The 58799-nt window shown below is 44.6% G+C and overlaps 4 protein-coding genes across 4 annotated transcripts in view; 2 read left to right on the plus strand and 2 right to left on the minus strand.

Annotated features, from left to right (window-relative positions):
* Window positions 1–739: 739 nt before the first annotated feature.
* On the plus strand, window positions 740–9804 carry prkaa1 (protein kinase, AMP-activated, alpha 1 catalytic subunit). The gene is made up of 9 exons (XM_062477449.1): window positions 740–924; window positions 2317–2458; window positions 3501–3594; window positions 3718–3862; window positions 4298–4385; window positions 4686–4910; window positions 5075–5594; window positions 6820–6946; window positions 7195–9804. Exons 1-9 carry the CDS (start codon window positions 828–830, stop codon window positions 7488–7490), a joined length of 1734 nt encoding a protein of 577 aa, XP_062333433.1. The 5' UTR covers window positions 740–827; the 3' UTR covers window positions 7491–9804.
* Window positions 9805–10543: 739 nt separating this feature from the next.
* Window positions 10544–29465, plus strand: ttc33 (tetratricopeptide repeat domain 33). The gene is made up of 5 exons (XM_062477486.1): window positions 10544–10850; window positions 11089–11323; window positions 15895–15976; window positions 19180–19311; window positions 27290–29465. Exons 2-5 carry the CDS (start codon window positions 11100–11102, stop codon window positions 27665–27667), a joined length of 816 nt encoding a protein of 271 aa, XP_062333470.1. The 5' UTR covers window positions 10544–10850; window positions 11089–11099; the 3' UTR covers window positions 27668–29465.
* An 876-nt stretch (window positions 29466–30341) lies between these two features.
* On the minus strand, window positions 30342–33970 carry ptger4b (prostaglandin E receptor 4 (subtype EP4) b). Its single transcript, XM_062477459.1, has 2 exons — window positions 32826–33970; window positions 30342–31596 (listed from the first exon to the last, which is right to left on the minus strand). The coding sequence occupies exons 1-2, from the start codon at window positions 33609–33611 to the stop codon at window positions 31009–31011; spliced, it is 1374 nt and encodes a 457-aa protein (XP_062333443.1). The 5' UTR covers window positions 33612–33970; the 3' UTR covers window positions 30342–31008.
* A 24381-nt stretch (window positions 33971–58351) lies between these two features.
* The window catches only part of LOC134033374 (allograft inflammatory factor 1-like), an 11490-nt gene continuing 11042 nt past the window's right edge, over window positions 58352–58799 (minus strand). Inside the window, exon 6 of the mRNA XM_062477498.1 lies at window positions 58352–58799. This exon is cut by the window's right edge and continues 1661 nt beyond it. The gene's annotated coding sequence lies outside the window, so the exon portion shown is untranslated.

Raw genomic sequence — 58799 nt, forward strand, 5'->3', positions numbered from 1 at the left:
GAACCCCAGGAGTTGTCAGCTCTGATTTAACGTGGTCGAGCTGAACCCCTGAGCTTGTGACTGCTTTCTCATGCATGATAATCATACTGTACACGACCTTATATGACTCTCTCATGACACACAATTAACTATAATAATCAATGACAGTTGCAAATTAACTTTGCGAGGTTTGGATTGGAGGATGGATGTTGATAAATGATATTGAGATCAGTTTGATGCTATATAGACAAAAGAAATGTGTTAAGATGGAAAGTATTTACCAATAATCAGGATGCTAGCGCCATCTTGTGGTAAGTAGACAAGTTTGGCACTTTGCTCCGGAGACAGGTTAAAAAAAATTATATTTAGCCTTTCCTGCATGTGTACAATGTAGACAAGTTTATTGTCAAAGGGCTGTTCACAGTACACTTTTTTCAAGCTAGCATGGAAGAATTGTAGAATTGGAGCAGGGTGTGAAGTGTATGTTTTATTAATGACCGTAGACTATTTTATTAGTGGGTCCGTATGTTATTCCCATACTGTTGCAGCTAACATTTTGGTTTGTGGTGCATTAGTAGGCTATAGCTAATTGACTGTACGCCACATAATAGAGACATGCCATATACAAGCATGCAACAAATATATAACTTGTATTTTTGACCTTAAAATAGAATGTAGAAAATAATTGAATAATAACTGAATGTAATTTAATTTGTAATAACAAAACAAGTTGTGCCACCCGGAACTGCTTATTTCGTTTTGCGTCCCTCCCAGTTTCTCTCGCAGCCAAGTCAGACCCGTCTGCCCGCAGCAGCCAGCTAGCTCCTCAGCAAGGCCACTGCGGGAAGATGGCGACGGATAAACAGAAACATGAAGGTAGAGTGAAGATTGGACATTATATTCTTGGAGACACACTTGGAGTGGGGACGTTCGGAAAAGTTAAAGGTACGTGTGATGGTCTGCTATCGTGTTCACTGGCGAAGGAGGGTGTGTGGAAATGATAAGCAAGCTAGCCTACCCGTGCAACACTTGTTGGCCAGTTTGCTAGAACGGCCCCGTCTATTTACTGGAAATGATGTAGATTTATGTTGAAAATGTATGTATGTACATAACTTACTCTCCCACTCTCTCCTTTACACTCAGACAGTCATTTATGTTGCATACTTTCTTGTTGATAAGCTGCAACCTATCTAGGGATTTCTCAAACTAAAGCTAGTAATTCAGTGGCATGGCAAGTTTCCCTTCCAGTGAATAGTCTGGCTCGTGGAAGCTTGATGTCGAGCTATCTAGCTAAGGGCTAGATAGTTAAGACGGGTGGTCAGCAACATCCACTGATTGTTATACTGTCATCACGGAAGAGATTAGCTTGTTAGCTAGCACTAGCCACTAAGTTAGTTCTCAGTCATATATACTCAAGTAGTTGCAGCATATTTCCGTTGAAGGCAGATATGTTTCTGTATGAGAAAAGAACGCAGTTCAGGTGTGTGTGTGGCCTGTAAATGTATGGTGTTTGTTAACCTGTCTTAGTGTGGTACCTAGAGCTAGCTGTGCTTGGTTGTTTTACGTTTCCCTGGGTTGCAATGTGATTATTACTTAACTAGTTTATTGCCTAGTACTTAGCTAGTACTAAAGTTTGGTTACAAACTAATGCAAGGCCAGTTTAACTTAACATGCCGTTCAGTGTTAGAGATTTCTCTTAAACCACCAATGAATAACTCCCTAATGCTTATTTCATCAGGCCCATTTCCGGCCAAGTTGTTCAAAAAATGCAGAGCCGGTTGGGCAATTTACTCAATGACTCACTACGTGCTAGTTGACTGGTTGCTGGGTTAATACTCCACCGGGTCAGCACAACCGCTCGATCAATATGAGCTGTTTGCCTTGCTGTGTCAGTCCATCTCATCTACCTGCTTGTCACTGTCCTTGTCTATTCGGCCAGTGTTGTTGTTTAGGTTGCAGCTAAGGGTCAGGAGGGGTAAGAGGTGGGCTGGGCCTCATGTCTGGCCAGGCATGTTTTGCTTAGTGTATCTTAAGGGCCGTAGCAGAGAGTTGGTATGAAACACAGCCCTCCAGACAGATCAAGTTGTAGACTATTGGAAATAGCTGGGTGGGGTTGGAGTTTCTTTTGAACTGATACATTTCAAATATTTGACCCTAGACTGTTTCCTAATTCCTGCCCCCAAAGGCTATTTCTAACTCCTCCCCCCCACAGGCAATGTTTTCCAACTACCTCCCCTCCCCCAACCCCCCATACACACGCACAGACACACACACATGCACAAACATCCTTACCTCACCCCCTCGTCTCACTCTCTGTCTCTCCCTCTCTCTCTGTAGTGGGCCAGCATGAGCTGACCAAGCACCAAGTGGCAGTGAAGATCCTGAACAGGCAGAAGATCCGCAGTTTGGACGTGGTGGGCAAGATCCGCCGGGAGATCCAGAACCTGAAGCTTTTCAGGCATCCCCACATCATTAAGCTGTAAGTCCCAGATTACACGCCTGTCTCACAGTAGACTAATCTCCCCCCCCCCCCCCGCAGTGCCACCCACCCATCTTTTTCTAGGTTTCCATGTGCTGTTTTAGAGTGCACAGAGTACATTTTTATTTTTATCTCTCCACTCCCTCCATGGCCGTTTCCCTTTGTCTCTATCCATCTCTCTCTTTTTTCTCTGTTTTATGTCTGTCTGTTTGACAACCCCTCTCTTGGTCAGACATGTGCTTTGTATTCGGCTCATGTTTTAGCTAGAGCTAGACTGTTGTTATTTTGTTGTCACAGTACATGATATGATGGGAACTCTGAAAAAAATCTGTTATCGTCAGATAACTTTCCCCATGTAGGAAAGCCTTCCCCGATTGGCTGCTGCGGTTACCCAAATAGTCCCTGATTGGTTATGAGCTCTTTGGGGGGGGGGGGGCACTTCCTGGGGTGTGGTCTCCTGGGACCTAACCAGAATGTTTCCATTTGATGTTCCCTGTTAAGCTCATCCTCTCGAGCTACAAGAAACATATCTAAAGAAATCTATGTCGTTCCTCTCCCCAAACCCTAACCCAATGGCATCCTTCCCTGTGTGTGAAGTCCTGTTCCCTGTGGCCAATAAAAATAGTTTCACTACTGCAACTCTGCCAAGTGGTTGTGCTCTCTGGGATCCCATTTGTGCGCACACGCTATACTCGTTCATCTGTTGACATATACACAGCATGTTCAAGCAAGTAATGCAATGTCAGTGGGCTGCTGTTGTTGTTGTTTTTGAGGCGGTTTGTGTCGCAGTCGTGTTGTTGCTAATGTGTTCCAGGCCTGACCCTTTTGCAAAGTGTTCAATGCCGTTCGTTACAGCTCAGTTAGTGTTGACTGTCAATGCGACTGTCGTTTGAACTGTTGATCATTTCCAAAGCCGTCACTGTCTCAACACTGGACCTTGACCATTCTAGTCTGGTCCTAACACAGACACCTGTGTTTTCATAGGAACTAATGTGTCTGCGACTTGACTGACTGACTTAGTAATGTTTGTGTGTTGCCTCAGGTACCAGGTGATAAGCACCCCCACAGACATCTTCATGGTGATGGAGTATGTCTCCGGAGGAGAGCTCTTTGACTACATCTGCAAAAACGGAAAGGTAATCCAAACCCCAACTGGATCTCCTGAAGCCTCCAGTGTTTCTACAGACACTCACACGTTCCGTATGGGTGTGTGTGTTTGTTTGTGAACGCTGCTGTGTGTGTGTTTTCGTGGGGGACAGCTGGATGAGAAGGAGAGCCGCCGTCTGTTCCAGCAGATCATCTCGGCGGTGGACTACTGCCACAGACACATGGTGGTCCACAGAGACCTCAAGCCTGAGAACGTGCTGCTGGACGCTCAGATGAACGCCAAAATCGCAGACTTCGGTGAGTCCCACACACGCATTCCTACCAGGCTCAGCCGAAACACGCTCAAGCCCTGATCAGGCACACAGAATCCCCTACTTGGCTTGACCCAGCCATGTTCACCCCGATGTCACACAGCTGAACACCACCATAGGGAGAGCAAGAGGTCAGTCTGTCAAGGAGCGGAGGCCCTGAGGGGAGGTGATGAGGGGGGGAGAGAACCAGAGAGAGAGAGAGAGAGAGAGAGAATTGGGATAGAGAGAATTGGGGAGAGACAGAGAGAGAGAGAGAGAGAGAAGGGGGGGGGGGGTGGCAGCAACCAGAGCACAGGCTTCTAGCATACAGGAAGTCAGTCCAGTCAGCTGAGAAGGGAAATCTCCATATCTAATTCACTTACCCCACTAACAAGCACAGAGCCCACGGCTCCAGTCTAACTGTCTGCGCTCCTGGCTTTAGGGCTGTCCAACATGATGTCAGACGGAGAGTTTTTGCGGACGAGTTGTGGTTCGCCAAACTACGCTGCCCCTGAGGTCATCTCCGGAAGGTACTGAGTAACCACATCCACATTTGAACTAGAACATTTGGAACGGCTGATGTCGTTAATTTGAGTGTATTTCTGTCCATTACGTGGCTTATTCGCTGTCCTAGAAAGCGCCATTAAATAAAGTCATCCTGTGTTCCTGTCATTTGGCAGATACTCTTATCTAAACCTGACGTACATGGTGGGATTTGAACCATTTGACCTCTTAATCTGCAGTCAAATGCTACACCTGTTATGCGCTGGAGTCGGTGCTATGTGAGCTATGTACACATCCAAAGAGTGTGTGTGTGTCCCGCCCCCAAGGCTCTACGCCGGCCCCGAGGTGGACATCTGGAGCAGCGGGGTGATCCTGTACGCTCTGCTGTGCGGCACGCTGCCCTTCGACGACGACCACGTGCCCACGCTCTTCAAGAAGATCTGCGACGGGATCTTCTTCACGCCGCAGTACCTGAACCCCGCCGTGATCAGCCTGCTCAAGCACATGCTGCAGGTGGATCCCATGAAGAGAGCCACGATCAAAGAGATCCGGTAAGTTCTTTGAAAACCTGATGCTGTTGATAGGTTGTCTTGTATCTGAATGTGCCTCGGTTTGGACAACTTCCAGGGTCCAAGCAAATAAGACGGCACACCAACAATCGTTGACACCTGACTGACTATCAGCTGACTGTCCTGTCTTCACACCCCCCCCCCAGGGAGGACCAGTGGTTCAAAGAGGACCTTCCCAAGTACCTCTTCCCAGAGGACCCCTCCTACAGCAACAACATGATCGACGACGAGGCCCTGAAGGAGGTGTGCGAGAAGTTCGAGTGCTCCGAGGAGGAGGTGCTGACCTGCCTCTACAGCCGCAACCACCAGGACCCGCTGGCGGTGGCCTACCACCTCATCATCGACAACCGCCGCATCATGAGCGAGGCTAAGGACTTCTACCTGGCCTCCAGCCCGCCGGACGCCTTCCTGGACGACCAGCACCTCACCGCGTCCTCCGCCTCCGCCGCCGGCATCAAGCCCCACCCCGAGCGGGTGGCGCCCTTCTTGGTGGCGGAGACCCAGCCCAGGCCCCGGCACACGCTGGACGAGCTGAACCCCCAGAAGTCGAAGCACCAGGGGGTGAGGAGGGCCAAGTGGCACCTGGGGATCCGGAGCCAGAGCAGACCCAATGACATCATGTCGGAGGTGTGCCGCGCCATGAAGCAGCTGGACTACGAGTGGAAGGTGAGGGGGAGAGGGAGGGGTGGACGGGTACGTAGAGAAGGAGAGGGCTGGGGGCAAGTGAGTAGAGGAAAAGAAACTACAGATGAAAGCTACAGGGGGGTTTTCAGGCTGTAACCCTTAGCTTCTGACAGTGGATGAGTCACGAGACAGAGAGTTCATGCGTTGGAGGGGCCCGTGCCCCTTCACCCTGCCCCTTCACCCTGCCCCTTCACCCTGCCCCTTCACCCTGCCCCTTCACCCTGCCCCTTCACCCTGCCCCTTCACCCTGCCCCTTCCCTTCCAGCTATCAGAACCTGGGTCTCCTGATTAACACTGAAGAGACCCTGCTGACTAAGCACAGTTTCCCCACTGAATTATTTTAGGTAACCCCTCAGCGGTGCCCGCAGGTTGGATTTTCTTTCTTTCATTCTTTTTTTTTTTTTTTTTTTCTCTGTTGTTTTTTCACCCGACCGCTTCTTAAGGAATGTTGTTTCTTACTCAGGAGCTATTTTCAGTACTGTGAGTATACAGCTTCTTATCAGCTGCAGTGGCATTGAACTTGTGTGAGAATGATAAAAGCAGTTCCTGTTTAGACGTTTGCTGATAAATGGCAACTGTTGGTGGTTCTATCTCACAATGGGCACCGGGTAGTAAAACTGATACCGTGCGTCAGTTCAGATTAAGTTCTCAAATAGAGTTCTTTCCTGTAAAATGACTTTTTGACCTAAACTTCAGAGCGGTCACTTGACAGTCTGTTGTGTGCTAAATAGTGAACAGCTGGAAAATTGCCTTCTCACCATTTTTTAAGCGTTGATCAACACAGCATGGTTCATGGGGCAAGAGGCCAACTTCTGTTTACATTAAATGAGGCAGCGCTCATAGCCAGGCACTGGGCTATAGAATATAATTCCTTTATTGTCATGACAACATCATTGATAGATTAATAAATTCAGTTTAAAACCAGAGTATATGAATATAATTTGCACGAGTGGGAGGGAAAGGGTTTGCTCAAAAGTGTTGGTTTTCTAAAAGTTAAGTATCAAAATGGCTTCCTAGCATTTAGTATTAAGGGGCTGGTGGCCTTGTTATGCAAGGTAGAATACTTTTCAGTAATTTGCTGAAAGTATTCTGCCTTGCAACACTTCCACATTCCAACACTTTTGAGCAAACCCTTTCCCTCCCAAATCAGGGCAGTCAACTGATGTTTTAAGAGAACGTGCCCTAAATCTTCTGTGATGCTTGGCAGGTCGCAAACCCATATTACCTGCGCGTGCGGAGGAAGAACCCAGTCACGGGGATGCAAACCAAGATGAGCCTGCAGCTCTACCAGGTGGACAGCAGGACATACCTTCTCGACTTCCGTAGCATCGACGGTGGGTCGCTAGCTAGCTTCATTGCAACCAGCACATGTCACTGCTACACCAAATTCCTCCGTAAAGGGGTTTATATGCAAGGCATTTTTGTTTCTGGACTTCCATATATATCTTAAATATGTCATCCAACTGAATGTTCAGTCTCTCTCTCTTGTTCTGTCATTCACTCTGTCATTCCGTCTCACTCTCTCTCTGCCATTCACTCCGTCACTAACTGATGTCAACACTCTTCCTCTTGTGTCCTCCAGATGACATGTTCGAGACTAAATCAGGCACGGCCACCCCCCATCGCTCAGGCTCCGTGGGGAACTACCGCGCAACCCTTAAGAACGATGCAGAGGTGGCCGAGGCCAAGGGAGACGGTGCCTCCGCCCCCGTGCCTGCCGCCACCCCGGCCAAACCCTCCGAGGGCTCGCTAGCGTCCTCGCTCACCTCGTCTGTGGACTCCGCTGGGGGCGACGGCGCCGCGTACCCCCGCCCGGGCAGCCACACCATAGAGTTCTTTGAGATGTGCGCCAATCTCATCAAGCTACTTGCACGATAGCTACTAGCAGCAGCAATCAATCCGCTGGCCTTTTTTTCTTCTTTTTTTTTTCTTTTTTTTTATTCCTCCTCCTGTCTGAGTGTCTTTATAAGCAATAAGCATGCAACCAATTCATGGCTCAAGTCATCCTTCTCTAGGTGAGGATGTGCTGGTGGTTCCATGGCACTGATGCAAGTTTGCATCAGCAAACAGGATGGGGAAGTCTGAGGTGAGGGTTGGGTATGAACCCAGGTGAGCAACTATTACCAAGCCACTTTATTGCCATAACAGGATATCATTCTAAGAGATGGTTACGTTTCCCATTATTAACATTATTAGACATCACCATACTCCTCCAACCCCAGCTGGTCAGGACCCATAAATATATAGTATGTCTTGAGTGATACACTGAAATAGCTGTACTGTAGTCAGTGCACATTGCTGTATTTTTGTCCAGTACAGGGGGGGGCTAAAGCAAGTTTTCACCTGCAAGGAGAGGAAGGGAGCCAGGGGGAGAGGAAGGGGGCCACAGAGATAGGCTAGGTGGGCTTATGAGGGCCAGCGAGGTGGTTGAGGGGGAAGCAGGAAGCACTTTTGCACCGTTTTTCTTTTCCGCTGCCCTCTTGTTCTCTCTGAGACGGAGGAACCTGTGCAGATCTCACCGGGGGGAACTGCGCCGGCTGGAACGAGGGCTGCCATGCCAGCTGTGCCCTCTGGACTCTGAGGAAGTGCAATGACCCAGTGTCTTTCTCTTTTGTCAGGCAGCAAAAAAAAAAGAGTACTTCATCAGAATTATGTTTTGCTGTTGGTTATTTTGTGAATTTCATTGAGTTTTGAAAGTCTAGATTTTCATGATTTTGTCATTGTTGTAAAAAAAAAATGTCTGTTTGGATTTGTCTGTCCCCTACATTTTATATATAAAGAATTAAAAAAAAATGCATTTGGATATATTTATCAGTGCTTTAAGTGGGGAGCATAATCATATTGAAATAGGATTTTTGACTGAAAGATGCGTTTGTCTTGGATCAGTATATTGCTCGGTGGCATTTTATTCATTTCGCTTTCTAAGAATCAATATCACAGCTTTTTTATTTTTCATTTTAATCACTGTTATTTAGGTACCCTTCAATGCCTGTCTTCAAAACCCCAATGCAATTCAAAACAACAGGAGTGAGATCAACAAACAGTTGGCACATTCACAGCACCATGTACCAAGCTATAAAAGGTTGACAATGTTTTTGTTTTGATGTTTCTTGGCCGTTTTGAAGACTTCACTGATCAAGTTTCTGTGGAACATGTAAACAAGGAATTTTACTAAGTGGCAGGCCTTTGTCCTAAATTCAAACAAGGTCTATCATGAGGGAAGTCCCTGATCAAATCTCATACACATTGGCCCATGACAGCAGACTGGAAGCCCCTTATACTGAAATCCAGCTCAATTTTGTCTCCCAGTAGGTTAAAAGCTTTAATCCAAGGGTAAAATTATGACATCTCTGACTCCTCTTCTATGTACTGCTTGGTATTGGTCAACAATCCATATGAAGACACATCAGGGTTTAGGGCCGATTTGAAAAAGATGATTTGTTGCAGGGACATGCAGTGCATGGACTATGTGTTTTGATAAATCAAAAGATAGTATTAATATTATTACGTTTCCGGTTACCTTCACTTCTGTTTGACCATATCCCCTGACTTTGATATTCGCTTGAACCTTAAAGTAAAGGCCTGTGGGCCCTTGAAGGAAGTGTATTTTTCTATTGATGAAAGGATGGGTTTTGTTTTGCTTCACTGTCAATAAACCCATCGGGACAAATCTGTCTTTTTGAGTCTTAATGTCTCTTGTCATTTGGTTGGCTGCCTTATCATAAACAGTACTGTTGATCAGTTTTATATTGGAGAAATTAGATCATTGTCTGCCCTCAGTAGGCTTTTGTTTTTGCCCTGGTTTCTTTGTTTGGACCTTATGTTGTTGGACCATCAACCGTTTTTGTGTTTTGAAAGGATAGGTGCACGATATGATTCCAAATTGTCCTTATGACAACACGCAAGAATTGTTTGGAAAATGTGTGTGTGTTTGTGTGAAACTTGTACCCTCTTTTAATGGCTTATTTTGTGAATCATTTTTCCATATGAGTGGGAGTGTGCAGAGTGGGGACTTTTAAGGAGAATTATGTAATTGTATATTGTCTTAACTGCTTTAAAGAAACGTTTTATTTTTATTTCTTTTGTTAAGGGACCCTTCTAGAATTACCAATATAACTTTCAATGGACAGTGTTTGAAATAAATCATTTATATACACAACTGCCTAATAAACCGCTAAATTGCACAAATGTTCATGTTGCTCTGTCTTGTTACGATGTATTTGTGAGTCTAGTTTCCAGGTTTCGGGAAAGCAGAATGTTTTGACGTCAGCACTTGGTGCTTTGATATTAGTGGGTCCCTTGATGTAGACTTTCAGATTTAGCAAATTGGCTTTGCTATCCCTTAAGACATTCTTTATGGGTTGTGTTAGTACAATGAATTACTGACAATATAATAATACCTTTTATTTATAGATTCCTTATAAGGCACTGAAGGACACCTTGCTTACAGCTTAAAAACATGAATAAAATACAAAACAATACAAAATACAATACAAATCAAACATACAGATCAAGGAATAAGATCAATAAAAGCTATGCTAAACAAATACATTTTAATTTGAGTTTTAAACTGGGAAATAAAATCAAATTTGCGGATAGGCTATACAATGGTAAAGACTAAGAATTTTGGCGCTGCACAACTAAAAGACCTAAATAATTTAATTTGAAATTTGGAGCAGACAGTAAGTGCTCAGAGGATCTTGAAGAGAATATGAAATTGATCAAACGTTTAAACCATAAACAAGAGCTGTAACACACTTACATATTCTATAAGACCATATTTGTCACATAGCCTACTAGTTAACGCTAGTGATGGTCTCGTTTGGCCCAAAGATTAAAACGTAGAACTGTTACTTTAAATGTCAGTGTTTACATTTTAAAAAGCTTCCGGGTTAGATAGAGTGGTCATGTTATAAATCCAATGGATATAGAGGATGGTGAACTGTAAAAAAATATATTTTTTTTTGTTCAATACCAAAATCTATATAATTGGTAGGAATTATGGTTAAGTGGTCAAATAGTTTCATTGACTGTCATATGTGAGAAATTAATCTGTTAGTGAGGGCGAGCGCAGTTGCTGTCCTCTGGAAACATTAGATCTAGACGAAATCAACAGCATTACCACTTCATGCCTTCATTACCACTGAGTCGGAATAGGTTACATAGTAAACATTTTCATTTTGTCAGGGTACAAGTTTGCTGTCGCTGTAAATTGGTTGGGCTAGGAGAACGATCTAGGTAAGCTCAATTAGCTAGTCTGTGTGGTTGCACTCTGCTGGAAGCGCTAGCTCGTCAAGTTGGTCACATAGGCTACTAGTGCTAGCTCTGCACATATCTAGCTAATGTTATGCCAGTCAAATAAGAATAGGTTACATATTTCATACTCCACACAAAACAATATCCTATCCTTGTTGTTTCTGCTAGATACAGACGTATTATGTTTTGTTATCGTGTTAATAAATATGACTTTCTGCAGTTGTCTTCAGCATGGCTTCGTTTGGCTGGAAAAGGAAAGTAGGTGAGCGGGTGTCGAAGGCGGCGGCCCAGCAGTTCGAGGCCGAGGCTGAGAAGGTGGACGACGGAGCGGACAAGGATGACGATGTGGACTGGCTGCACGCGATCAAGAAGAGGCGCGAGGTGCTGTTGGAAGATTGCGCCGCCAAGAGCAAGAGGCTAAAGGATGAGGGCGCGACACTGGCGGAGCAGGCCAGGTGAGCGGGGACAATATTTTGCAGGGTACTTTGCTTTGCAAGGTCAGATGTTAAAGGTCTGTGTAGCAAGCGAGGAAAGTAGGAAGGGGAGGTGATAGTTAGATCTGGGCGACGCAGGGCAGATTACGTAGGTAGGCAGGTCAGTAGGGGTGGGTCATTTGAGAGCAATCCAGGTGAGCAGGACCGGTATGCATTTTAGGTTACTGTGAGTAGGTCGTGTAGGCAGACCAGGTGTTTTGATAAATGAGAGGCAATGTAAGGGCCTTTAATTCTTCTCATTTAACGACGTTCACTCTGTAACCAGTGAGTGAGTGTGTATGCCAGAACCCGCATTATTACTCTGTACAGCTCTGAGATGTTATCACAGCTGGAGCCGCTGGAGCAGTGGTTCTTAACCCTGTCCTCAGGGAACCCCTGTCCTGCATGTTTTAGATCAGGGGTGTTCAATCCTGGTCCTCGAGAGCCCCTGTCCTGCATGTTTTAGATGTTTCCCTGCTCCAGCACACCTGATTCAAATGAAGGGTCATTACCCGGCTTCCACAGAGCTTGATAACAGCACACCTGATTCAAATGAATGGGTCGTTATCTAGCTCTGTAGAAGCCTGGTAATGAACATGCATTTGAATCAGGTGTGTTGGAGCAGGGAAACATCTAAAACATGCTGGACAGGGGTTCCCTGAGGACAGGGTTAAGAACCACTGCGCTGGAGCCTTTGTTACTGTAGAACAGGGGTGGCTAACCCTGCTGTAGAAGGACCTGGAAGTTCGGTTCCCCCCTCTTTTCAGATGTTTAGTTCTGCAGAATCAGTTCTGTATGGCATCTCTCAGTGGCAACTGACGGAAAAAGCCCGCTGGAGTCTGTCAATTCAAATGCAGCCTCGCAAACTGATAGATTTATCTGTCAAGACTAGCTGCCAGCAGGCCACAGTGAAGCCAACCGTAGTACACCACCAGAGAGAGCTGTTGGCCAGAGTACTGCATTACCACAAACAAATTCATTTCTGGGGATTAAAAGCACACAACTAATGAGGGATTGCCATGACCTTGGGTACATTGCCTGTAAGAGCGATCTCATTTATCGGTTGTCCAGTCTCCATTTGATCGTCATCGTAATAAGTAGGACATCTCATATTTCAATTTGTTTACCTGAATATGAGGTCCCTTCCAGGCTAGAGTTTTGTGTCGGTAATCTTCTGATCCACCTGGCCTTTAAAACAGGTGCACCTACTATTAGATGAGCTGTGTTAACAGGAGGGATTCATAAGGCATTTACTTATTTCCCGATACCCGTTTGGTCAGTATTAAACATATGCAGTTTGACCATGGTCAAGATAAAGAAAAATATTTGACCAATAATTTTAACAATAAAGCCACAATTGTTTCCACTTGTTTTTGTGGAGCTAGGCTAATCATTTTCTTATCATACATACCCATAGCCTTAGAGCTCTATATTCTTCTTCATTAGCTTGTTTCACTGGCCGGTTTGGATTGGCTACATCGCAATACCCTCATTCACAGAGTTTGACCAACTAACCAGAGGCGTTGGTGTGAAGTGCTGAGTTCTTGCACATTTTCCCACACTCACAGGCACATTTTTCTCATCTATAAGGACTGTTTGGAAACAATTTGCCTTAGATAAGCACATGATAGAGTAACCAAGAAAAAGTAGAGAAACCAAGCCAAAAGCTTTCCAGCGATCTCCAACCCTGGCCTGTGCCACTCAAGCCCTGGCCTGTGCCACTCCAACCCTGGCCTGTGCCACTCCAACCCTGGCCTGTGCCACTCCAACCCTGGCCTGTGCCACTCCAACCCTGGCCTGTGCCACTCCAACCCTGGCCTGTGCCACTCCAACCCTGGCCTGTGCCACTCCATCCCTGGCCTGTGCCACTCCAACCCTGGCCTGTGCCACTCCATCCCTGGCCTGTGCCACTCCATCCCTGGCCTGTGCCACTCCAACCCTGGCCTGTGCCACTCCAACCCTGGCCTGTGCCACCAGGAGTTTCTTGAGCACAGACATGCATGAGTTCACTTTTATTAGTCAGCACATCTGAACAGGGACAAGAATCCAACAATCAACTGAAGTTGTAGGAGTCAACCAGGCACGACTGAAACCCAATCCGCAGGCCTACGTCAGTACTTGGCTTCCCGGCTCTCAGTATACGATGACGTGAGCATTCTGGGACACGGTGTTTTAATGTAGAATCCTGATGTCTCGTCCACCGCTGTGGTGCCTGTGACTAAACTAACTGTGGGATGAATGAAATTGTCATTGTTTTTTTGTCTACCCCATGCGCGCACACACACACACACACACACACACACACACACACACACACACACACACACATGCAATTACACACATCAGAATTGAAGTGTATAATAAAAAGTGACATATTCTGCCTTTTGTGAATTTCCTTTCAGTCTCCTGTTTCCTCCTACTGCAGCCAATCCAGTGTGCATGTTGCCCGCAGTGACTATGTTTAATTGGCTTTGTTAGGAGTTAACTGGATTCGGATTCTGCAGAGGAAATGATGTTCTTCTGGCCTAGTATGGTCAACCCTGAGTGTGCGTGTGTGTGTGTGTGTGTGTGTGTGTGTGTGTGTGTGTGTGTGTGTGTGTGAGAGAGAGAGAGATATCCAGAAATTTCCTCCACTCCAACCGTCCAGCGTCAATTGGACTAACAAATACTTAATACTAACAAATACAAGAGTGCTTCATATAATTATCCCATGCAGTTAAATCAAGAAATTGGTCCCTTGCGAGTCATAGATGAAACAAATCAAACGCATCTCAGTTTGGCTATTTTTTGATACTCTTGTCAGCCTGATTACTAACACACCACCATTACCTAACACAGCATGCTTATGGCTCATGGTGACTAAGTGTCATCGAGTTTTTCAAGAACTGGATTTCAACAGTAAAATCTTTCTAAACTTATTGACCACAGAGGTCTAAGTTGACGTGCGAGTTGTTTGGTCTTGTTCCTGTGAGGTCTTTGTGTGACTACAGTTTTCATTTCTTTTTTTCCCTCACCTGTGATTGAGATGTTCTTTCAGGCCCGAGTACTTCAGAGTCTGCACAATCAGAAGCCTCAATCTCACAAAGGGGAACCAAACAGTTGTTTTGGCCCAGTTTGATGATAGACTGTTTGTCCAGGTTTGTGATGCCTGTTACACCACATCATCCAGTTTGGACATATTTATTTATGATCATGCGGCAGGAGGATGTCTGTCTTCATCACGTGAATGACTCAAGGCACACACAGGAGGGTGATACGGACCAGATGAGGTGATTGGCTGGTGCGTTGGCTGAGAGACAGCAAGCTAAACTCTCTCAGCCAATATTGACCGACAGCACAGTGTTTTGACAAGAGGACCATTTACATGTAACTGATCACTTTGACCTCCGACTTAAAGACCTTTAGTTTGTCATTGCCGGACAAACTTTTTTCCCCCCCGAATCAGTGTCCTTCACATTCCAACATGACACATTTGGTAGATGTATTGATGAATGGTTTAGATTATTATGTGTTATGAAAATGTGTTACTGTAACACCCAACTGTGTGACTCAAATTTATAGACTGACTGGCTTACTTGACTGGATGACTGACTGACTGGCTTGCAGACTGACTCGCTTACTTACTGACTGACTGGTTTACTGGCTGACTGGCTTGTTAACTTATTAATTAACTGACGGCTGAATAACACGAATGCAGCTCTTGGCTGCGTCATAAACGACGTATTCATCGCGGTCAAGGTACAACGACATAACGAGGAGTGTCCTCCACTCATCTGACTTTATTTCATTATTAACCCTAAGCTGTTTATACACGCTAGTGTTTGCTTTTCATAACAAGGCCATAATAAGAAAATGAAAAAAAGAACAGGTGAAACCAGAAGGCTATCTTTGGGTGGTGGTGTCGTGTTGCCAGCTGGCGTCCAGCTCCAGACGGGCATACAGGGTTTAGTACTGGACCGCCAGACATGCATCTAGTCTCTGTCAGTGGAGGTGGGAGGGTGCGAGGAGATCAACTAAATCTAGACTCGAAACACTAAAATAACTTGGTTGATATTTAACGTGAGTTCAAAACTGTTCACTGGACTGATTGAATTGGAAAGGAACAGATTGTAATTATTCCATTCTTGCATCTGGAGTTGACTAAAGAGCTTAACATTGCCCCAGAAGTTGCAACCTATAAGGGAACTGACACACTCTAACCCAGGAACAAGTGTGATCTATCGCTTTTTGATACCCCTCAAAACAAGGCCCTTTTAAACACAGGTGGTACAGTAACAAAGAGGGGAGGCCAAAGATGGAGAAAGAATCAGAACTGGTGGGAATGTTCTGTGTTCTGTCACCATTGTAGGGGTGTCAGTTCCCAGCCAGGTTTGGACCAGGGAAAGTACAGCTACACTAGGCACTGTCCTTTGCACACACACGCCAGGAGCCAACTGACTTTCCACAGTGTGTGAAACCCTGATTCAGAAAATTGATGCTGTGTGTCTGTCTTTCTGTGTTACTGTGTGTGTCTGTCAATATATGTGTGTGTGTGTGTGTGTGTGTCTCAACAGGCACTGGGAGGCCATTAAAAAATGGGACGAGGCCATTCAGCTGACTCCAGAGAACCCCCTGCTGTATGAGATGAAGTCACAGGTACACTACTTACACCTCTCTCTCGCTCTCTCCCTCTTACCCCTCTCTCTCCCTCTTACCCCTCTCTCTCTCTCCCTCTCCTCTTTCTCTCCTATTGCACCTCCATATTTACCACCTCTCATCATACCTGGCACTCTCCCTTGCTTCCTCACCCTCTCACACTGCAGTGCCATGCTATCTGTCCGTCTCCCTTCTCTCTCCCCCTCTCTTTCACTAACTCTCTCCATTGTCTCGTCCCTTTTCCCCATACCCCCACTGGCACTTTACCTCTCAATACCTGTCCTCCCCCTCTCTCAGTACCCCCCCCCCCCCCCATGCATAGCCAGATAGGACCAGATATAACCAGATAAAACGACCTTTCAATCTGCCTGCTTCTTTCAGAATATCTTGTCAGGTTTTTTTTTTTACCCTTACACTCTCTTTAATTCTCTCTCTGGCTGCCTCTTACTCTGTGTTTGTGCTGGGACAGTACAGACATCTTGTATCAGGTGTGTTCACCCACTTAGGATCTGAGCTGAAAGCAGGGCTTCACTTGGAAGCTTCCCTATTACAGATTAGTATGGAATGATCTGGCCTGGTTCTGGGGAGATTGGTGTGTGTGTGTGTGTGTGTGTGTGTGTGTGTGTGTGTGTGTGTGTGTGTGTGTGTGTGTGTGTGTGTGTGTGTGTGTGTGTGTGTGTGTGTGTGTGTGTGTGTGTGTGTGTGTGTGTGTGTGTGTGTGTGAGAGAGAGAGGAAATTGCTACCTGTAGTCCAGTTGCTCTTACATGAGGCACTTTGCAGCTGGAGTTTAAAAGTTTTATACCGTGTGTGTGTGTGCATAAGCGCACGTGCCACTGCAACGTTCTTGTCATTCACCACTTTTTCTTCAGCGGCCACAGCGGTATGCTTTTGAAGACTTTGGAGGAAGTTGTCGACATGGCGATGACACAGTGCGACAAACCGTGCAGCCTGTTTCTTTGTCCCTGGTCTGTTTCATCTCTGTCTTCCTCTCTGCTTCACTCCTGTCTCCCTGTTTGTTCTGTTTTCACACCTTCATGCAGGATCAGTGAAATAATTACCTTCATTCTGGCGGCTTTAACCTTTCAGCTTGTCTTACATTTTCTCAGGCCGTTGTGTCGACTGCTCTGACATTCTGTAGGAGTCAAAAACCATGAGATTTACATTTACATTTATTCATTTAGCAGACGCTTTTATCCAAAGCGACTTACAAGAAAGAGCTTTACAAAAGGTTTAGTGTCTTTACATGATGTCCCAAAGTTTGGATCCTTCCTGGCAGCTTAGGATTTTAATTACTCACTCTCTTTCCTATTACCTTCCACCGTGGTGCAGTTGTACAGACAGACCCATAAACATGTAAATAAACACACCTGACTCAGCTGCTTGGCTGGATGTGAGTTTTCTCTGCTCGTAAATGAAGATTTTGATTTGTTTCGTTGCGTACGAATAGCCTCGCCTAAACACGGTCTGCTGAAATAAAAATATATTTCTATTTGTCTGGGTTGGTACGAGTGCAGTAGGCACCCAGAGACTGCCAGGGCCTGGGGACTGAAGACATTCTGAGGGCCAGGGAAGGGGCCATGCCAACAGACCTAGGTAGAAACCCCATTGGAGATCATTGCAAAATACAGATCTAGGCTCAATAAATCTTGCCCTACACAATGGAGTCAATGAGCTTATTCCCAAAGTAATCAAAGGTCTAATCCACTCACCGGATCGACCATTCCGAAACTAGGAAGTTCAGATGCGATGGAGATGCAGGTGAGGTCAGCAGAGACACATCAGAGAGACCGGCTGGGAGATGCGTGGAGAGACTGTCCACAAATGCTCGCCACCTCCGTCACCCCCTTCCTCTCTTGAGCTTCCTCCAGACTCCATGACACTCTCTCTACATGTCCATCTGCCTGTCTGTCTGTCTCTCGGTCTCATCTAATCAACCAAGACCCATCAACAAATAAGATTTACGCAGAGACAGATTCTTGTATGTCTCTCTACTGTGGAAGAAATCCGAGATTTCCACCCAACTCATCCCCCATGACGCAGTCCTGCCATCTTGCCTGTTCGGTCTGCCTGTCCATCCATCTCTCTGTTTGTCCACCTGTGTGTCGCCGTGACTTCCCTTCTGTCGTCCCCTTGTCAGCGTGACAGAGGGCCTGCATCCTGCCCTCCTGGCCCCTGAACACAGACCTGTCGGCGCCCATCCCAGTCCACGCCAGACCGGTCTGCCTCCTTCTTGCCTGCCATGACGAGCAGCCCACCCCTCACTTCCTCCACAGCCCCGCGCAAATTCTTCCGCTTCTCTCCCTGTGAGGATGCCCAGTTCTCCCCGAGCATGACGTCACGTTCCAAAATAGGGGCTTTTAACATTCCCTGCAGATAGAACGGTATCTTCGACTGACATTCTCTGCTCTCCTAATGAGAGTGAGAGCTTTAACCTAATGTAAGGAGTGAGTGTGTGTGTGTGTGTCTGGTCTGCAAGACTACAGTCTCCACGGCTAGCTAATTCCTCACATATCTTCTCCCCCCCCCCCCCCCCCCCCTCTGTCTTTCCCTGTTTTATCCCTCTCTTCCTCCTCACTCCCGCTCCATCCACAACTCCTCTCTGTCTCTCCCTCCTCCTCCCTTCGCTCCCCCTTTTTGCCTGTTCGTAATCAAATAAAGTCTTGACGGTAGCTGGCCTGCTAGGGCTGTTATGAATCCCGAACCTAGACATTTAGACTGCATTGTGACGTCACATACCCCCTTATTACACCACCCACCGTGGAAGGACTATCCATCAAAAGACAGCTCCTCTATCTCAGACCCACACACACTCATATGCACACAACCATATTGAGTAACACACTGCGATCAGTGGTCCAATACTGTCTGATTAGATTTTCAGACGACTGAAATGGTTCACATTCCTCAGCGGTTGATGTCATCGGTGCTGTGTGACAGAAAGAGCATATCTGACTTTGACTTTGGTAGGGCCAATCATTTCCCTGCTAACCTAAAGCGAACCCTTCTTGTCAGTTAACAATGATGTATGTGTCTTTTTCTTACTGTTTACGATCGATCATGAAAAATTGCACCCACGCACACTTAGACTAATAGCCTCCCATCGTGGTCCATTTCCTACATTTTGCGTCAGCTCTCATACACAAGACCATCGCGCACGAAAAACTTGACCCCTGAGCCCTGTGTGACCCCCCCCCCCCCCCAGGTGCTGACGATGCTCCAGGAGGTGTTTCCGGCGGTGCAGGCTGCGGAGATGGTGGTGAAGCTCCGCCCCCTGTGGTGGGAGGGCTGGCAGACGCTCGGCCGCGCCCAGCTCAGCCTGGGAGAGCTCGACCTGGTGAGGATGGCGTCCAGTAAGCCTACAAAAGTGCAGGTCCCAAATGAACCACTAGCTTACCACCATATCCATTCTGCGTCCGGACCGGACAGATTTAAAGTCGGTGGCAATTCCACCCGATTGGGGTGTCAGTTTAAGTGACCTGTTCCTTTATTTCCCAAATGGTTCTGCTTTTCCATCAGGGAGAGTTCTGCTTTTTCTCATCGCAAAAGAGAAAGACTGTTTTGACTGTGTCTTATCTCTATGTAACGACCCCACCAGCCTAATGTGTGTCAGGGAGGCCTGCCAGGTCGTACTTGTAACCCCAGCCAGATCCCTGCCCCTCAGATAAAGTGCTTCTGTCAAAGCACACCCTTGAGCCCTGGGCATGGAAGATTACCGCGGTGCCCCAGAATGCATGCCCAAACGTGCCCCTGGTGTGAAACCTGCCCCGCCTCTACCGGGGCATTTCCCTCGAGGAGGGAAAACGGGCTGTCTGAACTCCAAAAACCCTGGCGGCCAGTGGCACTGTTTGTGCGTGTCTCCCCCAGTACCTCCCCAGTCACATGGCTGTCAGGAGAGGCACCCGGGATGACAATGGGAAGTGTTGAAAGTTACCCAAGCTGTGATGATGTTGGCCAAACACACACACGCAGAATGGAGGCATTATTCACTCACAACACAAACATACGTGTACGAACCAATATAGAAAGAAGGTATGAGGTTGACTGAAAAAAATGCCTTGTCTATTTATAGAAGGACTTGTCAAGTCAAGTCGCAGGATGATCGAGTAGTACCGGTTTTGTACAGAGGAGAGGAGAGCAGAGATTCTGCTCATTCACACACATACACAGAAATACACTAGTCTCTGTCAGCCTTTCGTTTGACCCATCTCGCTCTTGGTCCACCGCTCACCGTTGCTTTAGGTTCAGGTCGAACATGGCAGTACAGCCAATGAACAGCCTGTAAAAAAAATGCAGTTCTCATCATTAGAATTCCTCATTTAGATTGAGGTTAAAAAAGAAAACAGGCCATCAGGCCGTAGGGACAGTTCTGTCATCAGGGAATCATTGCTGAATGATGATGGGGGGAGGGAGAGCGAGAGAGAGAGCGAGAGAGAGAGAGAGAGCGAGAGAGAGAGCGAGAGAGCGAGAGAGAGCGAGAGAGAGCGAGAGAGAGCGAGACTTTAGGCAGGGATGGGATCTGGGGGCTTGCATTTGTTTTAAAAGAAACTATGTTTTGCTCATTTTCATAAACACAAACCGTTCATCATAAGACAAGTCCAGACCAGTTGTCAGTTAATTGATCAAAATCCTCACTTTGAGAGTTACATTTGAAATAGCAATTCCTGTTTTTCTTTTTTACAATTGTATAACAGAGCGAGTCCCAGAAAGCACACGCTCCAGGAATGCTTCCCATGAAAGACATCCATTAGGACTGGTATGACAAGAGATTATAGACTGGCATATAATAGGTTGGGCTGGTTAGGCTGGTTGTTTAAACATTTAGTCATTTAGCAGAGAGGGTGAAGTGCCTTGCCCAAGGACACAACATCAGTTGGCATGACCGGGAATCGAACTGGCGACCTTCGGATTACTAGCCCGATTCCCTCACCGCTCAGCCACCTGACTCCCTAAACAATAAGATCCACTTTTTTTCTTGGGTGTAGTGGAGGAGTTCTGCAGTGATCTACTGCAGAACTCCTCTGCAGCTACCCCTGGCTCTGAAGAGCATGGGGGTAGCTGAAGGCTGGAACCTGGAGGACAGGCAGAGGAGAAGCAATCAGTATCCATGTTTACCCCTAGACTTTTAATCAAAACAAATGGAAGGATGACCTGTGTGTCCTTGGCTGGGCTGGCTCTTTGTCTCCACGCCTGGTCCTTTCCAGGTGCTTTCTCCACAGGCTAGTAGCAAAGCCGGGGTCCTTTTTCAAGGCCAGGCTCTGATAAGAGTAGTGGTAGACACTCTTGTTAAGGTTAGGTCAGGGACCCGTGTAGGCCAGTCAAGTTTTTTTCACACCAAACTCAACTAAAAGTTTCTGTATGGACTTCGCTTGGGGAATAGGAGCATAATCAAGCCGAAACATGAAAGGGCCTTTCCCAAATTGTTGCCACCAAGTTTGAAGCACAGAATTGTCTTTTTAACAGTAATATTTTATGCTTCGGCATGAATAAATCCATCAGTAGAACTAAAGTCTCTTGCCCGAAACCACAAAAGACCGTCTCCATTGTTAATGTGGCTTAATTTAAATAAAGAGGGGGGGGGGGGGGGGGGGAGTGGTAGTGTATCTGCAAGACAGGTGTGTGACTCCTGTCCAGAGACTATGATGGAGACTGGGTACATATTTGATGTGGTGAAGAGAGCAACTCTTTTGGCCACTTTCACAATGACACACTGGTCCACACATACTGGCTGTTACTTAGTTAAACACTGATCTCTCACACTCAGCAGAATAGTAGCCTACTCTTTGTCCTTAATGATTGATAACCCAACACCGCCACCCCCCAGCACAAGATGTTGTTTTCCTCTGAAATAATGGACTTAAGAATGCACTGCTGAGTGTCCTTTTCTCAGAAGTGACAGAGCTACGCCTCGGTGAAAACATCACATTGTAATCCCAGGACTTCGACACAGGCTGCTACTCCTCCCATATGATCATGATCCAAGATACTTTGAAGTTGTCACAGTATTTTACTCTTTCAGACATTTCACTTATGGACACTGCAAGTGGGTGCGTATGTTTCATGATGAAATATGCCAATCGCATTTTCAAGCATCCCTCTCTCTCTTTTCATTTTGAATGAATCTTCATAACTGCCACCCACCACCACCAAAAATAATTCCCTGACAGTTATCGGGCGTGGGCATTAGGTATGCTGCAGTGAGACATTGTTGGTGAAAGCAGGGCGATGCATCTTGAAAGGCGGGCCAATCGTTTAAATTACGATCGGTCGTAAATTGGAAATTCATCAATCACCAACGAACAAGGAACAAGGGGTGTATTATGCTAGTAGCAATGGTTATCATAAAGGGCAGAGGTACCCTCTTGTTTTCATTCTGTTTTATACCAGTATGACTTGTTTAACGTTACTGTAGGCCTACCCCCGAATCAGTCCTGGTGTTGTGCCGTAAGATGCGGGAGCGCGCGCAAACCACTCCGAATCAAAAAGTGACGGATTTCGTCATGATTTTGCAACGAAACGGAGGGGAGACCGATGTCTCACATCATACTTTATTTGTTATAGAATTCAAGAGAAGAATGTCGGTTATCTGTGTAAATCACATATGTTATTCTCAACACAAAATCCTTCAAACTCATCATTCAAACCGTATAGTAACGAACGCGAACCAACATTCTTGCTCCACGACATCGCATTCTGAGGAAATATACCCCAGCTATGATTACCAAAAGAAATGTATTTTGTTTAGCAGGTTCAAAGTATTTCGCATGGCTCTTCATACAAATGTATAGGTTCAAAGGCATGCGATTTGAATGCAGTAGGGGGGGCTACTCTCATACAGGTCGAAAACGACAGCCTTCTGATCCAGAATATCAGCAGTCCTGAAAACGGACCAAAGGTTCACATGCCTACAGACAAGTACTATAAAACCTCTATGTATCAACTTCAAAAGAAATGTTCTCACCATCAAATCCTATTTTTAAGATAGGAAATATTACTCTTATTGTTTAAGTCAATGAAATACATGAAAAAAGAAAACATAATCCCCCACCTACCATTGACTATTTTGTTTTCAGACCTGTGCAACCTATACATACACATGTTTTGGTATTAAATGCATGCTATTAAATGTACTTGATGCTGGGGAAGAAGTGAAGAAACGTATGCGGGGGGAGAGCTCTTTAAAGAGCAGGCTCGCTGTGTCTACTGTATATATGTCTATGGATTGACTCCAAGAAAGGCCCCATTTTCAAAATGGCGGCCGTCAGGTCCTTAAAATTACCATTATTCCTCCTAGACCAGGAATACTGGTGCCTGGTACATGTTTTGACCATATAATATTCTAATTAGTGTAGCGGTTGTGTACTCCTCGTGCGTTGTGTATTGATGGCACCAGTTTGTATGTAACAGACGTGGTCTTGCTCTGCCAGAGGTACACTTGGCCAATGTTCGCCCATCGCTGGAATCGAACCTGCCACCTCTGGCATCCCAAGCACGACCACTACCAGCTACGCCAACGAAATGCTAGCTATTCATTGACGCGGTGGCCTATTACATACTTGAGGAGTGAGTTTAACCTGCTACATTCACCCCTCTAAACTCACTCCACACTAATGATCTGGGTCACGGCACCATTGTAGCGGTTGTGTACTCCTTGTGAGTTGTGTATTGATGAAACAGAGTTCTATTCTTTGGCTCCAACCAACCGTTTATTTCCCTGGTGACGAACACGGTATAACAGTTAGTCATTTAGCACCATTCAGCCAGTCACCCGAATGCATAGAAAACACCACATGCAGAGTGTAAATAGATTTATCTCAACACCAAATGTACCTGGTGATGAACACGATATAACATTTAGTCATTTAGCACCGATCAGCCAGTCACCCGAATGCTAAAACAAATGAAAATGTTGTAGGCCTACATTTAAGCATGTTGACAATGAATAAAAAGGACAATACCATGTAAAACATTGAAATAAACTATATTAACATACAGATAAATGAAGCTAGCAAAACGTTATGGAATAGCCATAGGAATGCGATTAAAATATAAGATATAACGGAGCTAGTGTTAGGGCAGCTTACCATAGAAAACACCACATGCAGACTGTAAATAGTTTCGGGGTTCGCCGCTCAAGTCTGCAGGGGCGCAGCAGAGCCTGCCCCCTATACACACACCCAGGTCTCCATGGCAACCACACCTCTACAATAAGTCTCCGGAAAATAAACAAATGTAAATAAGATTAAAAGCATTATAAAAATAAGTTGGTGACTGATAATAATTTGTATAAAATAAATATTGAAATCATTAAACAGTGACAGTGATGGCAAGCGAAATAATTAACTCCACTACATTAGCATATTTGCATGATATATAAGTGATTACAAGTACAATTATATATTAAAGCAATTGGTTACAAGCATGTGTATGCGAAAAATAAGTAATGGATCATCTGCAGGAGGCTTTCTGGGGCAACAGTCTTACTGGTCATAGCTGGCAGGAACCGGTTGTCCACCAGTTTCCATCCCCAATCCACTGTTCATGTCACCTTCCTTTCCGATCCACACCATGATCTGGAAGTAAACTCTTTGGCAGTGGTATTTGGTTGAGGACTCAGTTGGAGGCAGACGTTCTGGGGTAACAAATGATTTGGCGGTAACGACTGTGAATCGGTACTCTTTCCGCCAAACAACACTGCTGCCTTGGTCCCATGGTCCTCTATGACATTCCTTGCTTGATGTGGGAGCAGAAACACATTTGCACAGGACTGGATGGTTGATCCACCATTCACAAGTTTCTGGAATGCTGTCTGTTTGCCAACACTAACCATGCGTTAAAGTTGTATCACATCCTGTAACGGCATGAATAAACGGCAACTGGGAACACAAGTCACTACCCAGGACTTGTTTCATCTTACTGATGTTGTACACTTAAGTAATAAGGAAGATTTCCTTGCCCTGTTCGAAGGAACAGGGCTGCAGTAAATGAGCTCATAGCTCATTACATCTTCCAGGGAAAACAGTTCAGTTTTTGACATGATCAGGAACCGTTGGAACAGCAAAGCAGGATCAATGGTTCGGTCTTGTGCAACTTTGATGGTGGAGTCATCTGCAAAGGTTTTTGCCCGGTCTTTCTGTTTGAAGGATATTCCAAAAACATCTGTTCAATGATCTCATTGCCAAATTCACCTCCGTTTTGGGAACAACCCCAGTTACAATGTTTCTCAGAGATGGGTCTGGAGAGAGTGGTGTGCAAATGCTAAGCTTTTCCTTGATCTTTTCTAGATTAGAGTGTCTTCTGAATTGCTGAAAATTGATTTGTGAATTTAGTTTTGTTGGGTTTAGTATAATGCCACCTTTATACTCAAAAACATCTATAGAGGATGCATTACATATGTATTACCTTATTTAGTGACGGTTAGGGGGAGTCAGGTGGCTGAGCGGTTAGGGATCGGGCTAGTAATCTGAAGGTTGCCAGTTCGATTCCCGGCCGTGCAAAAATGACGTTGTGTCCTTGGGCAAGGCACTTCACCCTACTTGCCTCGGGGGAATGTCCCTGTACTTACTGTAAGTCGCTCTGGATAAGAGCGTCTGATAAATGACTAAATGTAATGTAAATGTAATTTAAATGGAAATGAGTGACAATTTTAGAGGGTTCACACACAGGCCTCTGTTTGGGCTAATTCAGAGTTAACTTTTACATTGAATGTCAAGTCTGGGTTAAAAAAAAAAAGCGTATGTGTCCAAAAACACGTACTGAGTAGGAGTTACATGACAGGTTAAATCGATTACATATCTGGTTCACCCCAAACAAAGATAAAACCTTACTGTAATCTCACAAAATCATGTATTCCATAAGTATGTAATCATGTCAATGCAATTTAGACAAGTCCAATGGATTCATAGACCCAGAAAACATGGGGTTAGACACCAAGATTACTTGGCTAGGTCAAATAATGGAGTTAGAATATTTTAAGGGCTTCCTGCCCATCTTCGACGCCATCTTAAAAATTACACCTTTCTAATGGTCAAACTTTGGTAAACTTTTAGTATGTTATTAAGGACACCTAATACTACAAACTGCTGAGAAACCTTTTGTTTAAATTTTATTAGGGTTAGGTGTTTGTGTATAGGCGGCTGCATATATGAAAAAACAGACTCAAACATGCACTAGTGATGAATTGTTTGTGAACGATTAGTTAATTTTGAACGAATCAAGTCTGACTCTGCCTCGGGAGAAACGAGCAGTTGCAGAGAGTGATTCTGTCATTTTCTCGTGGCAGCGCATCGGGACTGTTGCATATAGGCTCAATAGAGGAAACAGAAATGATACGTTCATGTCCCGACTGTGTCTTCGGGTACGAGTCTTTGGATCATTTTTCAAGTGACCTGCATAGGCTCAGTATAGGAAGCACTGCCCACAATAAACTACTCGTTGAGTTATTTTCTGACACTCTTCAGCGTTGTTTTGAGTGTACAGATTCTCAGGTGGGAGAATTTAATTGTAGACAGCAAAATAAAATGAGAAGAGATTATTTAGGCTTAGTATTAATATTTCTAACAAGGTTTGTGTCAAAGAAGATTCTAGCGGCACTGTGTAGATTTGAATATAGTCAAGAATGGCGCTTTCAATACAATTTAAGTCCTAAAATTCCACAACAGTTTGAAAAACATCCGTCACAGGCATTGTTACTGATCACGGGTGAAACTGTTCTCCATAATCTCCCAAAACTGTATTCCTGACAGAATAATGTTTCCTGTCACTTTTAACATTTAAACAGTCAAGTGATTTGAGAGGAATATAGGACTATGGCATTGGGTTTCTTCTGCCACTGACTGATTTATTACCACAGCGATCGATAGCACAGAGCCTTCGGTTTGCTCTAACAGATCTTAAACCACCTGATTTAAGAGTTTCAATAAATATGTCCGTGGCTCTCTGAAGCATGGCCCCCGAACCTTCTCTATCCTCAAGCTCCCTGACCTACGCAGAGCACAATTAGATTGTGGTCATCCCAGAGGTTCATAATGCCTAGCAACCTGTGTTGAGTGACGCCACCAGAACAGCTCAGAGTCATTAACAACCTTAATGGCATTAGTGTCATCATGCCCCTGATGATACAACATCAAAAATTCCTGTTCACCCAGTCACCACCAGGCACGCATCGAAATTCCTCGGACACGCAGCAGTGGCTATGTGTCCTTGAGCAACATGGAACAAATGAAAAACGGCATAAATCGCAGAAGGTAGAATGTCCAACTGGGATGTTTCTGACCCTTTTTTCCTCCACACCATCCTTGCATGCCCACCCTCAGGCTGTGAGGTCCTTCCAGATGGCCGTGCACCTGTGTCCGTCAGAGCGCCCCCTGTGGTCGGAGGACCTCGCTTGGGCTCGCCAACTGCAGCAGCGACGGCAGGCGGCCCAGGAGAGGAAGCACAGGGAGGAGGAGGCGCGCCAGGAGGCGCTCCACGTCCCGGAGCTGCAGGAGGACTACGACTTTGAGTCGGACGAGGTGCTGGCGGCGTGCACGGCGGTGGCGGAGAGACAGAGGCGCTACGAGGAGCTGAGGGAGACGGCGGTGGTGGTGGACGCAGAAGGGAACGCAAGGGAGGTCCCCGCGGAGGAGGCGGAGGGGGACACCCCGACGTCTTCCCCATCCAAGGAGCAGTTTGTCAAGGCGCGGGGGCCGTGAGCTTGGGTCTTGAAGGCCTTGGTCGATCACGTAGATCGAGTCATTAAGGTCTGTTCAATTCCTCTCACGGTTTGCCCTTAAGGGGCTGATCCATAGACTCCTTGGTGTTGGATGTGATCAGTCGAGCCCACCCACCAGTCATTGATCGTGGACTGCCAAGCTCTATAGACCTACGGACTTTTCTGAGAAACCTTTGTTTGGGTTAAGATTTATTTGTGTGCTTTGTGTTGTGCACGTTGTTGTTTTCTTTGTTGTGGTATAGGATCGTGTGAGACAAATTAGACATATGTACTCTGTTGTTAATGGGCTTTTTGGTGTATGTTTTTAAGTTTTACGTTTTGACAAAACCCTTATTTTGTCAATTCTCCCTATGCAGAGACTGGAGCATAGCAGCAGAGCATAAACACATACTTTCTGTTATCATTTATCCCCGAGAGGTCAACAACCACTGGCCAGTGTCAGATTTGTCTTAAGTTGAGTTGCTTTTCTCTTTGGAAAATGTCTGTCTTTCTTGTCACAAACATACCGTATGTTGTCTTTTAAATTGTCACAGCTTGAAACTGACAAGTATTAAAACGAATGACTGGAAAACTCCTTGACAATTCCCCATGATAGTCACTTGTACCAGTCAAATGTTGTGTCCCATGCCTTTAGGAACCTTAATTGCAGTTTAATGCAAGATAAGGCTGCTGTTGGAATTATAGCTTCAGAATTAGCAACAAATAAGACAATCTTATCTTGATCTCCATGACAAAGTGATTAAAGGAGGATCTTTGAAAAATAATATTGCACGATGATTCCCAGAATTCGACTTAAGCTTCGGAACGTGGTGTGTCATAAGAGACCCCATTGGGGAGATGGGGTGGGTGCTGCTGAAACAATAATCTCCAGGAAGGTCTGGAGCGACTCCACAGAAAGCTTTGCACTGATTGAATAGCCATGCTTAAAGGGCCACAGCTTGAACGCTCATTGCGTGTGAGTGGCGTGGTCTAATAGCAGATCCTTTTCACCAATACTCATACTGAAGAGGGTTGGTGTGACTCGCGAGAGGCCATATGGTGGAGGGTTGAGACTGGCATGAGGGCAGGCAGTGCAAGAGGGGAACGGAGGAACCGTGTTCATTACATTCATAAGAAGGCGACACATGTATTCATTAAATTCATATTAGGCGGAGTGTTGTCTTTCATGTCTCTGGTGCCCAGTACAACTACACTTCTGTACCAGCCCACCCCTCCAGAGGTGTGGCTATAGGCGCCTCCTGTGGAAGACTCCAGGACTCGAGCCGACTGCAGATGGTTTGTGGCCACAGCCTGGTGTTGGGATGGATTTATCGTATAATTCTAATGGCGGTGAGGAGTATCAGGTTTTTGGATAAAGAGATGAGGAATACAGATGACACCAACAGCCGGTTGCCATGCCATCAAAGCTGCTGCTACTGCTGATGATGATAAAGGGCACTAGTGCAAAAAGGCCAATGGTAGGAAAGTGCAGGACTATTTCTCAACCGATCAATAATATTACCCCTCCACAGAGTTAAGAACATTGCAGAAAGGTTGCCATAAGAAAGAGAACGTAATTTTTGGCATAGTATTTTTTAAGTATGTTTTTTTGGTCAAATAAGGAAGTAACCGTGATTAGGATATGGCATAGCCATTTATGTTTTTAAAATGTGAATGCCGATATTAGCACATGGTGTGATAAATACAGTAGGCCTATGCTTGTACAGTAATCCGCTCGTTTGTCTTCCAAAATGTAAGCGAATATTATTTATTGAACTGAAATAAATGTGTGGAATATTGCTTCTAGTTTTTAATTATTTATCGACTACACATTTCCACTGCAAATGTTTATACTTTGAACACAGCCTTTAAATTTATCAAACTATTAATGGAAAAGTTGATAATCCTATTCTCAAAATCATGGACATTTGATTGATGTGTAATAATCTGTAACATCCATTTGATACGATTCAGTAATGATTTATTTGCTAGTCTGGTCTGGCCAATAACTGCTGAAACAGAAGGTCACTTTTAGAGCATCCTTGTTCAGAGGCCAGAGGAACAAAGGGATCAAGATCTGGGTGAAATCGTGTACAAATCTAAGTCTGACACTGTGGACAATGGGCTATGTTGGTAGTCCTAAACATGTTTAATTGTCAACCACCTAGTTCTCCAATCCAGACAGACTGCACAGTTGAGATGGATTGGGCAGCTTGCGGTCGCAGTTTGATGCAATGTTAATTATCTCTGTCAATCACTATGGTATATGGAGGTGCTGTAATTGTCAACCCCACGATGAATTCTAGACAGCGAGCTAGTAGAAGAACACGCAGAACAGGTGCAGGACTAAATAGGACTATTTCTAAGTTCGTATCCATCAATTTGTTTGTACAGTGTGTAGTAACTTCTTTAAACAGAATGACTCATTTGTTTTCCATTTCCTGGGTTTTCTGGGATTCATGCTCAGCAAAGCATGACGGAAAGAAAGTCAACAGCAATTGGTTCTTTTAACATCATTTACTCACTACACAAAATGTCAAGATAGGTCAACATGGCATGGGATTATTATATTGTAGTCAATAGTTTTGTTGGTACCCCATACCTCATGCAAGGTTGTAGAAGTGCCAGTCATTTAAAATGATAAATTTGTTTACCAATGTTTCTGAAGTAGCCAAAGCTTGTAGCCCTTCTTTTAATCATTTGTAACAAGTTCAGAGTTGTCAAACCTTCTCACAGAGAAGATATGTATTTTTTGCTTTCTTAAATAACTTAAACATGGAACACACAATTCACATTGTAGCATAACTATACAGTATTTGAATGTCATTCTTGAGCTTATGTCAGAATGCCTAGTAAGCCTGTGGTTGCTTAATTGACCTTGCAGTGGTTTTAAGTTTCTAAAAGTGTGCTGAAATTCCCCTTAACAATTTAATGTGTAACTGAAAATATTTGGGTTTTGTGGCTGAACACCATTGATGTGTACGAGTACGTAGAATTTGTATTGCAGTAGGACTTTGACATGTAGAGACACATTTAGGTATTTAAGGATAACAATATTTAATTTGTATATTTTTGATGTTCGTTTTGCCTTTATACCTCATCACCTGACGTACAGGTCAGTCACATGAATAGAGCAGTCTTTAGTCTTGAAGACACCTACTGAGTGGCCTTAAACTAGCCTACCCATAGTCCTTTATGTTTCAGCTGCATTAGCTACTAGCATTCATGTTACAGTCAGCCATTCAAGTTCAACCAGCAGCAATTTCTCTTCTCCTTTTGAGTTCAGTTGACCAACCACATGTGCGAAGGGTGGTTAATTAATGGAGTTCTCAAAGTACAATGTCAGATGCATTTCTCCTGCAAGTTCGAGGTCTCGTCCGTGAAGGTGACATAAAGAGCTGGGTCCTTCGAGGGCTCCAGGGGTAGCCTGTTCATCCCACCTGGCGTTTCCGGCATCTTGACCTCAGAGGTGGCCAGTAATGGGTCCTCTTGCTCTCTTACCATGTTGAGGTCCTGGAGAAGGGAGCGCTCCACTGCTGTGGGGCTGGGTCTGCCCAGGCCCCCGGGAGTGAACCCACCGGGCCCAGAGTCGGAAGCCTCGGGCAGGTAGAGAAAGGTCTCCGAAGTGCTGATGACCTCCCTCAGCCCGGGGGACACCAGCGAGGGGCCATCCCGGGACACGATAGAGGAGTGGCCGTCGACGCAGTGGAACTGGCCTCTGGCCTGGCGGCGGCCCCTGCTGCCCATCCTGCAGAACAGACACTTGATCTTCTCCACCAGCTTCAGGACCACGGTCTTCCTCAGCAGGATGTAGATCCAGGGGTCCAGGATCGGGTTGACCGAGGCCATCCGGATGGCTTGCAGGTCAGGGTTCTCAGCGGGGGGGACGTCCACCTTGGCACGGGACAGCTGGTTGACGAAGATTCGCAGCTGAGGGTGAGAGGGGGCAAGGTTAGTGTGCATGTAAGGGCTCACTTCTCTGAGGGTGAGAGGGGGCAAGGTTAGTGTGCATGTAAGTGCTCACCTCTCTGAGGGTGAGAGGGGGCAAGGTTAGTGTGCATGTAAGTGCTCACCTCTCTGAGGGTGAGAGGGGGCAAGGTTAGTGTGCATGTAAGGGCTCACTTCTCTGAGGGTGAGAGGGGGCAAGGTTAGTGTGCATGTAAGTGCTCACCTCTCTGAGGGTGAGAGGGGGAAAGGTTAGTGTGCATGTAAGTGCTCACCTCTCTGAGGGTGAGAGGGGGCAAGGTTAGTGTGCATGTAAGGGCTCACTTCTCTGAGGGTGAGAGGGGGCAAGGTTAGTGTGCATGTAAGGGCTCACTTCTCTGAGGGTGAGAGGGGGCAAGGTTAGTGTGCATGTAAGGGCTCACTTCTCTGAGGGTGAGAGGGGGCAAGGTTAGTGTGCATGTAAGGGCTCACTTCTCTGAGGGTGAGAGGGGGCAAGGTTAGTGTGCATGTAAGTGCTCACTTTTCTGTGGCGGCTGTAACGTAGAATAACGTATAGAGGTTTTATATAGAGTTGAAATATCGAGGCTGCGATCCAATATGTACATTCTGTATAAGGTGCGCTGTGGACATTGTTTGATATGTAGCTCATGATTTATGCTCGGAATGTTGTGGTGATGTGAAGTGTTGCTATGCTGTGTAAAAATGCGAGTGTCTCTTGTGTGTATAGATTATATTTTATCATTCATATTAGAGCCTCCTGCATCTCCCTTAATCTTGTACTGTGTGTACCCAACACAGAAGCAGTGGCAAGTAGCCAATGAAAACACAGCTCTGTCTCACATTAGTTATCAGTCATAAGAATGTTTTTGGCCATTGGTTGCCCCTGGAGGCCAATCAACAACCTTGTCAAAACATGTAAACAACTGTCAGACTCATGTTGAAACATTACAAAAAGAAAGCGATGGTGAAATATGAGTGTAAGGGTTTTAGGGTTTTGGTAGCTCTCTGGCTTTCCAGTTTCCAGTATCCACCCCCCCCCCCCACCCCCCATTTTTGCATGATGTCTTCTGGCTGTTGACATGTCAGTCATCAGCAACTCTTCACTGCTGAAATATGCCAAATATTTTTTGATTACTTGAGCCCGCATGTTTTTATTGATTAATTTCCTGACTTTGATTAACACACAAAGCCATGTAGCTACATTATCAACTTACCACTAACGGTATTGAGCAGATGAGTACTGTGGCAGAAGTAGCTATGAGCAGTATGACCATTTGTATCTCTGCCCCAGCCAAGCGCCTGAAACTCCGCCTGCGCCGCAGGTCCGCGATGCGCCCCTGGTCCGTGCCCAGCGAGGTCCTGCGTATGAACCGCTTGTGCATCATGATGAGCGCCCCGCACACCATCACGTTGCATATGACAGTGGCCAGGACCAGAAACGAATTCACACCAGCGTACATGTATGAGAAGGTGGCGTGAGTCGAGTCGTTTGTCCGCCAGTCGATAAAGCACCACGTCTTTGGATACTGGAGTTTGACCTCTCCAAGACCCATGCTGGGCAGCGCGCAAAAGATAACGTTTGAAACGTAAATGGTTACCAGTGTCAGGGCGGCAAGTCTCTGGTCAACGTAATGGTTGTAGAAATAGGCATGGTTAATGGCCAGGTATCTCTCGATGGACATGGCGAAGACGATGCTGAGCTGCACCAAGAAGAAGAATAGGAGGATAAATCCAGAGTACTGGCACAGCGGCTCTCCCCCTGGCCACCGGCCCTTCATGTAGGTTGCAATGGTGACGGGACTGGCCAGGAGAGTGCCCAGGAGGTCAGTCACTGCGAGTCCGCACACGAGCGTGTAGAATGTGGTCTCCTTCTGTTCCTTCCTAGTTTTGCGTAGCACCACGATGGCGATAACATTGCCCACCACACCGAATATGAACATGATGACTGGGATGGTGGGATCCCAAGACTGGGGATTTTCGTTCGAGGTGGTGTTATTCATGTCTGTGTGGCTATTCTCTCACAGTCTTTGCGTAATTCTTGTCATTTACTCTCCTTCCCTGCTCGCGCTTGCTCTTAGCTTCCTCGCGCTTTCTCCAAGTTGTGCAATGAAGCGCAGAGCCATACTTCTCCAATTTCCATGTTCTTTAGTTGACAACGTTATTCGCTCTTTTAGTAAGACTCCAGTGAGAACTGTTTTGGCTTGACGTAACTGACGACAGGAGTTTTCTCTCCGATGTGACTGTTATAACTGCTTTGACTTTGAGTTGACAGTGTCCTGTGCGCTTGCTCACCCCTCTGTGCGCCGAGCTCTCTCCACGCTATTGTAGACTAGTCTACTCATTTGCGCTCCTGATCTGCTCCTCCTCCTCGCTCCTGTGAGCCTATGATTTTGAAGAAAACTTTTGTACATCACTACAGTAGGTGTAGCCTAGGCTACCTCATTGAACACAACATCTCATAGGTCCGATTGTTTTTCTTAATACCCTCTTGAATAACTTTTCGTAAAAAAGGCTCTTCTCATGCCTAAGAGTAAATAAATGAGAATAGATGTGACCATAGATATAGGTTATCGTTGGATAAATACTTACTATATGTTATCATGTGGTTCGGTTCATGAAGAAGTACAGTGACGTCTAATTAGTTTGGCTCATAGTGTAGTAACAGTCATTATAAATTGTTAACATAAAAAGTATGAGGTCAAAAAGTCTAGAGATTCACAACGAAGTCGAACATGGTGTTGTATTTCAGAATACACAGGCGTCAATAACATGGAGAGAACTGATTTTTTGGTGATGGATTGCTCTCAGTATTGCACTGGAAAGCGCAAGGTAATATCATTGTGGCTTAACCTGTAACCACTGTTACAGACATCGAATGCGCACTGAGTGCGCAGGCCCACCCTTGCCTGTGCGTAACGCTGTAGAGCGCATGGCCCGGACATCTGTTTTGGATTCAACCAATTATTTACTCCATTAATTATTTACAATGTGACTTTAACAGGAATTTCAATTCTTGGTAATTAGATACTCCCCCTGCGTTAGTTAGACCAAGGGAGTCAGGTGGCTGAGTGGTTAGGGAATCGGGCTGGTAATGAGGGTCGCCGATTCGATTCCCGGCCGTGCAAAATGACGTGTCCTTGGGCAAGGCATTTCACCCTACTTGCCTCGGGGGAATGCCCCTGTCGTAAATCGCTCTGGATAAGAGCGTCTGCTAAATGACTAAATGTAAATGTAAGATGACTAGTCTTAATTACCAGAACTGCATTTTTCCATCTACGTAATATTGCCAAAATACGAAAATTTCTCTCAAAGGATGATGCCGAAAAACTAATACATGCATTTGTTACGTCCCGATTGGACTATTGCAATGTGTTGTTCTCTGGCCTCCCAATTACCCACCTAAAAAATTTACAGAGGGTGCAAAATGCTGCTGCTAGACTATTGACCAGAACAAGAAAGTTTGATCACATAACATCTACTCTTGTCTCTCTACACTGGCTCCCTATCCAAGCCAGAGCTGACTTCAAAGTTCTACTACTAACCTACAAATCTCTGCATGGATTGGCACCACTGTACCTCTCCAGTCTCCTTGCACCCTATTGCCCCGCAAGGACACTTAGATCTCAAGATGCCGGCTATCTGGTGGTTCCCAAAATTAAGAAAAAAACAGCTGGAGGTAGGGCGTTCTCATATAGAGCACCTCTTCTCTGGAACAAATTACCCGTCTCAATTAAGGAGTCTGATACTGTTTCGACATTTAAAATTAGGTTAAAAACGTTATTGTTTAGTCAATTCTACGACTGTTAAAGGTAAGTATGTTACTAGTTGGAGGCAACGGGGGACGGGTTGTTTCCATCTTTATTCTATAAGTATAACTTATTTTAGAGTTCTCTTCCCCTGGAACAGATTTCATGTTCCAAATGAGGGGGCCTGTCGCTGTCTTGGTGTGTGGGGTTGCATCAAATTCCCCTTTTTTGCTCTGTTAAATTGCTGCACCAGTCCACACTTGACCAGTGGGGATCTCATTCTATTATGACTGTAACTGTTAGCTGCTCCTGTCATTCTCTAATCCCTGCTCTCCTCTCTCTGTGTCCCCCCCACACACATCCCTTGTGGTGTGGGGGGTTTGAGTTGTCAGCACCTGCCTGGTCGTCGGTCAGCCAACGCTGGACCTGGTTGCGGTCCTGTCCTACATCTATAAAGTTGAAAAATGGATTTTGGTGTTTTAAAAACCCATCGACACTGTATGACTATGTTTAGCCTGTGTTCTGCTCCTCTCTCTCACCAACCGTCTCTGGAGGAGGGGATCCCTCTCTGAATTGCTCCTCCCAAGGTTTCTTCCATTTTTTTCTCCTGTTGAGAGTTTTTGGGGAGTTTTTCCTTGTCTTCCTTGAGGGTTTAGGTTGGTTGAGGGGCAGTTCTATGGGCATATGTGAAGCCCTCTGTGACATGCTTGCGTGTAAAAAGGGCTATACAAATAAATTTGATTTGATTTGATTTTAGTCCTTGTTGGTCTAATAGGCCTACGACGTGTGGGGGCAGTTCAAGAGAAATTACAATTTGCGCATTTGCGACTAAAAGTGTTTAGAAAAGGGTTAAGAATTTCAATATCATTTGAATGTAATGTAAGACTATTTCCTGCTCTACAGAATCTAATTATGACTTTGGAATTTTTCCTTTTAATATTTCATAATTTTGGGGTGCAAAGCTGTGCAAATATGTGCACACGTCAAACAACCACACACACACACACACACACACACACACACATATGTAATAGATATTTCATATAATATAATCCATATTATATATATACATATATTCATCCTTAGCCTACCTATAATGAATGTGGAAATTAAAATTAATTAATTAATGTTTTCTACGTCATTCAGTACCAAAAAAGTCTAACAGAAATGTGAGGCCTGTGAGCCTATATGAAAATGACTCAAGATGCATGGAAAGTTTTCAGTAGCTGCTACATGGTGAACAGATAAGGAACGATGTTTGTAACAACTGCATTGGCTTTCGCATGTAGCAAATACATGTGGTGAAAGTAATGACGTACATCTTACTCACCTAGACTTCCGGGAAAGTACACAGTCAAACGGTGTAGATAAATCACCTTATTAGAGGGAACACTAACCACATCCACCTATATGGTGTACACCTACTGGACAACTGAGAAAAATGATTGGATATTTGATCAAGGGGATGATGCTGATGTCCAATGAAAAATAGTCAGTCGACCCTCTTGGGAACTCTACAGTAGTGTAGCCATTCTGCAAAGGAAAAAAAAAGTGTGGTGTGAAACTAGATGAGCACACACACGCATCGGAGAGGAAGTCTACAGTCATAAACATCCTCTACTGGCTTCCATTTATGTTCAGAGTGACATGGAGGTCCATGAAAGCTCAGTTTGGTTTTCTACGACATCCTGTTGACCCATGTTATGAACAAAAACTGTGAATTTACTTTTTACAGATGGGCTAGACATTCAACTGATGCCTAAATGTGTTTGTTCTGTATTAATAACAAATGGCATGGATCATTCAGTGCTCAGTAGAGCACTGTTTTAATTGCTAGCAGCAGCATATTTGTGCTGCGTGTCAGTTCTGTATAAATAAAACACAAAAATAATAAATAACAGAAACAAACAAAATATCTTAGGAAAAATAACAGAAGTTAAAAAGAGGGTAGGGCTGTATCTTAACATCTAATAATAAATCAGTTTGTAACTAAATAACTCTGCAGTTGGTTTGATAGAATGAACTGAAATAATCCTGGTCATTTACTTAGAGTAAGAGTCCTAACCCCAGCCCCAAGTGAACAAACACAGGAGCAGGACCATGGAACAACCAGACATTGCACAGACCCTATGTTGGGCCTTACCTTTGAAGTGACAGGCAAGAAAAAAAGAGAAAGAGAGAACGAAACAGGACGGAATGGTCCACAACGGTCCAGATGAGTCATTGTTTATAACATGTTTCTCAATACCCCACGATGACACGTCAGTGGGACTGAAGCCCACTGAGCAGCACCTTCTCCACAGCAGGACACCCCCTGCTGCTGGTGTCCTTCCCTGGGATGCACATGCTCCTAGGGTGGTCAACGAGGAAGGTATTACCTTGGCATGTGTCCAGAGGACTGGTCCAATTTTCCAAAACACATTGATTTTATGTCCAACAGATTTGAGACTATACAATTACACACAACAGCACAACACAGTACAATTCTGAATATATTGTATTTTTATTGAGGTATCCTATACTAACAGTTTCTTATAATGTAAAGAGTGCTTTCTGTTGGTGGTATACTGTAATAAAAAAAATCTTCAATCCAACAATGTGATGGATAAGAGTTGTTAACCTCACATAAAGGCTACTGCTAGATATCCAAGGGAGGTTATTGGTTCAAATCCCAGATGGGTTGCTGGTTCTATGTCAAAGTAAGAATATCCTTCTGTGTTCTTTGGAAATGCACGGGAAGGGATATTAGTCAGCTGCCCACTGTGTAAAACACTGATTGGTCAATGTCAAGTCTCCTTTATGAGGTTCTGACATGATGACCATCAGTTTCTGCTGAGGCAAAACAAACAAGGGGGACAGAAGTTGGAAGTGTTGAGGGGAGAGAGACGCAGACTGTAAAAGCAGAATGTGCTTACGAGAAAGTCCTAACCCAGCCTGGGAAAGGCTGAGAAATCGTTTCTGTCTCCTGAGAGAACTGTGCCTGGTAATCCCCCCTCTTGCGCTCGTCCCCCCGCACAGGTCCAGTCGGTGTGAGCGGGGGTCATGCGAGGGCCTGCAAGCCATGCAAGGGCGACGACCCCTGTGTTTCTTCGGTTCTCAGTGCTGGTCTGATAAGGCCCCTGAGGGAACCAATGAAAACATTTTAAAGACTGACGAGGGAACATGATTGGCCGGTATGGAGGTCGCACCTTCCTTTAATGTGATGACCCTAGCAATGTTTTCTTTTCTTCTTCTTCTCAGGGGACTGGATCAGAATGGGGTCTTTGGGATTACAGCACAGCCAACAGTAGCTGCAAACACAGGATGGAGAGTTCAGCTGCATGCAGTAGTTTGTGTGTGTGTGTGTAAACTGTATGTGCATGTTTATGCACGTGTATGCATCAGTGGAATAAAGTTATAATAAATGTGTGTGTGTGTGTGTGCACATATTTATCAGAGAGCAGATCTGAGTTTGTCCTTTAGTGATAAAGTCTGTGAGTGTGCACGTTTTATTGTGATAGTTGTGAGCGTGTGTTTGGTGCCAACTCTTTGACACAGCAGGTAAACCACAAAGAGTTCTTATTGTCTGTCTCCAAGATGTAAGACAGGGTTCAGACAAGCCCAGATATGTACCAGCTCACTTTTTCAATCCCAGCATTCCTTCAATCTCCCAAATGAATTAATCCATAAACCAGCTCGGTCAACCTTCACTACTCATGGCTGAAACTGCTCTGAGGAAAGAGAGTCGTAAAGGAGAGAAGGGTCTTACACAGACATGAGATCTAAGATTCCTTGACTGTTCATAAGTAAATCATCCAACGAGTGTGCCTGTGTGCATTTACAGGCATTTACAGTGTGTGTGTGCGTGTCTGAGTTTTCAGTTGTGTGTGTGTGTGTGTGCATGAGAACAGACATCCTAGGCCTCCTACACATGCTTCCCATGTAACCAGATTAGGGAGGCAAGAGGGGGTGGAAGGAGTGCGGTGGGGTTGTTTGTGTGTGTGTGTGTGTAGCAGGGGGTTGGGGGGGTTGGGTTAGAGGGTCCGAGTTCCAGAACTCTCTGAGGTGTAACTCTTGGTTTGGAGATTACTATTTTTTGCCTTTATAAAAATTCCTCAGAAGTGCTGTGAGGTCATTAGATGTTATTAGAGATACAGGCTGAATTAATCTCAAATAACCAAAAAACAACCACAGTTAAGGACATGCACTGGGTAAACTGTTTAATGTTCTGCTTGTCGAAGTTTCAAATCCTCACTTTCAATAAAAGAGGGAGCTGTGTCACAAAGCATGTAACTGAATGTTTGATCACGTCTCAGGAATGTCTCTTCTTTATCAATCACCATAGAACTGTGGAAAAGAATAATGTTACAATTGGTCCTGTAATAGGTCAGTTTAATAATTTTGGGATTTCTCCTTTGGCAGTTAATAATGTCGATCAAGGTTCTAGGAACAGACACAGATATCATTCCTGAAACCTACACGACACTACTGTGACAAAGTGTCATTCAACTTTTGGTGATTGATGGGATAGTTTGTCAAACAAGGCTGTATTGATGACCAACAGTTTACTATACAAATTACACTGAACTGTTCTGCTCCTTACCAGCTACAACTAACAATAAAAAAGAACTCTGTCAAAACAAAACCTATGTTTTACTTGAGTTCTACAATCACCATATCAAACAATGAATTCTAACACTGACCTTTGACATCCAGATACCACTCCCTCTTTGATAGTGTTTGGTACGTTTCAAAACTCATGAGAGTGCATTGTCTTTTTGTGAGTGTGTGTGTGTTTGGGTTAGTCTGTGGGTGTGAAAATGTGCATGTGTGTATTTTGGTGAATGTGTTTTTGTTTTGGGACAAACTGTTCATCCTAAGCTAAGCCATCCCCTACACCAATCATAAAAACCATGAGACAGTTACGGCTAAAATTATGCTCATCATCTTTATGCTCTCAGATGCGGTTTTAACATAAGCTTTAGAGGAACAAGTCTTAACAGTGGCAAAATATTCCCCCCAGGCTGCCAAGAGAAAAAATAATGTGTTCAACATATCCCTCTGCTTTCCCAATGTGTGTGTGTGTTGGTTTGTGTGTAGGTGTGTGCGTGTGTTTGTGTGTGTGTGTGTGTGTTTGTATGTGTGTGTGGCTGAAACAGAGGGACAGAGAGAGTAAAGGAATGCAAAAACAGTTGCCTGCATCATTCGCTATCCTTGAACACTGGATCTACAGGTACAGGACATTACCCACACCCAGTCACCACTTGTACCTTCTCTGACTTGCTCTCTTGCTCTACTTTATTCTACCCCCTCTCTTTCGTTTATCTCTCTCTTTATCTATCTGCCTCTCCCTCTCTCTCTCTCTCTCTCTCTCTCTCTCTCTCTCTCTCTCTCTCTCTCTCTCTCTCTCTCTCTCTCTCTCTCTCTCTCTCTCTCTCTCTCTCTCTCTGCATCTATGTCTTTCTCTCTGTATCTCTCTCCCTCTGTATCTCTGTATATCTTTGTATCTCTCTGTATCTCTCTCTCTGTGTCTGTGTCTCTCTCTCTGTAGCTCTGTCTCTCTCGCTCTGTATCTCTCTCTCTCTCTATGTCTTTTAAGTTGTACCAGTCAGGTAGACCCTTAGGGCTGAGTCAAGAATGAAAACAAACCAACAGCAGGCATACGAGGATACAGATACACTGTCGTCCAAATAAACAAGTGAAGGCTTATCGGTGTGCCAACTGTATCATCCAACGTAATTGTTGCAATTTCAGCTTTTAGCACTGTTTGCTTCGGGATTTTCTACACACCTTCATTATCCTGAAATGCACAACATTTCGCTGAGTCTGCTGGAAGCGTATCCCTGCTGTCTCCTTCTTGTCAGCCTCCATGTAAAGCATGGAGTCAGTCAGTACAAAGGTTGTACTGGCTGAGATAAGGACCAGGACAGAGAGAGTCATATCTACTACATCTCCATGATAGTGATGTGGAGATCATAAAGAGACAGAGTGCGATCTATCACCACCACGACGACAGAGAGAGAAAGTGAGGGAGAGAAAGGGAGAGAGAGACGAAAAGTCCCCTTTTTTAGATAAATTGGTGTTATTCAGAAACAAAGTGACCAGAGTGCCTGAGTAGTCCACGTTCCGATTGAACTTATCAAAACAAATGAAGCGTTACGCTTTGCGTCGCTTCTAGCCATTGAAGGGAGTTTCAGTTGGTGTTTGAGGCTGGTGTTTGCTGAAAGGGCTTGGTGCATTCCTGGAGGGTACTGAGACAGAGCGCAGAGGAGACCGAGAAAATGAGAGCTGGGTGTCATATCACATACATGGTGTGGAAGTGTGATATTACAGGGATGATGTGTAGGGAGGTAGAACACTCCACATAGGCATGTAGGCTGCGAAGGAAAGAGTTGAAGGAATAGACTTTGGAGTGGAGAGAAACAGTGTGTGTGTGTGTGTGTCTGTCTATAACACAGCTGATCATACAGTTAGTTGAGATGATGATTGCAGAATTTAAATTGAAACAGACAAATGTGATTAATGCTTTCATGACGTGGCTGTTATAGCTAAAGGTGTCTGGGTTGTTACGTAAAAATGTGTGGGCGTAGGTTTGTGAGGCTAATCAACATGAAGGCAATTTGTTTTCAGATTCGATACAAACTATTGATGTAGACCCTTTTTCATCAAATGTACCCAATTAAAAAGCCACTGTGCAACAGATTGAGCCTTTTCATTACTTGTGACTATCCATTTACATACAGGGTGGGAAGTCAATTATAATTTGAAACATTTGCCATGTGAATTGGTTTTTAATGATTCCTACACACATAGTCCTTTATATACTTACCAAGTCATATGATAGCCAACTCAATAAAAAAAAACTGTGTGTGTAGGTAAGTGTTCGTGTGTGTTTTGGTTTGTGCCTGTGCCTCTGTGTGTGTGTGTGTATGTGTGTGTATGTGTGTGTTCTGCCCAGACTGGTGTGTGCTGCTTGTATTTGCCAGGAAGAACATCTGCCTGGCCTGGCCTCCCAACAGATTTTCGAAGCCTTGTTTGCTCCGACCAGCAGAGAATGTCCTGCCTCACACCCTCCATCACACACTGACCTCATTTCCCGTAGACACAGGTGAGCTTCCTGTCTTACCAGCTAATTCCATGTCTGAGTTCCTATGTGAATGCCTCTCCACACATCCATATTTTACAGCTGCATAAAGGAAGGAAAAGTACCATTAAAAGGTAAAATATTGGTGCTGCTTTTCAGTGAGATAAGAGGCAAGGAAACTGATTAATGACGCTGGTATAGTCTATCTCTGCAGTGGTATAGTTCTGCCTGACTAGGAGAGATGTTAAAATAAGTAGAGACAGATTGAGAAAAAGAGAAAGAGATACACAGATTACAGAGAGAGATTGAGAGCTATAGACGGTATATTTGGAGTCAGAGACAGAGATGTGAAGGGGAGCAAAGGAGCAGGAGACAAACGGCTCACCACTCACATCCCCGGGACTTTTATTGAGCTCTGTGAGAAAAGAACAAGTTGAAGGAATTGACTTTGGAGCGAAGAGAAACATTGCTCAAGCAGCGCAGTGTTAGTCCTCAACACGCCTTAGAAGTTCCTCTGAGGATTCTTAAAGAGCCGGCACCAACAGCTGCCTTTCGATGTAGTGTCACTTAAACTTACCCAGTCCTACTCAGTCACCCCCATTCCTACCTAGTCCTATCTTATTCAAAACAGCCTTACCTTTTCCCACACAGTCCTGCATAGTCCCATCTACTTCCACCTAGTCCTACCTAGTTTTATCTAGTCCCACCTAGTTCTTCCTAGTCCCCCATAGTTCTACCTCATCCTACATAGTCCAATCTAGTCCCACCTAGTCCTACGTAGGCCCACACTAGTTCTACCTAGTCCCACCTAGTCCTACACAGTCCCATCTAGTCCTTATTGGTTTTATCCAGTCTAGCCCAATCCCACCTAGTACTCTCCAGTCCAATATATTCGAAAACAAATGGATTTCGTGTATTTGCAGTGTGGTAAATGACAGTTAAGTACTTTGCAGCTCCTCGATTATCTGTCTCTGTGTACATTTCCGCCTGGACTTCAGGTGGGTTGCGGGGTGGAGGAGAAGGTAGGTAACAGACACGATTTAGCAACTCCTCAGTTGTCTGGTTCTGTCTGAGACTGCAGAGCTTGTTGCACAAGTTATACAACTTGCTTGTTTCAGCCTTGTGCAAGACTGCCCAAACAATTGCAACTAGTAGATTTGTATGTTATCATAAACATGCCTGTGAGTATGTGTGTTTGTGTATTTAGTGTTTTTTACGCCATCTCCGAGCCTGTTAGGGCCTGCAGAATGATGACATATTTGCAGAGAGAAACAAAGCCCTTCCTGTTTAAATAGAGCTGCATGCACTGTCAGCTTCCGGTGTGTCAGAGCAGCTTGGAGGGATCAAGACTTTGGGCTGACTGACACGTCAACCTAGCAGAGAGTCTCCTAGAGCAGGGGCACTGGGGGTCAGGTGTCGTGGACCACAATATCCATCCTAGTTATGAGAAATCAGAAAGATAAGCCTTTGATTAACAAAAACAGAAGAATATTCTTGTTTAGTGCTTGGTGACTTTTCTACTTTAACTCTGTGTGCTCTGCCTTTCTCTCTTTCCCTAGACAGTCTTTCTCTCTCTTTGTCTCTCTCTCTTTGTCTCTCTTGCTGTCTCTCTCTCTCTCTCTCTTTGTGGGCAGTCATGTGTGTCCAGGACCAGCTGCAGAGAGAACAGCCAGATCTCATGCTCCACCACGCCAACGCATCACGCTCTGCCATCAGTTCACCGTAAATATTTGGGGTGTATCCGACAGGGACTTTTATCAGGCTCTCCATCTCAACAGTTACTCCCCAGACAGCTCGACGAACGCTCGGTTTCCCGACATTACAGAATGAGACAGAAAGCACCAGAAGTGCCACTGGAAGACTGTTGAGAGTGAGTGATAACGACCAACAGCCGCTCAGAACAGTTTGGAACAGAATGTGAAACCCTCAGGAAAATGTGTACCCAACCTCAACTCATGGTCCTATCCCTCTCTCCCCCAAACCATACGCTTGATTTGCACTGATCCAAAGGCCTCCACCTCTTCCAGTTCACTTGGTGCATCTCCCCCACCCCGCTCCCACCCATTACAGTAAGTTTTGGAAAAAAAGTAAAGTAAAAAAAATGTGTGTAAGCATTTGAAAAAAACTGTAATTTAAAGCTGCTATGATATCTGAATAACACAAATGGGCCGCTAACGTGGGCTCAGGGCTGGACTGGCCATCTGGCATACCGGGCATTTGCCCGGTGGGCCGACGCACTTTTGGGCCGAATCGCCGATATTATTATTTTTTTGTTTTTTTGGTCGGGCCGGCGCATAGACAACTGACAGCGGCCCATTGGTTAATTTCCTTAATTGGCACTCGCTTGACCCAATCAAATCCAGGAAGACACGAGCTGTTGGCTAATGCCTAACATCGTTTGGCATCGTTAAAGTTTAGCATCGATAAAAATGGAGAAACGAAAGCGCAAGGGAGGCGCAGAAAAGCTAAGAGCGAAAAAGCTCAAATATATACAGGGGGATGCCTGCATTAATAATCCAGTGTTGTTCAAAGTCCATGCAGCTTTCCACTGTTACTTGCACTTGAGTATGGACATTGTGTACTATATGGCCCCCAAATCGTCAATAAAAAGTGAGTGAGGGGGGCGAACACTGGGTGTGGGCCGCCTGGTCCAAAAATGCCAGGGCCCATTTTTTGTCCCAGTCCAGCCCTGCGTGGGCTACTACTTTAGCAAGCAGGTGATTCCCAATCTGTGATTGTGTCATGAAGTTTGTACAGTAGTGACCACACTAATGCAGCCTGTGTGTTTGGGTGAGTTTTTTTTTTGGGAGCATCGATGTTGACTGTGGATGGGAAGGGAACTTCACTAGGATCCCCAGGCCAGAGGGTCGGAGGTCATGGGTTAGTTTTCCAGGATTTGCAGCCTTGTAAAAGGTTGAAGGTGACTCAGTGGAAAGTCCGGTTTCCCTTCAAAAATGCCTTCTCTCTGGGTCTCCTATCTCCGGCCAGCATGAAACCCATAAACTTGTGTCATTCCTGTGGCCCCAGTGATTGGCCACCCAGGGACAGAGCCTATTGTCCCTTTGTGTGTGTCCGTGCGTATGCTCGAAGAATGTCCCTGTTTATCATCTGTGGAAAGAATTCACCTCGTAAAATGCCTCAGGATCAATAGAGTAGCTTGGCTTTTCTAACAACAACAATTCAAATATGAATAGCGCAGCCGTAGGAAGTATCTTCCCCATGGTTTGGTGTCACAGTTGTCCTCAAAGACTTGGGATTTCTTTCAGGTAAAGAGAAGAGATGGTGAAGTGTATTAGCTTTCCTGCTTGTCTTTTTGCAGACTTTCTCGGAACACCTTAACTGCAGGCCTTTTGTTGCTGCTGGATAGATGATTCAAGAGCTAAAGATAGACTTCTGCATGAAATTGAGAGTGTGTCATGATGATAGCCTGTGTCATCATGTGTCTGTGCTCGATTGCTACATTTTCTATATTCCGTGCATTCATGCTCATTAGTCCAGCAGCCTGTCTCTGCTCCTACGCATTAAAAGTGGGAGTTATAAAAAAATAAAACAAAAATCCTTGTGTTGTTAGAGCAGGATTTACTGACTGGCAAATTGGTGTATGAAAGCTTCTCTTTAGAAAATAAATAAATAAATAAAACCGTGTCCTGATTGGATACGTGCCACAGCATAATATGAGCAATATTTTTCAATTAAGAATTACCCGGTTCAAGACTCTGATAACTTTTTTAGCATTCATGTGCACACACACACATTCACACACAAACCCACCAGTTTGACACTGCAGAGTCCCTCAGAACATTGTTTTTCGGTATTGCTCCATTTGTATAGAGATGATCAGATGAAATGCATGTGTTACTTTAATCCTGTTTGTTACGATGAGAAGGCTTCACAATGACGGTGAGTCATTAAACATGTATGTACATTATTGAATTTGTTCGATGATGAACAGCATGTGTGTGAGGGGAAGGGTATATGTGGGCGTGTGTGAATCATGTCCTCGAAGGCTACAATACAGGGTAGGTGGACATTGCGTGTGTCAGAAATGAACTTGCAAGACAACAGCATTTGAACTTGCAAGACACAGATGAACAATTCAATGTATCTTCCACGGAGGGAAAATGTGTCATCTGTTGCATTGTTATTTTATTTTATGGCCCACAGATCTTGTGAGTGTGACTCTCTGGGTGATAGGAATATGAAAGAGGCATATCTTGGTGCCTGATCTTTTCTACATATACACACATTGTTATCAGGAAAAATAGGACAACTCTCACACAAGAAGGTCCAGGTCTTGATTACAGACATTTTCATTCCATGAAGGAACCTTTTTTTTTCAGCATCAATCTCCCTGCTATCTTTGTGTGCTTTGAGCACACAAGATTTGTCTGAGAATGTTGTAATACAACTTTTTCTCATATATACAAGTAATTTTTCCAAGAACCTCCTACACACACATACACACTGTCTCTATTTCGTTTTAAGATGTATGTAATCCACATGGCCTATCAGTAGTCTTAGGACCAAACTTCAACTGTTTGCTAAACTGTTAAGTCTGACTTCATCTTGAACCTCTATTTTAACATTAGACTGGAGGTTGGGGACGAGCCCTTGGGGCAAAGCCTTAGGTTTGGGGGCCGGAGACTGGGGCTGGGGGCTGAAGGTTGGAGTGTGGGGGTTTGAGTCTTGAGGACATCCATAGACATCTGCTGGATGGATCAAAGACATGGGGCAGGGTTGAGCTAAGACGCAGAACCTCATTTGTCCTTTGTCACAGAACAGTTCCTGTTCCTTGGTGCCATTGTGTCTGTGACTGTGTAGTGTAATGATGGCTCTCTATATGATGATGAGTATTCCAGAGTTGTTGATGGGCTCAGCCAGGTTTGTAAGTGCCACTACAAACCTAAACCAAATAGTATTTGAGCATATTTTCAAACTTTTTGAGTATTTGAATGAATTTGCCTATTTTCAGGGAACAGCCGGTATCAGCTGATACAGTCAGGCATGATCAATCAAGCACAGACAAATATTTGAAGTAATTCTGAAGTCAAGGTGAGTGTTTCGGTCATAGTGTTTCGGTGCTCTTGCTATTCTGTCACTACAGACACTCGGGGACTCCCCACTTGCTTCCTGTTTCTGGGCCCAAGTTCCTGGTTTCTGTGGCAATGTAGTGAGAACCTCAAAGCACTTAAAATTAACTCTAGTGTCACATGTTCAGACGAAACTCTGGTAGCCTTGCCCCCCAGCCGATTCCAGTATGTCACGGCCCCGCTCCACTCTACAAGGCTGATGCAAAACCTAAGACAGATAGATATACAGGCAGACAGATTGATACATTTATGTATGGACCTCGCTTTGTGCGTGGGGGCTAAAGGAGCGAGGTAACATGTATTTCTAGTTTTGAGTGTTTGTTACAGGGAACCAGTGAGACCTTTTGCATGAAGTAGAAAACATATCAAGACAAAAAGGGGAAAGAGCCTTTCCCAAATTGTTACCACAAAGTTGGAGCCACAGACATGTTTTGTAGAGTGAAAAACTTGACTGGCCTGCACAGATCCCTGACCTTAAAACCATCGAACACATTTGGGATCAATTTTATCTGCCATCTGCAAGCCAGTTCTCATCACCCAACATCACCAGTCCCATCTGCCCGTGCCCGACCTTTCTAGTTCTCTTGGGGCTGAATAGGCACAAATTCCCACAAACACACTCCAGAATCTTGTGGGCCGCTTTCCCAAAAGAGTGGCAGGTGTTATAGCCAGGGGCAGCTCCATATCAATGCCCATGGTTTTGAAAAATAATGTCCAATAAGCTCATATACTGTAGGTGTCACGGCCAGGTGTCTATACACTTTATTGGGAACCCCTCCTTACCGCATACCGGAGGCTCAACTCCCGCTTTACAAGTTGCACATTCAGGGAAGATAAGCAAAGCAATTGTCAGACAATGGTGGGAGGAGGTGTTTGAGGGTGTGGGAGTGTGTTTAGGTAAGTGTGTCATCGGGTTAAAACTTAATTAGGATTTGTTTTGCTTGCAGACTGACCATGTAACCGAATTCAACTTCAATCATAGGTGTGATTTAAAACAGACATGTTGATAGATACTAGATAGGAATAATACATGAAGGCCCCATGAGTATTAAGCCTGACCATGTGACACACAGGGTTTCAGACGTCACGGGAGGAGGCTGGCTTCCCATCCAGCTCCAGACCTTTCAGCTTTTCCATCTCTGCCAGCGTCACATGCTTCCACTTGTCATCTGGATCTTGAACACACCACTTTGCTTTGTCAAGGCAACATCGCGCATCCACAACAGAAGCACAGCGGCACTGAGCGAAATGTGTTCCCCATCATACGATACCCAGGCTGAAAGCCTCCCCGGCCAACATGCAGTTGGTAATTACAGTCCAAATATGTGAACCATATGTTGTGTGTTTTGTAAGTAGTGCTGTGCTTTACTGTGTGGAGAAGCAGTCGTTTCTAATCCCACGATCGATCAGGAATGGAGTATGAGAGGGCTGTGCAGAGATGAGCTGGGAGTTCACAGTACAGACACTGAGGGCTGGGCGGGCTGCTCGGGTGGCTGCTTTGGGTCAAACTTCTGCTCAAGAGCAACAAGATTAGAAATGGCCTGTTTTGGAGATCAGCCGGATCAACTTTCCCTAAAAATTCGTTGGCTCCCAGGCTAGGGTGAATCACTTTTTCATCGTTCACTGAAGTCTTGACAAACATTCCCAAGGATGTCTGCCCCCGTGGCCACGCCAGGCTCGTCTATACTTCATAAACAGACTCTCTGAAAAATGCTGTGGCTTCAGAGCGCACATCAGCGACAAGCTGGCATCCCTTTTGGCACAGATGGTAACACTGGCCAGACCTGACCGTTGCTTTTTGTGTCACGCTGCAAAGAAGAGCTTTCTAGGAGAAGCCACCTAGAGGTTTCATCCTGGCCCTAACACTGACCCCTGACCTGGTCTTAACTCCACTGACACGCACACTGTCCTGGCCCTAACACTGACCCCTGACCTGGTCTTAACTCCACTGACACGCACACTGTCCTGGTCCAGAATTATTATTGAGCATTAAGAAAACGTGCTTGCTACCTCTCTCTCTCTCGCTAGCTCTCTAGCTCTCTTTCTCTCGCACTCACAAACACACACGCACACACTACTCACAATCGGCACACACACTGAAGACTTTCACAGTGCACACACTGCACATAGACAGTTTAGTTTTTTGTGCAACTTGTGTTATGGGGTTAGTGCTCAGTGTGGCAGTGAGAAAAGCAAAAGAGAGAACCGAGGGAGGATTTTGAACTGCTGGTTCTTCTGGGCATTCTCAGTAGGGTGGCTCACCATGCTCTTGACTCCGAGGTTCGTGCACCAAAGTCCCCCTAAAATCCCACTATAAAACTTGCACAGACACACAGACACAAACACACCCAGACATAAATTCCTTGCATTATAGTATAGATATGCGTTAATAACACTTCATTAGTGTAAATAATCTCAGCAAGGGTAAGGGTCAGTGTTAGGGCTATGGCAACAATATCATCATCAGCATGACTTGGCAGACGCACAGATGAACAGGGTCCTGGTGCTTGTAGTAAGTGTTACCTAATAGGTAATAAGGCCCCTTATAAGATGCTTATCAACATACGAATGTGCTAACGAGACTCACCAACCAACACTTATTACAAGCACCCTAACCCTAAAGTGTAACCTAGTTCATCTATGAGTCTGCCGAGTCATGCTGATGAAGATATTGAGTCATGGTATGTTTGAGTAAAACAGGAGGCGGCCAATGGCGTGTTTGGGAAGCTCCTAGACTGCTGCAATGGAGATGTGTGTCAACAGAACAAGCAGGAGGGTTCAGCCTAAATCCGTCCCGTCAGCTGTTCTCCCAGAGGTTTACTGGTGCTAGCTAGGACGTGCAAGCTATCATAGAGTGAATATACTGAAGACTTAGTTATAAATATCAATCTGTACAACTTGAGGAACAACATATGGCACCTTACCATCCTAGTATTTTACTAAATGAAGAACCATAAAGGAAGACACATTCTCCTGCACCTTGTAGTAATACATTGAAGTACTGTCTCAAGACGCATCTCCTTTCTGTGGTCTAAGAAATCTGCAGAAATGCAGTAGCATTACAATCAGTTGTTTGATCACGTGTACGGTGCTTTATCTTTACAAAGTTTCATTGTGTTGGTGTTTTTACATGGATCTTATTTTAAAGCACTTTGGTTAACAACGTTTTTTTTTATGTGGTTAATATAAATAATTGTGATTGACTGACTGACTGATTGATTGTCGGTTGTTTTGTTGACAGGTGCGGTGGAGAAAAATGGATGAATGACGCCAAGGCACTTCTAGGGTGTTTTGGTCATGGAAGGCCGATGCCTAATATTAACCTCATCAATTTTGAAATGCGTAAAGGACTTGCAGTTGTTTTGACTGTTTACAGTAGTTAAGCCTCCCTAATGGTTCCTTGGAGTGAAGGATCAATAAACACAACGCTGCAGTCCCAAGCAGCGTTGTGTTTCGTCTTGTAACTTTCATTGGAACCCATACCAGGTTTTTGAGTCATGTTCCTCAGCATATAGCATGGTCTATTTGAAACATACCTTTTAAGGTAGAGGTACTGAACATAATGTTTGCTTAGCTGACTGGCGAGAGAAAGCCAGAGAGTGTGAGAGAGTGAGTGGCAGAGAGTACAAATGAGAAAGAGAAAAGATTGTGTTTATGTGTGTGTGACTGTGTGTGTGTGTGTGTGTGTGTGTGTGTGTGTGAGAGAGAGAGAGAGACAGAGAGAGAGATTGTGTAAATCTAATTCCCCATGTGAGTGCTGCACGTCAAACCTGTGTGTGTGTGTGTGTGTGGAAAGGATTTTCTCATCATCGGGGGGACTTCCTGTAAGCCGTGCTAGGCTCCCCCCAGAGTTTCTCCTCCATGCTCAATAACACACCGTCGCTATGAGAGATCAGAACAGGACACGGACCATCTACCACCACAGTCATGTCACTACATAAACATCACTTCACGTGGGCTGGATCAGTTCATTTTGAGTTGTGTTGAAACCCTGTCTCTTTAATCTCGCTCTTAAAGACAGTCTTAATACAGGTTGGGTTTTGCACCGTGTTATATTTAACTCAGGGCCATTTGAAGGATGTTAGTTCTGGATACGTTAAATGAGCTCAGGGCATGTCATCAATTGTATGTTGGAGAACCCAGTGAAAGTGGGAAGGTGTTTACATGTAGTTATTTAAGCAGAGGCTTGTATGTGTTCTGTGCTCAGAATCTGCAGAGAGTTTGGAAGGCAAACCCATGTTGTGTGTGCAGCATTGCAGGGTGGACTGCCTGGTCTCAGTGGGATTTGAACCCAGATACAACGTGCACAAGGCAAAATACAGGAACGTATCTCACAAAGCAATCTGATGTGAGTCATGATTTGCCTATAGAACAAGTGAAATGTGATGATGATGTCGAAATCAAATATTTGACTAATGATTTCAGTAAGCACGCTGCCATTCATCAAAACCCAGTTATCTTTTTGATTGTTTCCAGAAAATGTTTGTTGTTTGTTAATGCTTTTGTGTGTGGTGTGTGTGTGTGTGTGTGTGTGTGTGTGTGTGTGTGTGTGTGTGTGTGTGTATGTATGTCCGTATGTGTGTGAGTGTATGTGTTTGTATACGAGTGGGTGTGTGTGTGTGTATCTGTGTGCGAGTTGCTGGCCAGTTGAGAAAGACTTTTGGAAACAGACCAGTCAGTCCCTGGGAAGATAAGCCGGTCTCGATAAGGTGCAATTGAGCCATTTTTTCTGACAGGAGCGGGAACAAGGAGCTGCTGAGGAGGGAACAAGGAAGTGAGCGTTCTCTGCTGTGCCAAAAAGACAGAGCCCCTGTGCTCCGGCCAGCATGTTCCAACATCCCAATCACTGCATGCAAGTCAGATAAGACGTCAGACGAGATGGACTGTTTGGACAGGCCTTGTGAAGGAACACACACCCCGCAGGCCTAAAGCTAAACATCCCCAATGTGTGCAGTGCAACACCCCATGAAGATGAACAACCATCTTCCGTGAAATCAGTTCTGGTTTATTAGACGATCAGATTTCTACATATTCTCTTTTGAGTCTGAAATACACATTTAGACGTGAATACGACAAAACAGTGAAGTGAAATGCCCTCATTGCGGAAACATTATTTTCTTCCTTGTAGGAGGTTTCATGGCCAAGGGCATGTCTAACTATATGAAGCTCTTGCAAAAGTTCTGCCAAGAAGACCAAACTTTTGCATGCTTGGGTCTGTATATTTCCCATACTATCCTGCTATGTATTCATGAATGCTCACCCATATTCATCCTTCATCTTCCCCTCAGCCGACTAAATCTAAGCAGTCATCAGCCCCCGCCACCACTGTCTGGACTACATGGGAGGATTTCGCTTCCTGCTTCTCTGTGCAGACACCCCGCAATTCCCCAATCTCCACATAGAGTCTAAGAGCCAAAGACATTGTGTCAAGACTAATCATGACATCATTTATTATTATTATTATTATTATTATTACTTTATTCCGGACACACAAAAAGTGGTCCATAGCACAATACAAAACATAGCAAAATACAGACAAATACAAGATAAATCACATACAATCATAAATGACTACAACAGAGAGTTCCACAATACACAGAAAGAATGTTCAGATATTAGTGTATAGACTAAAACGCCAATGGTTCCACAGTCTCGAAGTGAACCTAACCGCACTCATTGCAGGGTTCACTAGTGTTGCAATGACGCTGTTGAATGACTTAGTTAATCTACACATACATCTGTACATTAGATTCCCGAGTACAGCAGGACAGGTAGATACATCAACACTTACAAACATTTGGCTTGCACTGCTCCATCGTGGCATTTTAAGCAGTAGCCTCATGCTATCATTATATGCCACAATGTGTTTCTGCATACTGCTTTTTTTATAGCGCCGCCACAAGTGGGCAGTATACATTGGGGTGCAAAAAGCTTTAAAAAGTGTGGTCTTCACAGACAGTGAACACATACTGAATTTGCGATTCAGCATATTAGCTTGTGCATACATCATACAGTACCGTCTGTGAATGTCCCTATCGTCAGACAGGTCATCAGTTATACAGTGCCGTAAGTATTTGACCTCATCACACACTTTAAGGACAACACCAGACAGAAAGAAAGCAGGAAATGAAAGTTTATTGTCCTCCGTGCTTCTAGCGATCATAATATTACTCTTCTTTGAATTGTACATAATGTCAAAGTCTGAGCCATATTGGGAGCAGACCCTTAGTAACTGTTGAAGGCCAGCACTATATGGACAAAGAATCACCAGATCATCAGCGTACATCAGGTGGTTGATAATGGTGTTCCCAACCATACAACCTGTTCTACAGTTGTTTAGCAGCTTCGATAGATCATCCATATAAATATTCAAAATAACGGGAGATCAAATGCTTCCCATGCTTGGGGCAGACATAGAGTTACCCCATTTCACATACGTTGACTGATGAGCATACCAAAAAGCCAAGATTCTCACTAGATATTTGGGAACCCCTCTGTTGTGCAATTTGTAGAATAGCTTCTTAGGATTTACACGATCAAAGGCATCAATAAAACACATACAAACTGTGGAATTGTGCCTGTTATACAAATCTAGGATCTCCTGTAGGCAAACATTACACATATCCGTGCCATGTTTAGGTTTGAGGCCAAACTGGTTCTCAGAGGTCAGAGGTCAGAAACCTCTCAGAGGTCAAAACTGTTCCAACCTATTCAGTATAATCCTCTCCAAGAATTTGGATAAAATACTGGCCATAGCTATAGGCTGGTAATTATCCAAGCTATTCATTTTGCCAGCTTTGTCTTCGATGATAGGCACTAATGTGACAGATAAAATAAAGTCAGGTAGAATACCATGGAATAACAACCCAGTAAAACAAATAGCAATTATGGGACAGTTTTCTACTCGCAAGTTTTAAATGCTCCACAGATATCTTATCCATACCACGTGCCTTATTATCTTTTAGCATCATAATTGCATCCTATATTTCTTGAGGGAAAACCGTCACATCTCCATTACTATCAATGTTACCAACTGTAAATGAGTTACTTTCAGTTAAACACCTCATAAGTAATTCTCTCTGAGACACCCTCAATGTTCGTTGGTAATAATGTTTGACAGTTATTCATTCTCTTGATTTCTTTCCAGAAATCAATAGGGCTATTGTATTGCAGCTTCCTTGCAAGAGAGTCACACCTCATTGTATTTTCATTCCTCTTAATGAGACGTAGAGCATATTTAAAGTTTGCATTTGGATGTGTCTTATATTCAAGTAAGGCCTTATTTGAATATAGCATGGTGTCTGTTGCATTTTATTTTTTATGTCAGCCTGACTCAACAGATGCTTTGAAGGCCCTTCTTGCCTCAGCATGTATCTCTTCCACATAATCATTCCAGCTTGGCTGGATTTTTCAATAAACAATTATTTTCACTGGTGAAAATAATACTCCTGATTGTAATGAAAATAGTAAGGATTTTCTGGGATGGCACTTTGCTAAAAGCATCCATTGAATTTCCAAGACAAATGCTGCTGTTGTTTCTTTATAATCATTGTAGAAGCTTATTTTATGAATTATGAGAGCAAAAAACGATCTCTCACTGGATTTTCTTGGTTGAGATCCAATGTCATTGAGGTGAGCTTGGAGAATCAAGAAGTTCACGATGACCTACGTGGATAAAAACATAAATAACAACAATTACGTTATCTCAGGGGCGTAGCCACGGGTAGGCCTGAGTAGGCACAGGCCTACCCAATTTGTTCTAATGCCTACCCAATGACGAAAATATCTCCGAAAAATTATGCACGGAGTGCACATCGCAAAGTAAGTAAGTAAAAAAAACTGAAAAGATGCCTATCCATATTTTTCTAAGCCTACCCAAAAATATTTTTCTGTCTACGCCCCTGCGTTATCTGCTCTATTATTTTAATAGAAAAAAGTTTATGAGTCAAAACTGAAAAACATGCCTGATAAGCCTACCTAATGGGTCTTTTATCTTGGTGGCCGTCAAAGATCAAAGTTGGGTTTAGTGACAACTATACATAGGTGTATTAAGAGCGTACTGTATTTCTCATTGTGTTGTTGCATCTCTTCAGGTGCACCAGGGAATGTGTCGGAGCTCTCTAACCCCCCCGTCCCCCCCGTCTCCCCCCGTCCTCAGTGAGGTCGAGGCGACTGGGTCGTATCATTTCCATCTGCACTCCAGCAGCCGACTCGCTGTGGGAGTCTCTGGCACCAGCGGGGACGCACATTATCCACATCAGTCTCGTGAGATTGCACTTTTAATGCATGACGAAAGGAACCACACAAAAACTCAAACGCACACACGAAGGACAAATGTAACGCTATCAAGCCTTGCCTGTTCTACAACTCCACATCGCCACTCTCTGGACATGTATGGGTTAGATTCTTGTGATTAGATTACAAAAATACGACCAAGATAGCAAAGATAGTCTCTCTACCTCTTTGTAGAAATGGCAGAGACGAGAATAGTATTTAGGATTTAAATAGATGCCTATATTCAAGTAACAATACATCTGTAAATCATACAGCCAAACAGACTACGATTACAAGGCTCTTTCAGAATATTGTTGTCCCCCCTCATTCACACAGCCTCCAGATTCTCACACTACTTAAGTGATTCCGATTCGGGTTCTCAAACCGGGATCGAAGCAGGAGAGAGATGGGGAAGAAGGCCTGTTAGATGCAGAGAACCGTTGCAAAACACAGGTGTGTTTGAATCATCGGGTGTCCTTGTCAAAACAGCGGTGACTGACTCACTCTCGCCTTGGGAGTTGATAAGGATCTTGATAATCAGTATGAGGGTGGCTGTAGAATGTTCCGGTTGCCTCCTCTCAGGGTTTGTATGAGGTGGCACAGATGTGTGCAGGTGTGTGTAGGAAGGGGGGGGGGGGTTGCAACAGTGTATCATTCACAGGAAGTAGTTAGAACATTCTATGAATCCAGAGGCTGTGGTGAAATGAGGAACATACCTGATCTTTGACTGATTGCGTATAAATGCAAGAACACACTCACCTGCTCTGTGGTCAGACTCGAGTTCAGATTAAACTCTGACCCTCATAAATTAGCGACGACACAGGTTGTTGTGTGTATTATCTGCTTGGGTTCGTGGTTAGGGCGGCATATAAAACATTGGCACAGACAGTTACTGAGTGAACGTGTACAGGGACAGACTCTGTTCAGCCACAGTGTTTTGTGTCCAGTAGATGGCAGTGGACTCGCAGAGAAGAGATGGGATGGAGTGGGAGGGACAGGAGGGGAAGACAAGAACGAGAGAGGGACGGTGGGATGGAGAGAGGCAGAGTGGGAGGGGAGGGGGAGTGTTCATGAACAGAATCAAAGGTCACAGCCACACAGACAAGCCTCAGGCAGAACCACAGTGCCGCTTCCCTCCCTGTCTCCTGGCTGTCGCAGCCAATAGGAAACGTTCGGGACTGTGAGGTCGTATCCTCAAGGGACCAACGGTGAGCCAGGTAACAAGAAATCTGGAAAACAACCTGGGACTTGACTCTTCCTTTCCTCTCTGATGGAAGTCCATGTCTAGTTCTTTCAGGATGAAATGATGGTTGATTCAGTATTTCCACATTTGGATTTCCCTACATAGAACACAAGGCAGACAGAAATGTTTCTGTTTTGACTGAATAGCACAAAGAAGCATACTAATCCCATTGCTTTGAACCTCTCTCACTGTCCCTTGGTCTCGCTGCCACTAATTATGGTTGTTCTTTGAAGCTCATCTGCTCTGAAAAAGCAGGAAGGATAGACATAATCCGAGAGGAGAGGATTGGAGAGGTAGAAGAGGAGAGGTCAGAGAGCCCAGATGTTGGTGTGCGTGCAACATCAGGACACCTGCCTCAGGAAATCAGACCCCACCAGACCTGTCTCCACCGTGACATACACACAAACACACACACACCTAAACCACATTTTGTAGTTACTACTACACTATTACATTTTGCCAGGTTTTTTCTTCCCGGAGTCTAGGACAGAGGACAATCCCCTGGCAGGTCTCCTTAGAGAACACTGACAAATCATTATAAACGGCTGATTGTTAACATCCTGATGTTATGGCTTGTTAGGGTGCTCCAGCTCATTAGCTTGTTTCCCTGCAGATACAACCCACCTGCTCCAGGTCCACGCCCAGCCTGAACGCTCCTCTGTCCTGAGGCTGAGAGGAGCAGAGGAAGGCTGGGGAGGTGAGTGGAGGCCCCCATGTGGAGGACTAAGCTGGTAGCTAGTGTGCTTTATCTTCTTATCGGTGTACATTTTGCTCATCTAAGTCTTCATAGTGGAGATATATACGCAAACATGATTGTAATATTAAAGTTATGAATGATTCATTGTCTAGGCCCTGCCTGAAAATATGCTTGCCAGTGTTCAGTTAAGCGTGTGTTTAACAAGATTACAGCTCCTCTTTGTGCTTCCATTCGACAGTAGCTGGTGGTCTAGTCTGAAGGACGTCTCTGCTTTTGTCATTTAAAAGAACGATCCTTTCTCTCTCCTGCCCCAGGAATTGGCTGCTAAATTTTCTTTTATCTATATATAAACCACTGTGACGTTGTTGCTCATTCCTCCCGGCCGTCACACACACACGATGCAACTAATGTTTTTGTTCCATCAAAAGGGATTATCATTCAAGCCTTTGTCCACAGATGCACTGTGAAACTGAATTAAATATGCATTACGGTTTCAATTTTAAAATGGGATTTACAGAATTCAGTCCACGCATGTGTCGTTTGTGTGAGATACACGTACCCATAATGGGAAGCATACCAACTGTTTCATTACATTTCTTGACTTAAAAATGACACCAAAAACAATCATGCCAGTGTAACTGTAAAGAAGTTTAATTCCTTTGGTGTTTGGTGCACAAAAAAAAAAAGTAAGTATCTTTCAGGTGCCCAAAAAAACAAAACCAGCACCTCTACTCGTTGACAAACAGGTAAAACCACATGGACATTTTAAATACTAAATATGAAATAAAATATTAAAGTAAAATTCAAAAGCAACCATTTCATATTCCATGTTCAGAGTGAGTCAGAGGAAAAATAAAACGAGACAAAGACTGAGGCACAGACGTTAGAATCCACAGAGCCTGGATTCTGGGCTGACAGAACTCACTAGGAGTGAATGAGAGGGGAAAAAGGAAAACTGGAGGAGAATGAAAAGAATGCAAAAAATTAAGAGACAAAAAGGAAACAAAGCTATAAGTGGAGTAACAAGACAGCTATGAGATTAGGACGTTAGTTAACAGAGAAAGCGAACACTACC

This window comes from Osmerus eperlanus, chromosome 14 (assembly GCF_963692335.1).
Source record: "Osmerus eperlanus chromosome 14, fOsmEpe2.1, whole genome shotgun sequence".
In the NCBI taxonomy this organism is placed as follows: Eukaryota; Metazoa; Chordata; class Actinopteri; order Osmeriformes; family Osmeridae; genus Osmerus; species Osmerus eperlanus.

What these genes read in the sequence shown, in the direction of transcription:
- prkaa1 (XM_062477449.1), top strand. Translation starts at nt 828, where the DNA reads ATGGCGACGGATAAACAGAAACATGAAGGTAGAGTGAAGATTGGACAT. An exon ending in CATCCCCACATCATTAAGCT is followed by an intron (nt 2,459 to 3,500) that starts GTAAGTCCCAGA and finishes GTGTTGCCTCAG; the next exon opens with GTACCAGGTGATAAGCACCC. An exon ending in AGCTGGACTACGAGTGGAAG is followed by an intron (nt 5,595 to 6,819) that starts GTGAGGGGGAGA and finishes GATGCTTGGCAG; the next exon opens with GTCGCAAACCCATATTACCT.
- ttc33 (XM_062477486.1), top strand. Translation starts at nt 11,100, where the DNA reads ATGGCTTCGTTTGGCTGGAAAAGGAAAGTAGGTGAGCGGGTGTCGAAG. An exon ending in ACACTGGCGGAGCAGGCCAG is followed by an intron (nt 11,324 to 15,894) that starts GTGAGCGGGGAC and finishes GTGTCTCAACAG; the next exon opens with GCACTGGGAGGCCATTAAAA. An exon ending in TGTATGAGATGAAGTCACAG is followed by an intron (nt 15,977 to 19,179) that starts GTACACTACTTA and finishes CCCCCCCCCCAG; the next exon opens with GTGCTGACGATGCTCCAGGA.
- ptger4b (XM_062477459.1), bottom strand. Translation starts at nt 33,611, where the DNA reads ATGAATAACACCACCTCGAACGAAAATCCCCAGTCTTGGGATCCCACC. An exon ending in TCTGCTCAATACCGTTAGTG is followed by an intron (nt 31,597 to 32,825) that starts GTAAGTTGATAA and finishes TCTCACCCTCAG; the next exon opens with CTGCGAATCTTCGTCAACCA.